The sequence below is a fragment of the Anastrepha ludens genome, chromosome 2 (assembly GCF_028408465.1).
Source record: "Anastrepha ludens isolate Willacy chromosome 2, idAnaLude1.1, whole genome shotgun sequence".
In the NCBI taxonomy this organism is placed as follows: Eukaryota; Metazoa; Arthropoda; class Insecta; order Diptera; family Tephritidae; genus Anastrepha; species Anastrepha ludens.
In genome coordinates, this window is record NC_071498.1 from 7721836 (window position 1) to 7793924 (window position 72089).

At 35.9% G+C, this 72089-nt stretch overlaps 1 protein-coding gene across 1 annotated transcript; it reads right to left on the reverse strand.

Annotated features, from left to right (window-relative positions):
* Nucleotides 1-2599: 2599 nt before the first annotated feature.
* On the reverse strand, nucleotides 2600-42054 carry LOC128869401 (probable serine/threonine-protein kinase tsuA). Its single transcript, XM_054111955.1, is given in 9 exon segments — nucleotides 2600-2716; nucleotides 15217-16255; nucleotides 19694-20025; nucleotides 20130-20329; nucleotides 25799-25940; nucleotides 36296-36358; nucleotides 36465-36518; nucleotides 39496-39573; nucleotides 41992-42054. Coding segments are annotated over 9 exon segments (1998 nt in total). The 3' UTR covers nucleotides 2600-2689.
* Nucleotides 42055-72089: the final 30035 nt, after the last annotated feature.

The following is a 72089-nucleotide window of genomic DNA, read 5'->3' on the forward strand; positions in this document are numbered from 1 at the left end:
TCTGTTGTTTTTTTTTCTTTTTCTTTTTAAACTGGGCGGAAGTTAGTTTTAATAAATCTCTAATATTTATGTTTTATAGGCCTAAGAGGAAAATCGCTTCATTTTAGTTTGGTCTGCAGACTGCTAGTTTCCAAAAAGTTATATATTTGTGTGTATGTATGTAACTCGTTACGCATGCCGGGTATAGTGGTAGAAAAGCGGTTGTTGTAAAGTATATGCATGAGTTGTTAGTTAGTTAGTTTGTTAGTTCAGAGTTCAATCTTGGTTTGTATGTATGTTGAGTTTCATTGAGTTCTCTCATTTCTCTCGGTCGATCTATGCTGCCCGCTCTACCTGCACTCTACTCCAGCTCTTCTGTTGAGTTGAGTATTTTTGCAAAACATCGTACTTTTCACCTTGCATTTCATTACCGCTGCTGTTATTTTCGGCTAAGTGCACAGGCATTGCAATATTTGACTGTATTCTGGCCTACTGCCGGTTGGTTTTCACATCAGCCGTTTTGGGACCGCATTTAGTTATGGCTAAGGAAAAATATCTCCATATTTTTGAATTTCAATATTTTTGTGTTGTAGGTATGTTTTGCGTAAACAATTTGGAAACCTTATAATTTGTTGGTAGTTTCATTTGTTTTATGATTTATGTTTTATTTTTGTTTTTGGGATTCCTACTTTTTACTATTTTGTAATCATTTTGAAATCTGTATATCTATTTCGCATTATCAAAATTTCTACGCGTTACTGTTTTATTATGCGCACTACTCAGCTTACTCCGGATTTTTATAATTTTTATTTGGACAATAATAAAAATTATAACTGTACTATTTAGTTATTAGCATTTACAGTGTTTTGTTTTCGGGACTCTCCAATTAGTTTTATTTCTTTTTATTTTTATATTATGTTTTAATAATTATATATATTTGTTTTTGCTTTTTTGGTTTTTATAATTCTAGAAAGAGAGCTATGTAAAGGGCACATTCGGTTAAGCTATAAATAGTTTTTTTTCTGTTTTTGCTTATCATTCATATAATTTATATTAAAGTTTGCTTATGACAATAATTTATTAATTCGTATTATATGCTTGTTTCATGAATAAAATCATTTTTGTTTAGTATTTGTTATTATTCGGAATGAAATTAATTACTTTTTTATTTAAAAAAATGAGTAATCGAAATGCCATCAAATAATGGGAACAGAGCAGTTTTGAGATTTTTAATGTCTAATATTATCAATTCCTTCTTATGAAATTTTATTTTTTTTCTGGAATAATGCAAGCTAAAATTTTGAAAAAAAAGATTTTGAAAAATTTGGAAAAAAAAATTTTTCTGAACTAATATTCTGCTTAAAGCATCCCACGCTATCTGTATGCATCTTAAAGTCTAGCAGTAAAACTTTTCTAAACATACTAACAAAGCGCATTAAAAGTCAACGAATAATTTTACATTTCTTTGTGTGTGTGTGTGTGTGTGTGTATGCTCAATAATAGCCACTGCCTTTTTAACAATACTTTTTGTCATTTAAGGAAGAAAGATCAAGTAAAAGAAGTAAAAAATGCTGATTATTAAAGTCATGAATTTGAGTTTTTTTTTCACGCAAATTTCAAATTGCTTTTACTGCTGCTTCTTTTATTACCAAATTGTACTAAACTGTCTGCAAACATACAGTAAAATTTTCATTATATACATTTATATACATATATGTATATAAGTATGTCTGTATGTGTGTTATTTTTATGTAAAATTTCAACTGCCTCGCGACCTATTTCCATTTAGAAATTTCATATGTATATTTACGCTCATACATACATATGTATGACTTCTTTTTTGGTAAATTTTTTGTTAAATTTTTTGTTAAATTTTTTTTAGCATTTTTTATTTTTACAACTAACTTTTTCTTCCTCATTTTGCATGCCAGCTGCATGCTGCGTATGCCTATTCGCCTCACCTACTGCTCAGCCCCTGTTTGCATTTTTCGGTTTTTGCTTTTACAAACCCAAAGTTCTACATGTTTTGACGCAATTCCATGTACACTTGTATTTATGTATGAGTGTGTGTGTATGTGTGTGTGTATGCATAAGTGCGTATTCGAGAGATGCCAGTTGTTATTGTTGTTTTCACTGCAGCACTATTTGCGCTAACGCTCTTCACCCTTCTTCAATCATCAGCTACAGCTCCACTCAGCTCTACACTGCCAAGTATTGCCGTTTGGGTGCACCATAAGCATGCAACTGCCTCACTAATATGCCGCACTAATATCCATAATTGCCGTACTATGCCGCAATGTGCGTGGTGGCTGGCAATACGTAGGAGTAGACGCCAGCAGCAGCTGCCGCTGCCGGTGTTGCACCCGCAATCAGTGTTGTTGGTATGTGATGTGTGGCGGCTAATGTGGCGGCAGCTGCTGCACTTGCCGCATAATGTTGCTGTTGCTGGTGATGTTGGTGTTGTTGTTGCTGCTGTTGCTGTTGATGATGGTGGTTATGATGCGTTGGAATGGTGGCTGCCGTTGTTGTTTGCTGCTGTTGTTGCTGATAGTGCGTTGTATAGTGTTGATGCTGCTGCGTTTGCTGCTGTTGTTGTTGTTGCTGTTGCTGATGTGCTGCCACTGCTGCCGCTGTTGTAACGGGTCAAGTCGGTGTTGTCATTAGAAATTGATGATGTTGCAAGTCGCGTTCGGCCTTTTTATTGAGTAAATCATGCCTTGATTCCATACCCGCTCCTCTGGAAAGTGAAATGTGTGAAGTTTTAAAGAATGCCAGCAGAATATTTAGAAATTTCTTATTTGATTTGAAATTATGGCTTAGTAAATATAATATAATATTTTAGGCATTAAAACTTCAATTAATTACGAATAGTATGGCATAGTCAGTCGTATGTGTATACTCAAGGTAGTGCAAAAATAATCATCCAAGTTTGTTTTTGTTACCTAATAAAAATATGATTTTGAGCGAGGGAAATCTTTATTTTGCCTTTATGCGCTCTGCTTCTATACTAAAGCTGCCCAGTTGACAAGTGTCTAATATGATTGATGTACGTCACCATTTGCAAAAATCATACAATAAATCTTTCGATATGGTGATTAATTTTGCGCCACCTTGTACGCATGATGTGTAAAAAAATATACTCTAAATAAGCCTTGCTTGCATTGTGTGCTGGTATTGTGAGATTTTAGGAACTATACAGCGCTGTATATACTTTGCATATAGGCATATTTTCATTAATAACGCCTGAAAATAACCATTAAGCCATACTAACAATTAATATCTACATATGTATTATCTATTAAAAATAAACATTGATGCTTAAAACATGCGCTTCGTACAAAATATATCAAAATAAAATCAAAGAAAAAAATTAATTATTTATCATCTCATTCACTTATCTTCTAATCAGACATCTCGGCCAATTGCAGTCTGCAAAAGGACGCATACGCTCAGTCCAACCCAACTCTTTCTCAAGTGTAATAAGGAAACTGGGCTTGGATGAGATGCTGTGATGAGTAGAGGACACAACAAACTATAAGTCAAAAAAATCTAATCTAATCAATCTTCTTATCTCTACCTTTTAACTGATATATATAGACATTTTTAAAATTTTTTTAATTTCATAATTTTTTAATTTTGTTCATTATTTTCAACAATACTCAGGAGGTACTCTAAAGTATTTGCTTTAAGGGGGAACACCACTGTGAACGCGTGAAAATTAAGTGGTTTTCATGAATTTTTTTTATAAGTAGGGATAGTTATTTGAGGATCGGACAACTTATAATTTATTTAATATATATTGAACTATACTAACACAAATTTTTATTGAAAAATATTAAAAGTTATATTTGTTATTAATATTAATGCAATGACGTCATAAAAAACTGATGCACCCTGGTGGCCCCGATACAGCGGTGAAAAATCGTCTAAAAGCAAAAAACCAAACAAATTCGTAATCTATACATCAATGGCTATCGTCTGTGACGTTCCCTCTTAAATTGATACCTCACTTTTTGCGAAGAGATAAAATTTCTTGATTGAATTTTGATTTTGAACGCAGCCTTCCTTCACGCCACAATGCAATCGATCAAAGTGCAGTTGTGCGGAAAAATAAACAAATTTACAAAGCATAATTTGGTTTTAAAAACACAGAACGGAGGTACATGGGGGTCGTAGTAAATCGGTAGTATAAATAGCTCACGAATAACTCAAAACAATTTTTAGAAATATTGAAGTATAAGAAGATTTTTATAAGGGTGATTCACAAAAATTAGTGCCTAGTCTAGAATTTTCAGTACTTACTTGCATATTTGCAGTATTTCCTACATTAAAGGGAGGTTCCAGTCAAAATCGACCAAAAAAAAATTATTGTTTTTTATTGCTTTAATTTCATCCTTAAGGACTTAGAAATTTGTAGGCAAAAGGATATTTCCCTATCTAAATAATTTTACGAGTTATAGCGTATAGATGAGAGAGCGCATCAGCCGAAAAACAGGTAGATTTTTTCTTTGTCAAACTTTAAATGCGTTTTTCTCGAAACACCATTTTTTTGCGCGCCCGGCGCGATTCCGCATCAACGACTACACCGATTTCGACGTTTGGCGGCTCAAATTAAAGCTTATTCAATTTAGGGGGCCTTCAGAAAGCGTTTTTTATTGGAAGAGTATTATGTTTTTAACGTTAAAACAAATAAAAAGAGGCAAAAACGGTGTTTTTTTCAAAGTGTCCTCATTTTTTTAAAAAGGGGTTTTTAAAAATCAAAAATTCATAAGACCCTCCAAATTTCATCTACTTCAAGATTTTTTTGGTTTTTTCGTTTCAGATCACTTGGCAGGGCAGTAGAGTGCCCCGCGCACACTGCCCATTGCCGCGCTCGACCATCGTCAGTGAGGGCTGGAGCTGCCATTTTGTGATATAAAAAAAAAATGAAACACAAGTTTTTTAAACTAGAACTGCCCCTTAAGAAATGTTCACTTTCTATACGATATAGAAATTCGAATATTCTTGTCAATGGCCTTTCAAGGGACGCGCCTAGACGTTGTTAGATTCTTTGTTGTTTAGATTCTTTCGGGTTTCACGATTTTTATTCAAAATATGGCTCTTGACAATTATATGTGAAAATTGCGAAAATTTAAATGTCCACCATAAGAATCTTTACAGGTAAAATCCGCTAAAAAGTCGATTCATGAATTTCTAATTACTGAGAACCTCGAGATATCGATGTTGAATGTTGATCATCAACTCTTTGCGCTACAGCAGAGATATTACCAACAGAACGTCTAGTTTTTGTTCTGCCAGTCCTTTTGCTATCCTCGACAGAACCAGTTTCTTGAAACTAGTTTTCCAACTTTTGAATTGTCGACCCAGTCGAAACAAAAAAAAATCATAAATTTTGCGACGTATTGTTCTTAAAGATCGACAATTTTCATAATAAATTTCAATAATTTTAACGCGTTGTTCTATCGTGTAAAATTGTAGCTCTACTTGACATATGTCCAAGAATTATTGACCATCTAGGAATTATTCACTACTGATATCTAGGCGTCATTTTTGAAAGATCCATAATTTTTTCCAGTTTCCAGTGTTTTTGGGCGAGAGTTTGTTGGACTGCAGTTACATGATCTGATTCTTCTCTTCGTGTCTCTTGCAAGACAGGTGAGCCAAAATGAGAGAAACTGAAATCTAGATCAGATGGAGCTTTCGCCAATTTCTGTCGAAGTCGAACCAAACCAAAGATTTTAAAGGGTACACGTAACAAACAAGCAATGATTAAAAAAATACACTTAATTTATTAATAAAACTCTGAAAAAGTTACATGAGTCTCAATCACACTAGTTTCAAATCATAACATATTTTTAAGTTTATAAAAAAAAAACTACATATTGCAATTAGTTAATAATTAATAGATGGTTAATTCTATATTGTAAGGTAAAAAAATAGTTTTTCGGCTATTTCACTTTACTAGCGGCATCGTTTATAGGTATAGAACTGCCTTGCAGCACTAAACAACGGCCATTCGATGCGGAGCAAATGATATTTCAAGGTAATTAAAAAACAAAAAATGTGGGCTTTAATTTCAATATTCAAAAATTTTTACAAGAACTAAAAGTGAACACAAATTTGTATCAAAAAAAGTTTATAGAAATGTTCGGCCAGGCCAAAGTTAGGCTCTTTTTTCACCGAAACCGAACTGAAATTTTGTGGCCTTACATGGCCGAACCGAAGTCGAAGCCGCATTCTTATTACGGAAAAAAAGGTGTGTCCATACACGCTTTGGCCGGTTATTGATTATTATAAAATGTAGTTGCGTATTGCTGCCATAATTTTTTGAAACCTCAGTAGGCGTCGTTTATGGATTTCCTCCAACTTTCTATTACTAGCAGCAAATATTTAGTTCAATTAACTATTGCTTCTCATTGCCCTTTCTTCATGTCGTTAATAGGAATTAAACAAAGCGAAAACTCTTCAATATTCCACCAAACCAATTTCCATGAAGAAACAGCCTTCAACACAGTCTTGCCAGCTGATTGCCAAATTTGCTAAAATCTATGCTAATATGTGGACAGGTAGAATAATTTTCTGGATATATTGCTAATCACTGCATATATGAATTTATTTTTGTCTCGTATGTATTTCACTTAGATCGGTGCCCTCAAGTACCTGCAAGCAGCTAAGGAAAGCGTGGAAAAGCTAGTAAAGTGGCGAAATTCAGACTCATGATTTCATAGTATAATCTCTGAGGGCGTGGAAGTGTAATGAGAATTCCGTATCGATATGTTGAAAAGGTATTAATATTAGTAGGTATATTTGTGCAATATTGCTCAAGAAAGAGCGAACTCAAGAAATTTTAGCTTGCTATAATATTTTTTATATCATCTCCATTCTTTGAAACTCAAAAAGACATTTTTTAAAGTATTTAACAGCAAGCAAAAATATGATGTAGCAGAGTGTATAGGTCTCTACAAACTATTCGAGCTATTCACCATTTAGTGCAAGCAACTTTTCTTATGGTATTTGCTATTCAATATCTTATGTATATTTTTTTAAACTTTGTAATTGCATATCACTTCTTTATGTTATAACTTATCGGGTAACCTGATAGGTTTTTTGAACAATTATAATATTAATCTTAAAAAATCGGTTAACAGATTTTTCCAAACGAAAATTGGTTTTTTGAATTGCAAGTTCCACGAAGAAGTAAAAAATTGAAGAAAAAGTCTTCACAGATATACTTCGAGAACCATCTGCTGTAAAAATTAAAGTTGATTCTTTTTATGCAGTAAATTTATTTTCATAAGCATTGCACTTCAGGCCATTTCATATTGAACGACCTCATACCCAATTCACTATTGACTACTACTTCTATAACAGATGACTGACTTATCGCAAATGGTGCTGATCAAAGTACTAAAAAATATAATAGATTTACTGCTGTATTTAAGGAATGCCAGCACTTTGCCTTATTAGAGAAATTTAAGTTAAAAGCTTATAAAGCGCCACGTTTTATTTTTCATATGAATAGCGGAAATTTCGGAAAACGAGTCATCACTAAAATGTGTAAGCACGTAATCAAAAAAGAGGGCCCCGAGCACCATCCAACGGCTCGTATTACTCAGATGTTACTATGCTTGCACATATAAAAATAAGTACATACCCAGTAAGAATAATTTCAAGGGTGGCGTTAATTTTTAATAGGCGAATCCTTTAATAATCGAAAATGTAGGTACAAAAAAAGGGTGATCCAATAAAAAAAAAAAAATGATTGAACTCAAGAAACTAATTGGAACAAAACAAACGCTTCACAAATTAGTTTTGGTTCTTTTGGCGTGAAAAAACGTATGAAAGTAAATACTTGAATATTTTTTTTTATGAAAATGAATTTTTTTGTATGGCTGCTTGATAAAGTTTGAAATCTACGATTTTTCGCTACTTGACATCATTAAAAAAAAAATTTTTCCATAAAAAATGGAAAATTTTATGAAAAAATTTCAAAATGAAAGAAAAAAGTTTTTTTATGGAAATTAATTTTTTTATGGGAAAATTAAAAATTTTATAAATTAATTATTATATAATAATTAAACTTTGAAAATGAAAAAAAAAAAAATTGTTTTTATGGAAATGGATTTTTTGGTATGGAAAAATTATTTTATGACTACTTAATAAAGTTCAAAAAAACAGTCATTCAAACAAAAAAGAAAAAAAAAATTATGGATAAATTAAAAATTTTATGGAAAAATTTTGAATTGAAAAAAAAGATGTTATGAAAATGTTTTTTTAAGGAAATTAATTCTTTGATAGAAAAATGGAAAATTTTATGGACAAATTTGGAAATGAAAAAAGATGTTTTTATGGAAATTAATTTTTTGGTATGGAATCATTTTTTATGACTACTTAATTAGTTAAAAAAAAAAATTCATCTTTCAAACAAAAAAAGAAAAAAAAAAATATGGATAAATAAAAAATTTTATGGAAAAATTTTTAATTGAAAAAAAAAAGATTTTATGGAAATGTTTTTTTAAGGAAATACATTTTTTAATGGGAAAATGAAAAAAAAAATTATTTTTATGGAAATAATTTTTTGGTATGGAAACATTTTTTTATGACTACTTAATAAAGTTAAAAAAAAGTTCAACATTAGAAAAAAGAAAAAAATAAAAACAAAATTTTGAATAAATAAAAAGTTTTATGGAAAAATTTTAAATTGAAAAAAAAAAGATTATATGGAAATGTTTTTTAAGGATATTAATTTTTTTATGGGAAAAAGGAAAATTTTATGGAAAAATTTGAAAATGAAAAAAAAATATTTTTATGGAAATGATTTTTTTTGGTATGGAAACTTTTTATGACGACTTAATAAAGTTCAAAAAAATTTCAACATTGAAAAAAAAAAAAAATTATGGATAAATAAAAAATTTTATGGAAAAATTTTAAATTGAAAAAAAAAAAAATGTATGGAAATTAAATTATCTTATGGAAACATTTTTTATGGAAAATTTCTTTTTCAATATTTTTTGGTAATACAAAAAGTTATAATATTCTAAGAATCATGCAGCTGAATAGACTCCGCAAGTAGTCCAACATAACGAAATATCGATTCCAAAGTTTGGCTGCTTAGAACCTGGCATAATTTAAACAATTGAGAAGATCGGGTAACCTGGATATGTTGATATACGTTGGAATGCTGAATGAGGAACTATTTCTCGAGTTCCACGAGGAACTTACAGGTATTTCTGTTTTGAGACAGTTACGTACAATATTATAAATTTTGAAATCTTCGCATCAAAATGATCAAAAAAGTTAATTATTGGCTTGAGACTTAGAACTAGATTTTGTTAATCACCTATTAGTTCAAAATCGCTCAACAGAACCAGCAAAGCAACCATGTTAACTCATTGGCGCGCCAAAACTCATCGTTTGAAATGAAAATTTACGATAACCAGTCGCACCCACTCGATACCAATTGATTTCCCTATAGGGTTTGTGTACTACTTACAAATAATCAAATTGCAAATTCGAATGTGAGTGCATATGTACGTAGACTGTGTGTCATTTAAACTATTAAACTTGTTTATCACAAGCCGCGTTATTGCTTAGCACCCAACCGTTGCGACCCTCTTTGCAAAAAGTTTCACCTTTCGCAAATTGATTCCAACACTCAAGGGACGAGGTGACGGCCGCCAAGCCAATATGCACCAGTTTGTGCAATTTTTATTTATAATGTACAGCATTTCACTGTCTAGCGGTTTTCTACACTTTGCGCTCTTTGCTATCCACACATATACATATGCGCATTAAGTGCACACACACACTAATGCAAAACTATATGGCCTGCATGTTTGAGGATTTGTTTGTTTGTGGCGGTAACAACGTAATCATAACAATCGGGCGCCCTTGCTACTAAAGGGTTAACGGTAAACGTGTTGGAGGGCGCGTCGCGTCGATGCAATATCAGCCAAAGAAACTGCTTGTGCTGTTGATGGGTGTTAAGGGAGGGGTGGGGCACGCGGTGCTTTTGCATTTTTCACAAACTTTTGGTACAAATTGAAAAACAAATTTATAAGGTTCGCTCATTTCTCTAGTTTGGTATTATAAAAACGTATCAAACGTAAAAAAGTGGTAAAGTGGTCGTGTGGCAGCAAAATGCTCGGGAGCGGATGCACGCTGCTTCAGCCACGTTTATCGGCGTTGGCCATTAGTGCTGCTTTTGCGTGCTTTCGTGCAAACGTACCGTTATAGATGGGGTTCTCAGTATTAAATGCATACTTTCTGGAGTGGCGGGGAGGCACTCTGTTTTATTTTAACTCTATTTATTTAATGCCATAAAGAAATTGCGCACATTTGCGTTGTGGGTTGGTGCTGGTGGTTGCTGGTGCTGCTACTATGTGCGCCTCTCTATTGCTTCTGCACAGCGAATACGAATCAGATGCCGCAGGGCACGGTTCAGTTGGAAGGCGAGCAACACATTAGCATTCCAATTACACGCGCAACACATAACCTCTGTTGTAGGTATTTGTAAAGTCATGCGCTGTAAAATTATGAGTATAATGCAATACTCATATTTGTTTTTTTGTTTTTGTTTTTTTGTAAATAAGCGCTATAACTATACAAATGGATTTAGAAGATTACATAATTTTTCAATTTGGGTTTCTGTACTTAAATTTGCAAACATAGATGGCGATAAAACGGGGAAAAGTTATTGGGATTACAGTTTAAGGACTTTGGTGAAAGAATTCCGAATGCATGGCGAAGATCAGGCCGTTAACCGGCTCTTAGCGAATTTGAAAGAATCAGCTGATTGGCTGACGTCACCAAGGTCTTGGCAGCGGTTTGTTTACGAGAAACTGAGATTGTGCTGATGACATACCAAAAAAATCAACACAGCCCTTATTCATGTTGCTTCGTTGCCGTCTGAGCAATGACTGATCGGACGAGTGTGTGGATACGTGTGAAATGAGCGGCCAGAATTCGACTGCCGAGTACTCGGGTGACGTGGCAACCGAAGTTGCTCGCACAATTTTGGTTTTCTACATAGCAGATTGGCCAAACTAGGTAATCTCTCATCCTTGCTTAAAAACTTCTATTTCCTGCACGTGTGCTAATCAGTGTCGTTTATTCTTCTTTTACAGATCACGGAAAAGTGTTATTATGAGCTAACTAGGCAGGGTAATTTAGTAGGGACAAAGTATATTATCAGTTTTGACAATTTGTTTTTTTGCTTTTGGAAAATACACAGGAGAAGCTTTGCTTACAATGAATTCAACTTTACTCAAAAATCGCAATGAAATAATAAAATCCACTATGAAAATGGTGGATCTGTAAATGTAGCATATCGTAAAATTCGTGATGTACTATGTCAACATAAGCGTCCTGCTGAGAAGCTATAAAGAATGGTCGATAATTTTGAGTCGTTTGGCTCGGGTCTGTGTCAACTATAGGTGCCAAACTATCGATAGTTAAGACCATCCATGGCTTTCGATAGTTAATATATAGTTGGTATATATATATATATATATATATATATATATATATCGGATATATATAATATACATATATATACAGAGTGCATACGGTATTTGTGGCTATAACTTCCTAAAGACATTATTTTTCTTTTTGGTCTCTTTTAGATAAGACATGGAGGACTACAACTTAACTCAACAAATGCAGAGACATGCAGTCATCGCCGTTGTATGTGAAAATTATACCGATTATTTTCTTAAGTACGTTTGATCATAAAGTTCGTCGTGAATTAGAAGCAGTAGACAGCACGAGAAAGGTTTTTAATACCTTCATGCCTGCTATGGATTCTCCAGAGCTACCTGAGTGAACGTGAGCTGTTGTAAGACAATCCAGATGAGCAAGAAACCAAAACAATAACGTTTGGCGTGGCTCAAGAATATGTTCTCGGCTCCGATCTCTGGAATCTGAGCTACGACGTGATTTTGAGCATAGAATGCCAGAAGATACATATCCAGTGGGATACGCAGACGATATAGTGGTGGCCATACCAGCCCGGGACACTGCGAACCACGGCCTAGAACTCGCCAAACATAAAACCAAAGTCATCCTTATGACACGAGGTCACACACCACTCGAGGTCAGCATGCAAATAGGCGACACGTCTTTAGTGACCCAAAAAGTAGTGAAATACCTAGGTATTCAACTTGATTGCAGGACTCAGATACAGCATGTGGCTTCCAAAGCAGCAAAGGTCATAGGAATGTTAAGCATATTATTGGCAAACATCGGTCATCCGAAACACAGAGCAAAAGAAGGCTACTCATGGTGGCCACAAACTAAATTCTTCTGTACGGCAGCGAAGTATGGGGAATTGTGTAAAGCTAAGCGCAAAGCACTGTAGGCTGTGCAACGATCAGCGGGAATATACTCGTTGACCTCATGGCCGGGGAACGAAGAAACACGTCATCACTAGCGTCGTAGAACGGGGATGCCAAACCATGTTGCGATGGCAAAGTCGATGGGACACTGACCCAAGTGGCAGATGGACGGCGAAACTTATTCCATCAATAGGTAAATGGTTTGAAAGGAACTTATGGAAAGTGAATTACTTCTTAACTCAGTTCCTCCTGGGGCACGGATACTTCCGGAGATACCTATACCGCATAGGCAAGGTAAGCGATCGCAAGTGCATATACTGCGGCGCGCCGAGTGAAGTCGCTGAACATACTTTTTTTAGCTGTGACAGATGGCTCGCGGAAAGAATTGCTCTGAGGAAGCAGATTGGCGGCATCGTGCAACATAATCGGCAACATGATTGAACGCGAGGTAAAGAGATACATCTAGAACGTACTACGGAATAAAAAGTAGGCCTCGACATAGTGAAAAAAAGCGGTGCCGCACAGATAGAGACACAAGAAGAGGAGCCTACGCATGAAAGCTGACTGCAAATACGGTAAACCCAGACGTGGGTGAATGGAATCAGCCCTTTATGGATGCTGGTCTGGGCCCTCCAGAAGTAATGCAGAAAGTAGTTCTAGGAGAGGACAAAGCAGTAGATGGCGGCTGCTGTTAGTGCGAAGGTATTTTGAACCCTACCTCACCCACCAATCAAAAGAAAACAAAAAAGGGTTCGCCGTGAATTAGAAATTTCAGACGGCGATGCAGAATCTGTTGCGAAACACAAAAAACGCGAGGAACGTTCTGACACCGCAAGCGATCATTGACGAGGAGCTTTCACCACGAAGTCCAGCGGTATAAATTCGACGTTATGTCGGAGCAAACACGAGAAAATATAAATTTGTAAAAAATTACATGAAAATTGTTGTTTTTCAAAATATTCTCCATGAAGATCTATACACTTTTGCATGCAGTTCAACCAATTGTCGAAGCACTTTTGCCACTCTGAATGAGGTACCTCCAAAACATGCATTCTGAATGCCTCAACCGCTTCTTCAGGTGTCGAAAAACGTTGACCTCTCAGTTTGTTTTTTACGTACGGAAATAAAAAGAAGTCACTCGGTGCCAAGTCAGGACTATACGGCGGATGACCCATTAATTCGATGTTTTGAGTGCTCAAAAATGCAGTTGTTTGAGCCGATGTGTGAGAGCTCCCATTATCCTGGTGAAGAGTGATCCGTCTTTGCCGATTGGTTTTCCTGATTTCTTGGAAGACAACTGGCAAACAAATGGTTGTGTACCACTCAGAATTAACTGTTCTGCGTTGTTCTAGTGGTACGGTTGGGACATGCCCAGTTTTTCCGAAAAAACAGTCGACCATTTGCTTGGAGGTGCTTCGTGCGCGCTTGTTGGATTTGGCTTATCTTGAAACACCAATACAGTCGACTGCTGTTTACTTTCGGGCTCATATGTGTAAATCCATGATTCATCACCTGTCACGATGTCATAGACGTGTTTCGAAGCCCCGCGATCGTATTTTTGGAGCATTTCCTTCGACCAATCGACACGAGCCTGTTTGTGAGCGATTGACAAATTGTGTGGGATCCAACGCGAACAAATTTTTTTGACAGTCAAATGTTTATGCAATATTGAATGTATGCTGGTCCCACTCATGCCTAAGATTGTCTCAATCTCACGATAGGTCACATGACGATCTTGCAATATCAGTTCGCGCACAGCATCACTGGTTTTCGGAACAACAACTGATTTTTGACGACCTTCACGAAATTCGTCTTGGAGTGAACTACGACCACGATTGAATCCACCATACCATCAATAAACACTGGTCCTTGATGGAGCTTCATCGCCAAAAAATGAATTAAGTTCATCCATGCAATGTTGCTGAGTTAATCCACGTCGAAAGTTGTAAAAAATAATTGCACGAAAATGTTCACGATTGAATTCCATTTTTGGACCGAGACGAATCTTTTAAGCTACTGTAAACAACACAAATAGCGCTGGTATTTCAAAACGTTCTGAGTACGTAAAAGCCAAAAAATGTCAAACTTTCCGATACAGCTGTCAGTTGCCAGATTGCAACACCAGGGTGGCCAAATCCCGACATATAAAAGGCACCCCTCGTATTATAAAGGGCGCTACGTGCCACACAAGCAACGAAACCATTGTTCTTTTACGGGAAAATTTTCCGGACCGTGTTATCTCTCGAAGAGGTGATCACAATTGGCCACCGAGATCTTGTGATTTAACACCTTGTGACTTTTTTCTTTGGGGCCAAGTGGAAGAGAAGGTCTACGCCAACAGCCCAGGGTCGATTCAAGACCTCAAAGATCCAGTAAGCATAGACGTGGTGGTCATTTCTTTATAATCAAATAAACATCGGATCATTTATATTAAAAAATAGCATTTTTCTTGGATTATCAAGATAACACCTCTTATTAAAAAACCCTATATTTTCCAGAAATATGTATATGTAAATGTATGTCTATTCCTCAGAAATTTATGATATGTAAATAAGTGGAGCAAGCAAATTAAGTTGGTTTTACTTATTTCAAGCGAATATTGCATTAAAATATGAAATAGTAGTTTTCTATAATCCAAGATGCTAATGAATTTCGCAAGACACATACGAGTATATATAAATATGTATGTATGTATGTACGTGTGTACATCAATATTAAATAAAACAAAAAATATGAGTAGATTATTTACAAACCTATATAGAGACGAGTACACAATAGGAAGTTTTCGCATGCCATAAATAAATTAAACATAAAAATAAATAAATCGATAATAAAAATAAATATAAAAATAAATTAAAAATGTTATGTAAATGTCGAAGTGTTATCGACGACCAATACGTACGTCTCTAAAGAGATGATTTTGGTGCTGAGTTGGATGAAGTTGGTGCTGTAGTGAGTTTACAACAACAGTAGGCGGTAGTGCGGTAGAACGATTGTGCACAAGATTATTACTGTTATTGTTATTATTATTTATATTGATATTGTTATTATTTAGATTAGTGGTGCTGGTGGTGCTGGTGTTGTTCGTGCTGTTGGTGCTAGTAAAAATGGTCGCCAGCGAAGAGCCCATCGTTGACATTGCCGGCAGAGCTGTAGCTGCTGCTGCTGGATAGGCAACCGTTGCTGTAGTTGCACCATTGGCAGCCAGAAAATGTTGCGGCAACATGGCATGCTGCTGAATTACAGTGGCTGATTGCAACATTGCTTGTTGCTGTTGTTGTGACTGGTGTGCTGTCTGTTGTTGCTGTTGTTGTTGGTGCTGCTGCTGGTGCTGATGTGGATAGCCATTTAATATGATTAGCTGCGATTGCGGTTGCATTTGTTGCTGATTACTGCTGATAAGCGTCATTGCTGTGCCTGCTGGTGCAACAGCGCCTAAATTGCTTGCAGTTAACAACTGTGTGGCATTCATGACATTGGCTGCCTTCTGCATGGCCAATGCATCATTGTTGATTATATTTTTGTTGCTGAGGTTGTTGATGTTTTTGTGCTTGCCGATGCCACTGCCAGCTGAAGTGTCGTTGATCATTTTGGTTTTAGCGAATTCGATGCGCATCGAACCACGCTCGGAGGAGAGCAAATATTTGCCCTGTAATTGTTGCATTGCTGTAGCAGCGCTAACGGTGTCTTTGAACTCAATAAACGCAACCGGGTGGCTGGCATTGCTGCTGATGTTACTGTTGTTGTTGTTGCTGTTGTTGGTGTTGTTAATATTGCCGGCTCCAGGATAGTTTCCTATTGCTGTTGCATTAGAAGTGGTAGAAGTTGTGCTTGTATTGGTGGCGTTGGTGATGGTGGAAGTAGTAGTAGTAGTAGAAGTAGTAGAAGTGAGATTGTGCGAACCTTTTGTGTGCATTCGGAGGCGACAAAAGCCAGGCATACTGTGTGTGTGCAATTTTAATTTTTTTTTCAATATTTAAGTTACAAATCAAATTCGTAAATATGTATGCATTGGTATACATATATAACGGTAAACAATAAAATCATTGCAATTAACGCAATTACATACATTTTTAATATATTTTATTGTGTTTTTTTGAAATGGGGATAGTTCATATAATAAAATGGGTTATATTGTTGTTATGACTGCTATGTGGTTGCAAGTAAGTGTTAGGAAATTTTTTTGGAAACATTATTTTTGGTCTTTTATTTACTTATACACTTATACATATACAAAATTAGTGCCTCAAATAGTTCTGTTACCTTCTCTTATCGTTTTTATTTTATTGAGGTGGTAAAGTGAATTGATGCAAAAAAAGCGAAAAATCGGCCACCTACCTAATCGCCCACCTGGAGCTATGGGCGAAATATTGAAAAGTTATTTTTCTGGCACATGTATGCCGCAGGTATCTTCTTCACATATACACCTCTGTGCACAGTAATAGCAGCGCTACATAAGGCAAAATAGCCGTAGCCGAATGGGTTGGTGCGTGACTACCATTCGGATTTCAGAGAGAGATCGTTGGTTCGAATCTCAGTGAAAGACCAAAATGCAGGAAATGTTTTTTCTAATAGCAGCCGCCCCTTGGCAGGCAATGGCAAATCTCCTAGTGTATTTCTGCCATGAAAAAGCTCCTCATAAAAATATCTGCCGTTCGGAATCGGCTTGAAACTGTAGGTCCCTCCATTTGTGGAACAACATCAAGACGCACACCACAAATAGGAGGAGGAGCTTCGGCCAAACACTCAAAAAGGGTGTACGCGCCAATTATAAATATATACATAAGGCAAAGTTTTGATTATTTGGTTATTTTTTATAACTTTATTTTTCTTTTACTAAAAAACAAAAAAAATTTAGTATATACGACAAAATAAACTATGTAATTAAAAGTTTTAAAAATAAAAAATAAATTCATTAAAATTTAAAAAAATTTCATTAAAATTTAAAAAAAATTCATTAAAATTTAAAAAAATTTCATCAAAGTTTTCATCATCAAAATTTCACTCTTATTAAGAATCTTTAAACAAATTTCGCGTTTGCAGTTTTACAGCTCATTGAATTTTAGTAAATATAACAGAGTATACGTCTGAAATGGCTCAAAAATAACGCTGATTTTTCAGAATTCCTTTTTACTGGCGTTCTTCTGTGCATTTTCTCCAAATAAAAAAAAATTTGAGCATTCATTATATGGAATAAAACGCATAACTTCGTCAACGAGAAATTCTATCAAAACTCAACGCGAATTTTGGGCCACTTTAAACTTTATCAATATTTGCCGGGTGCATGACTACCATTCGGGAGTACGTAAGTTCAAATCAGCGTGAATGAAACTGCAAAATGATGGAACAAGTTTTTTCTAGTAGTGACCGCTAGGCAGGCAATGGCAAACCTCCGAGTGTATTTCTGCCATAGAAAGATCTTCATAAAACACCTAGAAACTTTCGAAAAATATTGTCTACAAATTTTGAAATTTTACCGGAAATTTGTAATTTTTTTTTTAACTTTTTATAATACAAAACTTTGGCCTACCTGTATATGGTATTTTCATGGCGGCATGAGCCATACTTTCTCAAATTTTCTAAAAATGTTGCCTACAAATTATGAAATTTTCTCGAAAATTTGTAATTTTTTTTAAATTTTTTACAATACAAAACTTTGGCCTATTATGGTATTTTTATGGCGGAATGAACTATACTTTTATAAAAAAAATGAAAATAATTGAGTACAAAATAAGTCAAATAAATAATCAAGACTTTGCGTATGTCGCACAGCTGTTATTGTGAATACAGTGAACTATTTTCTCAAAATATCCTCTACCAGGTGGCGCTGAGGTTGGAACAATATCTCTGCAGAGAAAGAGACGGTTGAGCACTTTCTCTGCAAATGTGCGGCTCTGGCGGCTATGCGCTTGATTCTTCCTTAAAGTGTCCTTTGGGGTTGGGGTTGGTCTAAAGAAATTCTCCAGCTTAGATCCCTTTTCTCTCCACTGCTATATCAACAGCACTGAATGGCTGTAGATGGTTTCTTTTTCCTAAATTTTTTGAAGGTTTGGCATCAAAACGGTACGTAAGTGCTACTTGTAGTGTACCTGTGGTACTCTTCCCATCTTACCTACCTACCTACCTAATGGCTCTAGTTTGTTCATTTCTATTTACAGGGACTATCGTGCAGGCTCTGCATTTCACTTCTGAGAGAATTGCGCTGAAAGTTTCTGATAATTCTGTTAAAATTCACCTGCAAGTGAATCACTGATCAAGTCCGTACATACTTAACCTGAAATACTTTCGCAAAACATGCACCGGTTGAGGTTTCAGTCTACATTGGATGCTACTTGTATTCCCAGTATCACATCACCACTTAATCACCGCCTTTTGGGTTATGCGATTTATGTCTATTTCATAAGGGATAATCCGTATTAAAAATAATAGGATTTGCGTCCGGTGAAGTTACCGCGTTAGACTGGTTACTTAATAGCCACAACTCGTATAAATATAATGAGTATGGATGCATGATTGGTGTGTACATACTTTGAAAGGTCTAGAGCTGAACCTTGAAGGAAACCTTTGGGATGTGTGCCTTTGATGTTTTCGTACAAATGTAGGACTCTATAAGTTTTCCTCGCCCTCCTAAGAGAGATCATTTTGTCAGAATCTTTTTGGTGGTAAAAATGTGTGTTAGAGAACACCACCATTTATATATTCACTATATAAAAAACTAAATTAGCTAGCACACAAAGTTAGGCATTTTTCAACTATGTAATGAAAACTGAAGAGCCTCCTGCTCTCGTATGAAATGCTTATCGGTCAGTATTTTTTGGAGCCCGGAAATAAAATATCTCGAGCCGGGCATTCTCTCATTGGCATCTAAAGAATGTAGCTCTAAAGTTTTTTGAATCTGATGGAAGGAGTGAAATACAATTTCTTTTCACACTTACAGTACGTAGTAAAAGTATAAATATAGAAATAAATAATCTTGTGGCTTATAAGTGGTGCATTTGAGTGAGCAATTTTGGGCAATAAATAACTAAAATTTATTTGAATGATATTTGCATCATATGAGAAATAAAATCACGTTTATAGAAAAACTGTGTCTGTGTATGTTGTTGTGGTAATTGCAAACACTTTTTGTTTTTTAATGTGCGACTTCAAGTGTTCTTAATGATTACTGGTAAATATTATTTTCTAGTTGAATTTAGTGCGCAAGTGATTAAAAAAATTTCAATAAGGAAGGCAAATTAAAATCCTCGCCTGCCACATACACGTAAGTATGTATGTAAATATAAACGTCGCAACGTAAATAAGCATAAAAATCGTATAAAAATATTAAAAACAAATCAGAAAAAAAACATAAATATTTCCCATATCAACACTACACTCACCTGGAGAACACCTCTTTGAGTTCGTGCTCCGACACGAATTGCCCCAAATTGGCAACAAACAGTGTCGAGCATGGAGCGTTCGCAGCTAATGGTGTATTTGATGGATGCGTTGGATTATTCGAGGAACCAACTGGACTTGCCAGAGCGGGGCTCGATAAGAAATGATGGTGTGCTGTATGGCCGGTTGGTGGCGGTCCCGGTGGGCCAGTGGCGGCTGCGCCCGGCGGTAGGCCAGCAGCTGCAGCAGCAGCAGCAGCAGCGGACATATGCATAGCTGTTGGATGTAGTGTAGCGGCTTGTTGATGATGTTGCGTCATTGCGGTCATTTGAGTCTGAGTGTAGGCGAGTGGAATGCAGAGGAAAAAATTGCGATTACTTAAGAAAATCGGTGATAATTATGATGAACGCCGTACGGTGGCCAGTTGGTTATACTCACTTGATGCATAGGCTGCTCGATAACTTTATCTGTATTTAGTCAGAGGTAAGAGCGTACCGGCACCTGCGGATGGAGAGCTGGGTGCACTAGTGTTGCATGCTGCAATGCAGCAGCACCGGGTAATTCAGCGGCAGCTGCCGAGTAGGCTAACGGATGATGCCATAATTCCGGTCCGCCTGGAAAGAACGGGCCACCCAAATCTAAGTGTTGTGCAGAAAGAGAGAAATTGTTTTTTGTTAGAGAACAAATTCGCTTCGGTGCAAACGAATGGAAAGCAACTAAACGAAGAATATGCAAAATAGTGGAAGAAATCAAAAAGAGAATTTATATTTTTATATTTGCAATGGATATTACAAATGTATGTATTTAGGTAATTTTTATTTATATATATTTTCATTTGAATTATTATTAAAATATTTTTTTAGAATTCATTCTATGAGGTTATTGACAACTGCGTGTACATTCAGGAAATAAATGTTGTAAAATTAGAATACATGACAAGAGCGCATTTAGTAAAAAAACACCACAATTTTTGGAGATTCCGTTCAGTGAGAACAACAAGTTTTTTCTCGCTCAACTTTGGCATAAAAAATGATTGCTTAGTTCTGCTTAATTTTCGCAGAAAGTTTATTATTTCGTAACGTATTCAGTCTTATCGAATGAAGTTGCTCCTATCTAACTTTGGTGACTTATTAAGTACAGTGCCTTCCAAAACTTTTCCTCTTGGTTATAATGCCACAATTTTATTTTGTTTTTGTTCTTGACACCAGGAATATCAAGAAATAAATAATTTGTTGTCAAAAAACAAAAAACAGTTTTTTTTAAATTTAATAAATTTTTTTATATTCTCCAACTTCTGTGTGGTATATTAACTTTGACTTTTCAGATTCTCTATAAAATATAAATATATATATATTTTTTTTTTCTTTAGAAATACCGATTTTATTAAATTTAGAAAAGAAAGATCTACAGCAATAATTTCTCTATGCTTTCCCTGCAAAAAGTAACCGAAATTAGGGGATCCCTTACATAAAAAAATAGTTTTAAAAAATTTGTTTTTAATTATTAGGAGATATTTTATAGAAAATAGAAACAAAATTCAAAAAATATATCTAAATTATTGGGATCCCTTGCTTAAAAAATATTAACAAAAAATTTGAAAATTTATTATCTAATTTAATTTTAATTAAAAGAATAATTAAAAAATTAAAACAAATTTTCAAATTATTAGGATATCAAAGTGTTTAAAAAGTGGTTAAAAAATTAAAAAATTACTTTTGAATTATTAAGAGACCCGTTATTTAAAAAAAAGTTCAAAAAATGTAAAAAGTATTTTAAAATTAGTTTTTAAATTATTAAGTGATATTTTATAGCAAGTAGTTAAAAAAATTTCTAAAACTTTTTCTAAACCCCAATATGTCATATTTAAAAATATTTCAAAAATATTAACAAAAAATTAGAAAACTATTATTTTATTTTATTTTAATTGAAAGCATAATTAAAAAATAATTAAACACCAATTAAAAATTTAAAACAATACTTTTAAATTATTAGGTTAAAAAATTAAAAAAATACTTTTGAATTATTAGGAGACCCGTTATTTAAAAAAAAGAGTTGAAAAAATATAAAAGATATTTTAAAATTATTTTTTTAAATTATTAAGAGATATTTTATAGAATATAGTTAAAAAAATATCTAAAACATTTCCAAACCCGAATATTAAAAAAAATAGAAAATTATTATTTTATTTAATTTTAATTGAAAGAATAATTAAAAAATATTTAAAAACTAAATAGTTAAAAAATTAAAACAATATTTTTAAATTATTAGGATATCAATTGTTTAAAAAATGGTTAAAAAAATTATTTTTGAATTATTAGGAGACCCGTTATCTAAAAAATAGTTCAAAAAATATAAAAAATATTTTAAAATTAAAAGGAGGTTCGTTATTTTAAGAAAAGTTAAAAAAATGAAAAAGTATATTATATAGTTTTTAATTATTAGGATACTCCGTATTTTTTAATTATAAAGAGATCCTTCATTTAAAAAATGATTACAAAAATTCAAACAAAAAAACAAAAAACAATAATTAGGAGATTTTTTATTTAAAAACAGAATTTTTGCGATATCCCTTATTTAAATAGTAGTTAAAACAAATTAAAAAATATTTTTTAGTTATTAGGAGTCCTTTTTTTAAATAGATAAAACATATTTTTAATTAATAGGAGACCCTTGTTAAAAAACCGTTAAATAAAATTTAAAAAAGTATTTTTTAATTATTAGCAGATCTTTTAATTAAAAAATAGTTAAAACAATTAAAAAAAAAATATTTTTGAGTTTTTAGGAAATTCCTTAAAAAATAGTTAAACAACTTTATTATTTTTAAATTTTTTAAAAGTGGTAATGGAAAAGCCTAATAATTAAATTAAAAAATGGAAAAGCCTAATAATTAAATAAACTATAGCTACCATTTTAGTTAGAGATGACAAACAGAGAAGTTTTCAAAAAATTTTGTAATATTTTTTTTTTTATTTTATTACTTTCTCGAATTTCATTGGCCGTTTACGGGTGGGCAGACTTCAGATTTCAGAATGCTTCACAATCCTTTTAATGCGGAATAATCTTTTGAAAAAGTGTTTACAATTTAGAAAACTATTGAATGTACAGCTTCCGAGTTGAGTGGCAATTAGTGACAGACTCTCAGATGTCTGCTGGCCAAGACGAGATCTTTGAACGCGTTTTTTTTAACGTTTTCAAAATCGGCGACCAATGCAATTGAGGAGCACGCGATAAATTGAATTTTGATGAAATTTATTCAGCCTAAGCCATGAATCTTAGTTATTAAAACGAAAAATATTTTTATTAAAAAAATGCTAAATTTAATTTAAAAAAAATGTTAAAAAAATATATTAAATTAAATTTAAAAAAAGTGTTAAAATGCTAAAAAAAATTATGTTAAATTTAATTTTTTAAACACATTTTTGCATGTAATAAAATAAAGTCTTTTTCCTTCCAGCTTTCAGAAGCCGCCATTTCTTTAATATTCAAAATCTAAAAACCTTCCAATTAAAAAAATTAATTTGAACAAAAATGGCTTAAGTTTACAAAGATCATTTTCTTTTAATTTAGTCAACGTCAAGTTTTAGCAATTTACAAAATTATTTAAATTAGGTTTAATTTTTTAAAATGAGTTTGCTTACTTTAGTTTTTACTTTTTTTGGGTTTACTTTTTTAAAATGACTTTACTTTAGAAAAGGATAATAAAAGGTGTATATTTTTGTGACTCTGCCTACCCATAACTCCTTAAAAAAATATGTAACTAAATAAATGTATTTGGGAATCATTTCTGAGCCACATTTTATGGAGTTTATTAATTTTTCGTTATTTATTAGAGAGTAATTTGTTTGATTCAAATTTGTCTTTTTTGGATCACTTCAACTATTTCATGTGAGGTTTTAGGTGTTTACAGTTTTGTGATCTGAAAAAAATACATCAGCAATTAATTAATTAATACAAAGTGGCGCAAAATTAATCATCCAGTTTTGTTTCTAAAAAACTTTTTCCCAAATTAAAGGAACGATTTTCTTCTCTTCTTCTTAATTGGCGCGATAACTGCTTACGCTTACGCAGTCGTTTCTTTGTCGTGCTAACCGGCGCCAGTTGACACCAAGGGAAGGCAAGTCCTTCTCCACTTGATCTTTCCAACGCAAAGGAGGTCTTCCTTTTCCTCTGCTACCACCAGCTGGGACCGCATCGAATACTTTCAGAGCCGGAGCGCTTGTGTCCATTCGGACGACATGACCCAGCCAACGTAGCCGCTGGATCTTTACCCGCTGCGCTATGTCTATATCGTCGTGAAGAATGATTTTGAGTGATAAAAAAAAAAATAATAATTGGCGTGTACACTTGTGTGAAGTGATTGGCCGAGCTTTTCTTTTTATTCGTGGTGTGCGTTTTCATGTTGTTCCACAAATGGAGTGACCTGCAATTTTCAGCCAACTCCGGAAGGAAATGGTTTTTGTGAGAAGCTTTTTTATGGCATAAATACACTCGGATGTTTGTCATTGCCTGCTGTTGGGCGGCTGCTATTAGAAAAAACATTTTCTATCATTTTGCTGTTTCATTTTGAACGATGGAAGACTTTGGTTTAACATTTACATTTAACATTTCGGACGATTATTTCGACCAAACTGACAAACTGAGCTGAAAAAAGGTACCATCTGGGAATTCCATCACTGCTGACATCTTGGCGCCACTTTTGAAACACACTTTATAATTGATGTAGGCAAAAATTATAAGCCCTCCGATTGGGTGATAAATTTTGTGCCACCTTGTAGATATTGAAATCAAACTGTCCCGCCATTTGGTCACTGCATTCTCAGTTGTTGTATATTATAATTTGTGTATAGGTAAAAATGAGTAGCAGCGCATAATGCTGCTGGTTTCCATTATTTCTTGTTGGGATACGTAATTATGAAAGCTCGTTAAAATGCAGGTTTGTGTCTTAAGTCTTTCAATTGGTCGCACGATCTTCATGCAATGTACTTGGGCGCATAACTCAAATGCCTGAATGTTTAAATAAGTTTTGTGTATTGTAATATTTGAATTTTTCTTTTATAAATATTGCTCAAAACGACATATAGGAAAAGTAATAACAGCAGTTAAACCAAAAATAAAAAAAAACACAACTTAAACCTTTATTTCTTAGTTAACCAGCGCTAACTACATCCTCGTGAAAATTTAAATAGAGTTGAAATGCTAATAGCGAAAAACAGAAAAAACACTGCTACATAACAGATATTAATACAATGCACCACGAGTGCATAAATTGACGCTGTATATATTATTGCTGATGTAAATTGAAATCGCGTGTTTTGTACGATTTTTGTTTGTGTACGTGTAAATATATTTTCAGTGTACCAACTGTGACTGTGTTGTCTTTTTTTCTGATGGTGGCAGTAGTAGTGATGGGTGTTATAGTGGTTGTGGCTGTGGTATTGTTGGTAGTGGTAGAGGTAGTGGTGGTGGTGGTGGTGGTGATTTGGTAGCTTTGGTGGCGTTGGTGGCGAGCCACGACGTGAAATCAGTGCAAAAACATTTTGCTTGGGGCTTGAATATATTCATTTCAAAATAACGGGGGAACTTGTTTTCATTGTTATTAATTTTTCATTTATCATACTTAAATTTAGGTGCTCTAAAGCAGTTTTGTTTTTGGGAAAGTGTGTTAATTCCATTTGATTTTGAACGCTTTTAAAAATTAAGGGAAATTAATTAAGTGCGCTTTTGTCATAGAATTCAGTAATTAAATATGTAAATATTTATAGCTTTTCTTCTTTATACATCAACAACATACTTCGATAATATACATATATATATATATATATATTTATATATAGAGATATACATATATATATATATGCTCGTAACAAATATATAGAAAGAGCAAAGAATGAAAGAAAACGAAAGTAAAGCAAAATTTAAATAGCAAAATAAATTACGAAAATAAAATTGATAGCTCTACTACACGTATACATACAAAAATAAAAGCGAAACTAAAAAAGAGTTGCATGTAACATTTTATTGCTTAACATTTCTTTGCTTTTTGATTTTTTTATAATTTTCTTTTTTTCATTTTTTCATTTCTTTTTTGTTTAACATTCTTTACTTACGTCCAGTGAGTGGGTGCATCAATGCAGGATGTGAGGCTGTTGTCGCTGTATTGGGCTGTGGTTTGGGTTTGCTCACTTTCGTGTTACTCTTGGCGAATTCCAAGCGAATTGTTTGGGGCATATCGGGATCGAAGCGTACACCCTGCTGCAAATGAGCGTTACGACGGATAGTAATCGACTTTGCAATTATTTTGTAATTATATATAATTTTTTTTTTGGTTTTTGAAATATATTTAAATGTTTTCAAGTTCATTGTTTAGCAAAAATACCAATAAATTAATTACATAAAATTTTTCCAAGTAAACTGTTTTGTTTTCATGTCTGTTTTCATGTCTGCATATACATACATGCACACACTATGTGCATGTGTGTAGACAGTTCCAAATTTTTATTTTATCACTGCATTTAATATTTAGGCAACCTCTCTCATTTGCCTGCTTGAAATTGGAATTTTTATTAACCAAATTTTTCTTTTTTCATTTACTTTAAAACGCGTCAATTCGCCAAAAATATTTCTTTATAACACTTTTCTAGCTCAAAAACTTTGGTGTGATTTAAAAAGAGTAAGTAAGTATAAAAACAATACTGCAAATTGGGTAAAAGTACTAAGAAGGCACAATCAGGGTGAAACGGGCATAAACGTACTTAGTTAGTTGTATGTAGTTGTATGTATGTATGTAGCGCTAAGATTTTGGCTGCTGTGTTTTTACATAGACCGTTACAATTGGTTTGAAAGTATTTATGTGTGCGCAGTCGCTTGTATTTGCATTGGGTTGGTTTTTTTTAATCTATTTCTTATTACGAAGAAGAACTGCTTAAGGCTCAAATACATAGGTATGCAGAACTTTTTTGTGTGTGGGTGTGTGCGTAATGTTAGAACTGTTAAGACTATGACAAAATATACAAAACTCATCTACGAAAAAGAGTAGGAATATTTTGCCACTTCTTTATTTTTGATTGTAGTTGTAGTTTCTATGGCAAGACCGTACTTTCTAATACCGAAATAGTTCATGTTCTAAATGGTGTAAATTATTTCCAATCGAAAAATCAATCAATTTCATTACCGGTGCTTTAAAGTACAGACATTTCATTATAGATTAATAGTTTTGCAAATAAATTTCTACCCAATTTTTCCAGCAGACGACATTTAAACTCATTGCCGTATGTTCATTTAGATTAAGTAAAAAATATTGTAAATAGTTTTGTAAGATTTTTTGTGAAAAATAAAATAAAATATCTATCTATGTACTTTTTTTACTTAGGCCTTTTCATTATAAAAAAAACAAAAGACTTAATTATTACCGCAGAGAGTCTAGTACTTGTCAATAGTGGCAGAGCACTGGAGCTCGTTTAGTTCAACAAAAAAATTTCTTCGCTGCAAAAAAAAAAAAAACACCAAAACTATTGGATTCATAGCCCGCAACAACATTAACGTTTTGAAGTAGATAATTTCTACAAATTTTCTTCTGCGATGATTGCAAAAACTGCTGCTAACTTTTAACTTCGGTTAAGGGATATCACAGTGAACTCATGTCGAAGTAGACTGAAAATGCTATGCGTGTAAATTTGCATATTACTTTTAGATTCATTACAAAAGATATAATATACCAGGTATATACCTATGAAATGAGACTTTCACCTATTAGTCCATAGATGTCGCTAAGAGTATTTTTAAACCTTCCCAAATGTCTTGATTTTTTCGTCTGTCATCTGTCAACAATATTCAGTTCATTGCTTGTTACGTTTCATACAACAATGCATTTTTGTCGCTCTTAAACATGTCGAATTTCGTGCCTTCAAACTACGATTTGCGGACATCGTGAAACCACTTGCGAAATGCTACTCTCCCGGTTCAAAAGGAAGTCTTTTTTGCATCGAATCGTTACGGGTGATGAAAATGGGTGTATTTCTCCAATCCCAAGCGTAAACGATCGTATGGTCCACACGCCCACAAGCCAAAAACAACGGCCAAACCAAATCGCTTCGGCCGCAAGGCAATGCTGTGTGTATTCTGGGATCAGCGTGATATGATTTGGTACGAGCTATTAAAACCAGGTGAAACAGTTGACGGTGCACGCTATCAACGACTATTGGCCGATTTGAACAGCGCTATACACCGAAAACGCCCAGAATATGCCCATCGGCATCATAAAGTAATTTTTATTGATGATTTTCTTGATGACAATGCCCCGCCACATCGAACAAGTGCGACCCGAGAATTAATGGAGACGTACGATTGGGAACCGCTGGTGGATGCGGCTTACTCACCAGACTTGGCGCCTTCCGATTATCATTTGTTTGCATCGATGGGCCACGCACTTACCGAGCAGCGCTTCAATTCTCACGATGAAGCCAAAAATGGCTCGATGATTGGTTTGCGGCCAAAGACTGGCAATTTTTTTTGGCGCGGCATCTACAAATTGCCTGAGAGATGGAAAAAATGTATCGCTAGCGATGGCTATTATTTTGAAGATTAAATTTGTAACCATTTTTTGTTAATAAACGTTTGCAATTGAAAAAAGTTTCATTTCATCAGGTATCTAATATACCTTAATATTTTCATTTAAGACCCATTGACCGTTTGCATAGTTTTTGTTTATCAATTTTACTAGGAACTGCTGTAACAGCTGATTTAGGAGTCGTAACCTAGGCTAGTTGAATTTTTAGAGAAATTGAGTTTTTGTTGCGTGTCTTGTTGGGGTACTCAAGCTAAGTAACTGTAGGGTGCCTTTTTAGGTACTTATTATTAAGGCACAATTTTTGAGTACTTTGTTCGATAATTTTTGTTTTTTTGGATGTTTACAATGCCTAATAGGGCGTCAAAGCTGCAATGATGTGTCCGGAGACTAAAAAGACTCCCCCTCATTTGGAACCGCTTTCGCTTACTTGTATTCGATAAAATGCAGAGAGACTTAAAAATTTTTGAAATCGCACACTAATTGGGGACTCTCTGACTTCCAAAGATGGTGCTTGTTTTATTATTGTAGGAACATAAGATTGCTTGAGCGCAACCTCCCTCAATTGGAGGTAATTTACTAGTGCTTTTTGATAGGGTGAAAGACCTGAGTCCAATTCAGCGGTCAGCGCAATCTTTGATTAAATAAAGTATTCTTATTGTTGTTGTAACATCACAAAAATTCCCCATAAATGCTTGGGGAATGCTGCTGCGTTATAGGCCTTGACCGAATATCCGAGGTGTTCCGGAACACAACCAATTGAACCAGTTTGAACCAATTAGAACCAATTGTCGTGGGAGCGGTTAAATACAGCGTCAGCCAACAAAGTTAATTTATTGAGTTTTTGAAACTCGTTTAAAACCCATTCTGTTGTGAGGTTTTCTTCAGCGTATTCAACGAGCTGCTCTAATTGTAATCTGTGGTAAACTCGTCATTCGGTGGACAACCCTTTTTTTCTTAAATATGAATAATAAAAGGCATGGTAAATGTATATAAGACTTTCATGCTTTAGAAACCAGTGATTTGAGACTAACTCAGCGGCAGTGAGAAGAATTTATGAAAAATGAAATTTACTGAAGAAAAATGCAAAAATCAACACAGAGCATGTGCTAAAAATCATTGGCACTATTTCGGATAATAAAGGGTGTCTGGATATATGTAATGCACATAAATGATTTTTTCTCTTCTACAACTGTTTTGTAACGATTTTCATATGCCCTAATTTATAAAAGTGAAGCCGACAAAAGGCTATTTGGGTAGTACTAACTGGAAGAAGTACTGCAACCTAAAGGATCTTTGCTATATCATTAGAATTCCCCTAATGACCAATACACACTATGTCTGCAGACTCTTTAACGACGGCTAAAATATCACTGAAATGAAAGTATCTTCCAAATCTATATTTGTGCTAACCGAATATGCGATATTCTAAAGTAAGTGTGTCAAGTGGCAGCTACAGTTAAAATAGAAAAATCGTGACCTTAACAGAAGTTTCTCGAAAAACTATTAATATTATAATATATAGTTTAATAAATATAAGCACATCATTGGTGGGCTGGTCACATTATGAAAGCAGATGTAGCACACCCATCAAAAAAAGTCCTACTAGGTATGTGCAGAAAAAATAGAAGGAAAGGTTGATCAAAACTCCGATGACTGGATGGGGGAGATCGGGTCGCGAGGGATAAATCAAACTGCAGACAAATGTTGCAGGGAGACAAGACCCGGACTGGGTTCTAAGCTAACAATGATGATGATGGTCACAGTTGCTTTATAAACATTCACCAAATCTTACCATTAGCTTACTGAAATGGGCACTAACAGCTCAGGTTTTCGGCCTAAACATTCTTCCAAAACCACAAAAAAAAATATTCCTCTGATTCTAGAGAACTGAAGTTGTTTTGATAAGCAAGCCGATAGATAGTTTTTTTTGTTTTACTAAATGCTTCCTTAAGTTAAAAATTTAGATTCGAGTGTCCTGAAGTTATTTGATTAAGATACTTTATAAAGCTAGTGGCTAGCGGAATGATTTAAATTACTTAAACCACTAAGAGTAGTTCCTAGACGAAGCTAAGCACCTCAAAAGGCATAAAAAAAGGTTGGCTAATCATATATTACATACATACATACGTACATATATACATACATACATACACATATACAGGGCTATCGGGAATAATAGAATACTTTAATTAAAGAAGTAATCTGTACGCGGGTTGCCGACTCAACTAGAGGAGGGTAAAACTTTAGAAGGAAAAATTAAAAAAAAAACCGTGACTGAAACAGAAAAACTTAGCAATTATATATTTTATTATATAAAAAATTTAAAAAATTAGTAATTACTTATATTATTCATTAAAATTCCGCACTTGATCGTCTTTATTCCTGATACAAATTCCCATTCTTCTCCTTACATTTTTCTCGATTATTTTCCGATCGTTAAGTTATGCCAGGTGCTAAGATTACGTTTGGAATCGATGTTTTGTTACGTTAAACTACCGCTGAGTATATTTAACAACATTAAAAATAAAATAAGCAAATAATTGGCAAGCACAATTCTGCCAGGTGTTTGCCTGAGCTCCGCTTCCTATTTGTGGTGTACATTTTGATGTTGTCCCACAAATGGAGGGACCTATAGAGTTAAGGCGACTCCGAACGGCAAATGGGTTTTTATGAGGATCTTTGTTGTGGCAGAAATACACTCGGAGGGAGGATAAAAAACTTTTTACTCTATTAGAAAGAGCGGAGATTCGGCCAGCCCATTCATCTACGGCGGCCAATTCAGATACCATTATTCAATTTAATTACATTATGCTTAACGTATTTACCTTTTTGAATAACTAGAAAGGCACACAAGTTTTTAAAATAATTTTCATACTTTTGTTTTAATGATGGGAAGTAGGAAACACTGAGTAAAAAATTGCGATACTCAAAACTTCATTAAATAGCCATTTTTAATTCACTTTTTAATTTCACTTTAACTAAAAATGGAAAAAAATTGAGCCTTTGAACTAATATTTGAAGGAAGTTGGACCTATAGCAAAAACACATTTTTTTGAATAAGCCATTTTTAACCGTCAGGGTTAGGTTCAAATCTTTTTAATTTAACTAGAAATACAAACAAAAAATTTTAATAATCTTTTAAAATGAATATCTTGAAAAAATGTTATTAATCAGCCATTATCTTTGCCGAATATTGCTGAATACACTCAAATAAATTCACATTCCTTAACTCAAATCAATCCCTACCTCTACTACTACTATTTTTTTTTATCTTCTCTTTAATACCTTCTACAACTAGAACTTTTTTACTGCCACTGCCCTTTTATCACTACTGTGGCTTAATAACAATTTTAGTTTTGCTAGATTTTGTAATCCAAGATTTAAATATGTAATCCATTCTTAATGTCAATCACTATAAAAATAACCTTTAGTTGAATATTTAACTTAAATAATATCGAAAATAAAATATTAGCATTTTAAGTATCTACATGGGACGGCCCTCTCCCGATAACCCTGTATATAATACGAGTATAAGTGTTGGAAGCTTTCTGTACATTTTTATTTGTTTTTGTTTTTCTTGCTGTTCATGCCCGCTCTTGCAACCTTCTAACTATTTGTATATCCTTGAAAAACAAGTATTGCTGCTTAGTGTTTTTGTTGTTTGTTGATTGGTGTTGCGTGGCAGTGGCGGTGTTGGTTTCCCATTCATGCACCAGAGCTAAAAATTACTACGAGGAGGTACTAAGATTCAGATGCTTAACCAAAAGTGACGAAATGTTTGTACGTTGGTATGATAGTTAGAAAGATAAAAATGATATTAGAATAGAAGGCGTGTTGATTGCGTTTTGAAAAAAGACGAAAAAAAAACAAGTAAAAAATCACTTATGAAAACCGAAAATGTAAGGAATCAAAGCCGTACAGGTGTGAGAGTACAATTGATTTGAACTGCTATGTTTTTGTTTTTTTTTGTTTTAGTTTCTGTGGCGTTTGCTATTGTTCTTACGCTTATTTGTTGTTGTGTTGTGTTTGTTGTTTGCGAGAAATAGTCATTTTCAATGACAGCTGAGTGTGAATTACTAAAAGTTTCATATTTTCCATTTTTTGTTTGTATTTTTTTTTTGTTTTTTGGTTGTTCGATATATTCGTGTGAGGCAAGCCACGGTGGTGCGTCTATACAAAAGTTGCAAGGCGTGATTTGATTTGTATATTATTTTAATGGAAAATAGGAAATTTTGTGTGATGCCATTGCGAGATTTATAGGATTATAAAAAAATGCGAAGCTTTATTTTACTTTAATCAACAAATGATGCATATGAAATATTTTTTAAACTTCATGTGTGCATATTTATAATACCTACATATGCATGTACAGGAATTTACTCACACATACATTTGCATGCAAATGTATATGTTACTGTGAGCATCAAAAGTCAGTGTACGCCGCATATTGATTGGTTTTGACAATTTATTTAGTTATTTTATTATTAAGTTATTATTTTTTTGTAAAAATATCGCTCATATTACAATAAAAGCCAAGTTTTAAGGTTTGTATTCAATTTGTACGAATTCGGCAAATTTTAATCAAAATTTCAAACTTTTTACTCAGATTTTTTAGAAAAGTTTCAGGTATGCAGTTTTATAGACCCTTGAATTTAGGTGCATTAAAGTGCAATTTTCAAGTGGTTCAGACAATTTGATTTGTAAAATTTTTCTGCTACGCTGCTAAGGGGTTTCTTCCAAATAAAAACAAAAAATTGGAGTAGGCGTCAAAGGTAGGTTAAGAAGGGTTGCCCACAAGGCGGTGTACTCTCTCCCATACTTTGGTGCTTCGTGGTGGTTCTCTCTCCTTAATAATCTGCAGAAACTTGGACAAATCCAAGCCTACGCAGATGATGTGTGCGTATTAATCTCAGGACGATCACTTGAACCTACATGAAATAAAACGCAGGTAGCTCTAAATAAGATCGAGTACTGGTGCGAATTGCATAGTCTTTCGGTGAATCCTACAAAAAGTACCTTAGTGCTTTTCACTAGAAAACGTAATATGGAAGGCGTTGAAAGGGGTAACACTGCAACCGTCTTCTGTGGTTAACTATTTAGGAGTAATCCTAGATAGTAAATTTACCTGGAAGAAGCACGTCGAGCAGAAGGTCTCTCGAACACTAAAAGTCTTCTGGCAGTGTAAGAGAACTTTTGGCAAGACATGGAGTCTAAGACCGGCGATAGTACACTGGCTGTACATCACCCTGATTAGACCTATTATTACATACGCCTCTGTAGTATGGTAGAAAGCCACAATGGTTAATTCCAGAGTAAAACCCCTAAACAGGCTACACAGAAGTGTGTGCTTGTGTATCACAGGTGCCATGAGTATGACATCTGGTGATGCCCTTAATGCCATTCTGAACTTGCAACCTCTAGATCTTCAAATTCGAAGGCAAGCAATGAAGGCGGCGTACAGGCTCACGTTAAACGGAGTCTGGGAAAATGAAGTAAGCACTGGCCACTGTCAGATATACCACCAGTTGTCGGAGTGCTGCACACTGTTCTGGATGCCACTGGACAATCGGGTGCCTGTCGTTAGCTTCGGTAGAAAGTATGATATTTTGATCCTAGATACAGAGCAATGGTTAAGTCCAGAGAACCTATTAACGGAATATCAGCACACTTTCTATACCGGCGGATCTAAAACCAGTGATGGAGGCGGATCTGGATGGTACTTAGACGAAGACACTAAGTACTCCCATGCCACAGGACAGATGGCCACGGTATTCCTTATGGAAGTTTATGCCATCTTGAATGTGGCGTACTGGATAATTGAGAAAAAGAGGCGGGGCAACAGTATTGGAATTTGTAGTGACAGTCAAGCTGCACTGAAGGCCTTTCTAACCCACGCAGCTCTTCGAAGTTAGTTGGTGAATGTAAGACAAAACTGAACAGTGTTGCAAAACACAACAAAGTTAGACTTATTTGGGTGCCTGGACATTGTGGTATTGCAGGGAACGAGTTAGCGGATAAATTGGCAAATGAAGGCTCTGGAAGTATGCCACTAGATCCTGAACCCTCTCTAGGTGTCAATTCCGCATCGATTCAACTATGGATTGACGACTTCATGAGGTCTACCCACAGACGTCGTTGGTCTGAGTTGAACTCGTGCAGAGTAGCCAAGTGCTTTGTCAAAGAACCAAAAAGCAAAATAGCGACCTTTCCCCTTAAATTTAGCAGAAAGGAGCTGAGATTACTGGTGGGTGTAATCACAGGGCACAACGTCTGTGGTCAGCATATGGCTACTATGGGGATTGTAGACAGCCCGATAGGTCTATCCAGGCATTTTCCAGAACCAGACTTAGGATATTGGGTTGCGGTACACTGAGTATGGACAAAGTTCATACTGTTCCTCTTCCGGATCTCTTAAAATTCATCAATGAATCCAAGAGATTTGTGGAAGAGTGACCTCAAAGTAATTTATCCGTTTTTACCATCCACCTTTTATCTTTCTTATCTCTATTCTTTCTACTGATATCTATCCGGTTGTAGTAAAATGGTCTACTGACTGAGTGCTTGGATTTGTCCAACCTCCCACAAATCCAATCTAATCTAATCTATGGCGTTAAATGGAGAAAATGCACAAGACCGCGACCGAAAAAAAAATCTCAAAAATTAGTGTGATCAGTGACCTACTTACATTTGGTGATACGAAAATTTAATGAGCTATATAAAAACATACTTCAAATTTTCCGGAAATTCTAAGTAAAAACAAGTTTGAAATTTTGTTGTAAATTGGCTGGATTTTTACAAATTTTGTACCAAGCTCGAGACTTAGCTTTTTATGGTTTATATTGTAAAATGAACCGTATTTTTGTAAATGAAAAATAGTCACAATTTGTCGACATCTGGTGTACACTTTGTTTTGACGTTGATTGTAAATAAATACACCCATACTGACAAGTTTTATTATCTACTTATTTATTTTTAATTGAAAATATAGTTTATTCTACAACAGAGACCATAATAATCCAAGTCTGAAAATTAATACAAGATTTTTAAAAATTCAAAAAAAGTTTCATCAAAATTTAAAATTTTTTAATCTAAATTAAAAAAGCTCAAGGGGTAGCTCATTAAATTTTAGTGTAAAAAATGCAAGTTTGAATTCACTTAACATTTTCATTGATTTTTGATATTTTTCTCGTATTTTCGCACTTTTTTCGCAAAACAAAAATGTCGTGCATTCGTTATACGAAAAATAAGTAAAATAAAAGAAAATGCGCAACAAAACCAGGGGAAAAAATGATGAAAAATCCATTAAAATTCAATGGGCTATAAAACTGTGAACTCATTTTTTTTTTAAATTCTCATTCAAAATTCGGAGATTTTGTTAAAAAACTTTCGAATTTTGTAAATTCTGTACAAAGTTTGAACCTTGGTTAACAATAATTGATCCTTGGTTAACAAGAATTTTTCTCATACAATGAACTATATTTATATAAAAATTATTGCAACTCAGAAATAAATAAATTGTCAAAACTTCTTAACAAAGGTGCCTTTATAATAATTCCGGGAGGTGAATATTAAAAGTTCTAATTGAACTAAATTTTCCAGCTTAAATCTTGCAGCGTTAATTTTAGGCAAACTCACTTTATATGAAAATGGCTATTTCTCAGATTTTTGTAACATATTTTTGTTTTTGTTTTGGTTTATTTAACAATATTGTGTTCATTCCAAGCCTGACAAATGCGTTTTGAACATCGATCATTCTAAAAATAACATTTAGTCTGTGCGTGTCAAATATGCAGCTCTGCCGTTTATTTATTTTATATTTTTTTTTAATAAAAACTTTTGCGCTTAATATTTGCAAAACAATATTTTTGAACTTAATTTCATTGCATTGAAAATGGTGCCTTTATAGCGATAGGAGTTGCATACAAAATAGTTTACATTCGCATATTAAATCTGCTTTCTTGCTTATTGTTATTTTGTTTTTGTTGGCTTGTTTCTTGTGATTTTGAATTTGGTTTTGTAATTTTAAAATTAATATTACCTGTAAATCTTGTTTAGCTGCCTCCGCGCCGGCTCTGGTATGAAATGTCACAAATCCGACGGGCTGTAAATTGGCATCGAATTAAAATCGTTAGTGTGGGATGGAGTGCTGGGTTGAGGGGTGTGTGTGCGTGTGTGTGTGCAATATTTCAAATATACGAATTACTTACCGATGCGGTTTTGCCATTCTTGCTGGTCACCTTTAAAAGAGATCCTTCGTAGCCCTGTAATGCAAATTAAAAATAAAAACAAAAATGAATAAAAGTGTGTTTTTGGAGATATTTTGAATAATCTGACAACTACAGCTGAACAATTGATTGGTATTAAGTGATTTAGTGGTTTACTGATACGCGATTGTCGGAAGGCTTGTTCAAATAAAACACATCATTTGCCTTAAATCAAATGAACGCATATTAAATTGCTCATTTGATTTGAGTGGCCTATCGGCGAATCTTCTAAAGACAGAGCTCGTCCTATTCACGAGAAAATAGAAAATAGCCAGAGCTCAACTCCCCTCAATAGCGAGTGCTCCGATGGTGTTTTCTATTCCTTGACAGTAAACTTACGCGGAAGCCCTACATTAAGGAGATAATACGGCAGGCAACAATAGCCTCGTATGAATGCAAAGGTACTAATGGAAAAATATGGGACCTCTCGCCTGAATTTGTATTTTGGCTCTATAATACCAAATGGCATCAGTGAAAAAGCTGGAGAGAATCGAAAAGTCTGTCCTCATTATAATCAGTGGGGCACTTCGAGCTATACCTACTCCTAGGTACTCTAGGGGTACCTAAATGTGGTACCTAAATGTGGTACCCCTAGTCATCACAGTGCCGCAATCAGACTGAGGGTTCACACTGCAAGCTTGACCACTAATACGGACACTGAATTATCCTTAGAAACGTTGGGTTTATCCCTTTGATGACTGATCAATGCGCACCCCTGCTCAGTACGAGCGGAACATTCGCCAGTCCCATTTCTTTAAGGATAGAGTGGGCGGGGTGCGGCATTTGGAGACAGGGATCGGAAGGGTTGGTGGAAGAGTATTCTTCAAGGAGCTCCCCATCAGACTTAAGTTCAGGTTACCGGGCCACTGCAGCACAAAGAAGCAGCTGATTGGTTGCTCACTTGTGTAACAACTGTCATGGAGCTTAATATCAACTCCGACAGCCAAGCGGCAATCAGGGTCCTAGGCTCGATGATGGTGTACTCGAAACTGGTTAGGAAATGTCTGACTTGCCATTCAATTGCGTCTGAATTCTTTGATATAAGGCGTATCTGGGTACCTGGTCATAGTGACATTGCAGGAAACTGCGAGGCAGATAAGCTGGCTAGACAGGGTGCCGGTGAGCAAGTTAATCCCCGAGACTAGACACTTGCGATCCCCTTTACTACCTGCGGTCTGCTCCTGGAGAGGTGGGTTTAGTGTCAACTCGGCGAGGGTTGGAAAAGTGCAAAAACTTATAACATCGCGAAATCTTTCTGACCAAGAGTGGATTGGAGGCGCTCGAGGCATCTTTTGAGGTTAATAAAATCTTAGCTCTCAAAATTCGTGAGTGTCCTTACATGACGTAAGCCGCGAGCTATACATGCTTTGACACTTGTCATTACTTCGAGTCCTTTCTTCGCCAGTTGTGCGGAGGCTGACGTGAAATTATCTCTGCACTTTTTTCTTAACTGCACTGCTAGGGCTAACATTTAAGTACCTTGGCTCTCATGTGACGAAAAGTTGCTAATATAGCAAGCATTGATATTAAGAACCTAATGAATTTCATTAGTAGAAGGAAGCGGCTAACACCACCGTAAATCAGTCATCGTTCTGGTGTCTTCACCAAATACGCAATTGTTTCACCAACTATTGAATTTCGACTCATTCGGATTATTACTTCCACCAAAAATTCATGAATTTTGCGATGTGTTTTTCTTAAAGATCGACCATTTTCATAATAAATTTCAATAAATTTAACGCGCTGTTTTATCTTATAAAATTTTACATCTGTCTACTTGACAAATACTAAAGATGGCTTAAAGAAAAATATCATTTAGGAATGATTTACTACTGACAGCTAGGCGTCACTTCCGGAATACCGTTAATATACCTTTAACTTATATTTTTTCCCCAAAATAATTAATTAGAAAATTACAACTACATTTAAAGATGCATTATTTCATTATGATATAAAGGGTGATTTTTTAAGAGCTATAGGAAAGTTTTTCAAAAAAACACAAAGTAAAGAGACATTTTTTTAATAGACGGATATATCCTCTTATGTTTGATACCCCTATTCATGTGATATAGTGAGCATAAATATTTAAAACTAGTTTTTGAAAGTTTCCAAAAAATACATCTACATAAAATCTCAAAAAAATTCACCGATCATTATGAATATGCGAATTAGCGGTGAAGTTTTGAACGATGTGATATGCCATTATGTATGGCATAATGGCCTCCATGGGTAAGTAGGTAGGTAGGTAAGATGGCAAGAGTACCCCAGGTACACTTCAAGTAGCACTTACGTGCCGTTTATATCCCAAACTTTCAAAAAATTTAGGAAAAAGAAACCATCTACAGCCATTCAGTGCTGTTGATATAGCAGTGGAGAGAAAAGGGATCTAGGCTGGAGAATTCCATCAAGTCATCCCCAAAGGGCACGCTAAGGAATCTCACGCGTAGTCGCCAGAGGCGGACATTTGCAGAGAAAGTGTTCCACAGTCTCTTTCTCTTCAGGATCCAGCTTCCACAGCTTCTGCAATATGGGTTGTACGGAATTCCAAGCTTCTCCGCATGAGTACCGATCACCCAGTGACCACTGAATACCACAATGAGTTTGGAAATTGAATGGCGGGGGATTCCCATCATCTTAAGTGTTCTGTTTCTATCGTATTGAGGCCATAGTGTTTTCGAAATAGCACACGATGAGATATACCTCCATCTGTCTTGCGCTTTTTTAGAAAGAAATTGTGTAGCTTCCCCTTAACTACGGGCAAGGGGACACCGATGTTTGAGAAGGGGACAGCTGGGTTTTGGGTTTTTTAAATAAAAAAAATTCGTTAGTACTTCACACACGACTTGTTTTAGTAAATTAGCGGCAGCCACAGCTTCGTAGCGAAAAATTCTTGTTCATCAAAGAATAACGCAGCTTTGTAGCCTATTAGATAAGCTAACATAAAAGTAGCGACTTTAGATGTTGATATACTCACCTCATAAGCTCTGAATAATAGGTAAAGTTCGCGTGGTTTAGCGTCCATTGGCAAACCGCTGACGAAGAGGGTGCGAACCTGAAAACAGACAATAAAAGTATTCAAATATTAAACATTTAAAAAATTCATTCAAATCAGTGAGGGCAAAAACTTTTGCATATGGAAATATTTATGTTGTAAAAATGTGGATACGAGACATTAACTCAAATAGCTTCGAAAGCGCAAAGCTTTGCTGAAAAATTTGGAAAGTTCACAAAAAATTCAACAAAAACAAAAACAATTAAAATAGCAGCAATTTTCTATGATAGCGTAATTAGCTCACACCTTCACGTTGATGACACAAACACCCTGAAGCAGAGCAGGCAAATATGTATGTATGCATGTATGTACCCTGATGAATAATGCAAACTCGTAGCACTAATGCACGAAGCGTAATGCGGAGTGTGTGCTTAAAAATGCAAATGAATAAGTGCTCCTGCGCCCTCTTCAAAGTTCATGTGTGGTGTTAACAACAAAATCAACTAATACAATTTGGGGTATGGCGAAGCAACTGTAGGGTAGTAGAAATACAGAGCAGCGAAACAATTACGTATTCGTATGAGTGGAAGTGTAGGTATGTGCGCTAGCGAATTAACAGAAAAATCACTTGGGTCACATCAACACCGAATGAACGCCTTCACACCAACACATACTCACGCGGACACAGGTGTATAGACGCTGACTACACGCGCCATTACGCTCCTTTTAACGCGCATACTAAAAATTGTTGCATCAATGAAGGCATATACGTGTACGTGCGTGTAACTATGCACGAATGATTGTATGGACGTGTGTGTGCGATATTATTAAAGCGAGTATGTGCGACATAGTAATGTCATACATATGTATGTATGCGCTGACAAGCCAAGTAAAAACCTCCAAGCATCATAAAAGCTGAATTCATTAAGCAAATTATGGGCGAATGAGATACCCAGTGGTAGTGAGGGGCGCTAGAAGTAAGATACGCGAGGGTAGATAGCGTTGAGTCATGTCCTTTTAAACCCGCAAGCAAACGGAGTCATACATAGTCATTTACGAAAATGAGCTCACACATACGTGGTGTATGTATATAATATGTTTGATATATGTGTGTGTGTACATGTGAAACTACAACGTGCCGAAACAAAAGCTAGTAATTTTTTTTGGTAACACCTTTGTTGATAGCGATCGAGTTGACAATGGCATTGCTTTGGCTTCTGACTATAGCTGACAGACAGCCACATGGCTAGAAGACAAGTGAATAAGTGTTAATATATTCTTTAATGGTAATTGAGGAGAACACTCAGCGATCGGCAGCGGTTGAGCGAAGATGAGAAGAATATAAATACATGTATAATTTTTTTTTGTTGTAGCTTTTTTTGCTTAACTCAACATATTTCCTCTAGACGAATACCACAACTTAAGCTGAACATATGCGCTTACCTTCGAGCTGCCACACTAGTATATGTGCGCATATGTGTTGCATCAGGGCAGCTTTTCAACAGGCGACTGGGTGTGTGTTTATGTGTTGGTATTTTGGGTGTTTGTGTGTCAGTGCACTGGCAAATTAAAACGTGTTCTATCGGAAAATCAGCTTAGCAATTTAGCAGATGACTTGTCACAGCACTGATATGTTCATACCTATAAATACGAGTATTTCTATGTATACACTCGGATATATATGAAGGCATAAGTTTCTGCTTGTATGTATCACGATAAATATAGAATCATGCAGATGAATTGACTGCTTTAATCTGGAGACTACGCAGCGAATTCACTTTAATGCCTTTATAGTCATTAAGAATTTCTATATGACCCATTTTTTTCAAATCGAACACTTACCGACCGACACATTTTTTATGTGCGGCTGATATTTTTTTTACGAATTATATATTGAAAGGTGGCCAACATAGCCGAATGAGTTGGTGCTTGACTACCGTTGGATACTGCGAAGCCGACGAGCTGTCCAGACAAGGGACCTGTCAGGTGTGTTCCCGCGAAAGGAGCGAAAAATGTCGAAGTTTATTAAGAGTTTATCAAAATATATTAATGCTTTTACTTAGTTTGGCATAGTAAATGAAAAAATTTGAAGCTCTTTTTCTTAACATTATGGGTTTCTGAGTTATGACACTCTTGCAGTAAATGAGCAATACTCGTATATCCTGTGTTTTTAGTTGCATGAGAACTATTCATACCGGAAACTATGGTTTGACAGCTGAGAATGGCAAAATGTGTTGACATTTCTGCTGCAGTAAGTTTTGATAAGTCATCACGAATCATTTAACGCCAGAAAAATGCTTTCAAATTATAATAATTTACTTTGAAAAAAAAAAAATCTTTTCCGGAAATGACACTTGTGGCATCATCGGTCCTTATTGCTTTCGAAATGAGGAAGGAGCTGCCGTTACGAGGAATAGCTAAACACCCACGACATTTGGTTCCAACAAGGCGGCGTGATTTTCCATACAGCGCGCTTACAATCGATTTATTGGATTGATTGTATGAACCATGTAGCTCGTAGCTCGTAGCCGTAGTGGACATATATAGCGGATATCATGAAATTATCTACCAGATTGTAATACAAAAAATTCATTGCAACAATATTTCTGTTCTGTATTATCGTTTAAAGTTCTGAAGCTCTTAAGAAAACATCCGATATATATCGAAAGGAGCACAGTTTCTGCTGGTGCTACATAAACTATGTTTTTTTTCGGATAATAATATTAATTAATATAAACATTTATGTTCTTAGTAGAAAATCAGACTCGAGGTGAGAAAATCTTAACTCCTAAATATACTATTTATTTATAAAAATAGCAGTTTGATAATAACCCAGTGTCGTAGTCGAAAAAGACAGTAATAGAATATAGCAATCAAGCAATTCGTCTGCCGTTTTGTTATTAAATGCCCAAATTTTGTACAGTGTATTCAACTATCCCTAAGTTGGACTCCAGTTGAACTAAATTAATTGAAAAAACTCGTATAAATCCACATTTCCCAATACTGCCTGTACAAGACCATAATAAAATTGAATGGCGCATATTTTTTTGGAACTTTTTATCCAAATATATCTTACCTGTGTGTTTCAATTTGACCCTAATTGTGAAAACTTTGATTTTAAATTAAATTTCAGTAGGAGTCTTCTCAGACGAAAATAGTGTACGATAGCGGACAAAAGTACACCATCAATAGCAGTTGAACAAGATTTCTACTTTCAGCTCCTTTGAGTGCATGCGGATTGTCTTGCAGTGTGCTTTTTTGAAAATTTTCAAATTAAAAATTATTTACCATGTCAAGCAGTCGGAACGTGTATGTGTGTCTATGTGCGACGTGTGACTGCCGTTTTGATTTCTTAGTAACATAAAATGTGAAATATCACTAATTTTACACTATTGCACACCTGTTTACATTCCTACCTTACGTGCAACACCGCTTTAATTGATGGCATAGAAAGCAGAGATGTGTTGCAAGAGTTGTGGCAGATCTAATTGAATTGCTTATGAATTACGAGACTTGTGCAATGCAGCTGAAGAACATTACTACGCATAAGCCATACAATTTATGGTGTAAATGAGTGTGTGCATAAATATATGGAAGACTTTTAAACTAACCTGTATGTGTGTGTGTTGTATACTTATACTATAATGCATTAAAGTGCGCCAGAGGAAAAGTTGAAAAAGTAACATTAGTTTAGCAGCTAGGATTTAAATTGGAAAAATGTGTATTTTGAGACCTTCAACGGGCAGATATCTACAACGAACCAGAGCTGTTGATGTAATGGACAGGGTTGACGGAATTGAGTTGAAGCACTGCCCCAGGAGCGAAAAAGGAGCTCTGAATCTACTTATTTACTTTTTAATATCAATTATTATTATGTTTTTTTAAATATGGTCCATTCTATAGCAAATATCTTAATAATCTAAGTTTTAAACTTTGCACAAAATACATAAAAATTCGAAAAACTTGCACAAAAAGTAAAACTTTTTTATCAGAATTTCTGAAGAGAATTTGGGTGAGTGTTTTATAGCCCATTTAAATTTAGTAAATTTTACATTTATTCGAGGTTTACATTTCGTCCTCATGGTCTTTTATGCCCTATATGGTATACAAGTTTGAAGTAGTGAAAAGTTCTCGTTGAGTTTTGAAATTTTTCTCCCCATATAACGAATACACGAAATTTTCTATATGTGATGTGGAGGGGCGCGTATTATTTTCTTGAGTTTTTCGGGCTCTGTTTAACAAGAAGTAACGACAATTAATTTGACAAGGCATGCCATTTTTTTATGCAGTCCTGTTTGATATATCATAAACCAAAGGTTTTTATATGCAAGTAACGTTTGTGAAAATTAAAATGTAAAATGAAAATATGCACCAAAGTAAAATAAATTAAAAGCAGTCATCAGTTAGAAAATGTTCAACTTTTATTTATATATATTAAGCCTTGCATTTGCTTATGTAACTCACTTTTATGTACCTTAGTGGCTTAGTGTATAAGAAAATGTGTTGCCTTCGAAGCAGAACTAAACCACATACCAGGCTGATAGCTCTTATCACGAGGGCCTTTTTATTTTATTATTACAATTTATACTGAATTATTAGTAAATAAATAAATATATCAAACCAAGGGTTAACTTATCAATCTCTAACAAACTAATAGGCGCTTAGAGCTTTTGTTTGGTTTTTGCTCGGTTGTCCTCCTCCAATTTGTCGTGTGGTTCTCCACGTTGTTGTGTGCGTATTAATCTCAGGACGATCACTTGAAGCTATATGCAATAAAACGCAGGTAGCTCTAAATAAGATTGAGTATTGGTGCGAGTTGCATAGTCTTTCGGTGAATCCTACAAAAAGTACCTTAGTGCTTTTCACTAGGAAACGCAATATGGAAGGCGTTGAAAGGGGTAACACTGCAACCGTCTTCTGAGGTTAACTATTTAGGAGTAATCCTAGATAGTAAATTTACCTGGAAGAAGCACGTCGAGCAGAACGTCTCTCGAACACTACCATAAAAGTGTTCTGGCAGTGTAAGAGAACTTTTGGCAAGACGTGGGGTCTAAGACCGGCGATAGTACACTGGCTGTACATCACCTTGATTAGACCTATTATTACATACGCCTCTGTAGTATGGTGGAAAGCCACAATGGTTAATTCCAGAGTAAAACCCCTAAACAGGCTACAGAGAAGTGTGTGCTTGTGTATCACAGGTGCCATGAGTATGACATCTGGTGATGCCCTTAATGCCATTCTGAACTTGCAACCTCTAGATCTTCAAATTCGAAGGGAAGCAATGAAGGCGGCGTACAGGCTCAAGTTAAACGGAGTCTGGCCACTGTCAGCTATACCACCAGTTTTCGGAAAAGTGCACACTGTTCTCGATGCCACTGGACAATCGGGTGCTTGTCGTTAGCTTAGGTAGGAAGTATGATATTTTCATCCCAGATGTAGATCAATGGTTAAGTCCAGATAACCTATTAAGGGGATATCAGCACACTTTCTACGCCGACGGATTCAAAACCAGTGAAGGAAGCGGATCTGGATGGTACTTAGAAAAATACACTAAGTGGCTGCCAAAAAGTGGCGTTGCAACAGTATTGGAATTTGTAGTGACAGTCAAGCTGCACTGAAAGCCCTTGCTAACCCACGCTGCTCTTCGAAGTTAGTCGGTGAATGTAAGACAAAACTGAACAGTGTTGCAAAACACAACAAAGTTAGACTTGTTTGGGTGCCTGGACATTGTGGTTTGCAGGGAACGAGTTAGCTGATAATAATGGCAAATGAAGGCTCTTCAAGTATACCACTAGGCCCTGAACCCTTTCTAGGTGTCAATTTCGCATCGTTTCAACTATGGTTTGAGTACTTCATGAGGTCTACCCATAGAAGACGTTGATGTGGGTTGAACTCGTACAGAGTAGCCAAGTGCTTTGTGAAAGAACCAAGCAGGAAATCATCGACCTTTCTCCGAAAACTCAGCAGGAAGGACCTGAGAGTACTGGTGGGTGTAATCACAGGGCACAACGTCTTTGGTCAGCATATGGCTACCATGGGGGTTGTAGACAGCCCTATATGCCTATCCTGTCTTGAGAAGGACGGCACTGCAGAGCACTTTCTCTGTAGCTATCCGGCATTAGACTTTTTTGATCTCCAACGAGTAAATCAGTATAAATAAAATTCGATAAAAAACAATTTTCAGAGCTTGGAAGTCATTATTATTTTTAGATGTTATTATTGCAACAAGTCATTATGAGCCTACGCCTAAGTCATTAATAGAAACGAAAGTCAGCATCGAGTGCACCCTTCACGGCTTCAAATATTTAGGTGAATGTGTAAGTTGTGAATGAAAAATGATAATTTATGTATTATCCAGCTCTAAATTAATTCCTTTTTCTTTTGATTCCTTGTTCATTCCTCTCGGGAGTATAGGGCCTCGACAAGACTTGCCTTGCATTGGTTTCGTTAATCTATTTGATTCCGGACAGGGTAATACTTTTTTATTTATTTATTTTCTTATTTTTTTTTTTATTTCCACACTTAATCACACACCTTTTAAAAACACCCTTTACCTGTCATTGGCATCGCTGAGCACGAGCGTTGCTCTGCTATAAAAGCACCCATAAACCGTGCTTGTATGTGAGTTGAATTTTAGCAAAATAATTGTGCAAATTGCCACATCGCGTGCGAAACTGCTGCAGCCTGCCAGCGTCGCTGTATGGCATAATAAATGTAGAACATTTTAAGCAATTGAATTCTTCAGGGGAATGTAACTGCTCAGAAACGAAAGCTGAACATTAATTAGGCACCTCGGTCGTAAAAATTAAATCCAATTAAAAAACCCAGGTGGCATGCAGCTGTAATAATGCAATTAAACAAAAATGCAAAATTTCGTTAAAACATTTTCTAAATATTGGAGTGAAAATTCGAATGAAGTCAGCAAAGATGTAGTAATATTTCTTCAATCCAAATATATATTTAGTTATTTATTTATTTCCCTTTGTTTTTTGGTTAGCTTTTTATCTCTAAGCGCCAAATTCGTCTCAACAGTCGCCAGTTGGCAAAATACTTTGCAATTAATCTTAAAAGTGCTTAGCCAAGGGCAGTCGTGTCGCCATATTCCAAAGAAATCGCTGGAGTTGCTTTCGCGTCAATGCTTTGGCAGTGGTTTTATTTACCAATTAGTTCTAATGCTCGTTGAAAGTGGCTGAGATGTGGCAAAAGGGAAATGATTCACAAAAGGCCTGTGAGCTTTAATTTGGCGTTTAATTACTTTACCAAAAGAATTTGTTCGTGCAATCGAATGTAGCGAAGAATGTAAAGAAAAGGCTAGTTTTAAAATCTGAAGGCCTCAATTAGTACTAAGTACGGGAAAATTATGGCAGAAACATCAGTAAAAATGAGCCGCGATATTGGATTTTTCGTTTATGCGCGTAACTAAGTTAATTTATTGTAAGGATCTTTAGGTAAAAAATTAATGTTTGCAACAGGCATAAAAATGTCTTTTATATGTTGTTGTAGTTATTTGAGTAGTAAAATAACTGCGTCAGCTTTTCAAAGCGTTACAGGCGACGAGTGATGAAATTTGTAGGAAATGGGGCATTGAAAATAAAAAAAAAAATGATTTATAACTAAGAGGAATATTATTTTAACTTTTTTTATTTCTTTTTTATTGTATTAAAAAGAGCACTGATCTTCATCAAATTTATATACATTTACGTTTCTTTAGTTTTTGACGGCTTGAGGCAACACTCATATATGCCGAAAACATAGTTGTCAACGTATAAATCTTAGCGTAAACAATTCGCCAATAGAGAACGTGGCCAATATTTAAATACTTGGTGTAATTTTTGATGATAAGTACACTTTTAAACCCCACTGTTCAACACTAAGAACTAACCTTTTCACCAGGCTGAACATTATTTAATATTTGGCATCAAAGAACCTTCGTATACATCAAAACACACTTATCGCCATTACTCGATCCCTCGTATTATCTAAAATCGATTTCTGTCTACCCATTTACGGCTGGTGTGCCAATCAGCATCTAAACCTACTCAATGCTCCTTATCATTCAGCGGCCAGGCGTAGCCTTAACGCCTTCCCTACGTCTCCTATCAAATGTGTTTTAGCTGAAGCTGGTCTTCCATCTATCACTGAAAGATGTCAAATAACTACTCTTAAACTTATAACCAAATTTTCAAGCACTACGAATAAACTTCTTTTCAGCAAATTTAAGTCCGCTTCTCGGCATAATCGCTCTTACAAGATTTGGTCGGTCATCCGTCGTTGCATCCACAACTGTAGTTGTCACTGTCACTGCCCCTGGAAACTCCTTACTGCATCAATAAATGTCGACCTTCAAGATCTCAGTAAAATTTACAAAATGCCGTAGTTTTTATACAACGTTTTATGGAAATAAATCATTCGCAGTCCTTAAAGGGTTCGGTAACGATTTTCACAGATGGTTCACGTACTAACCATAGTACAACTTTTGCTGTGGTAGAGAATGGCGGAAGCTTAATGTCCAATGATTGGCTGACTCTGAATAGCTCATTTTTTTCTGCCAAGGCATTGGCTATCCTTCAAGCGTCAGAGTATGCAACAAATAATAAGGGAAAATTCTTAATATAATATGTACAGACAGCTTGTCAGTCTGCCTAGCGATAAAAAATATTTTTAATGATAATCAGCTCGTTTGTCGAATCAGGGATAAATTAGTAAAATATCCTAACAAAATACAGATTCTATGGATACCTAGCCACATAGGCATCCTTGGAAATGTAAAAGCTGATGCAACAGCCAAAAATACATATTCCAACCTCTCCATCTCACCAGAACGAAATTTGACACGAAATTTTGACACTGCCGTTCTTTTAAGGCTTCGTCACTATAAAGGCCACATAACTTGTTATGAGCTTGCGATGCAGTTTTCCATTTGCCGAAATAAAAAAGCAAAATATGACGAAAATGTTCATTTTGATTTTCCATTTTTCAACAAACGACAACTACGTAACCGATCAAAAAACTTTTTTTATTGATTGCCAACTATCAAATAATAAAATGTGTTTTACATTTTTACTACGTCTGCAAACCTTAACATTCAACTGAAGCCATCTATGAGTGAAATCCGCAATTACTCAGTTGCCAACCCAATATTTTTTTTAAAAATTTTGTTCGGAATAGGTAATAAATGATACATTTTATTAATGTAGAGTGATAGTAAAAAATTCTAAGCTTCATACCAAAGCAACAGTACTCCAGTTGGTTGAATAAAATTTGGTATACTGTAGGTTGAAAATTATTTTTATGATTTTTTAGTACACTATAGTCTAAAGACACGCCCTGTTTGTAAGTTTATGAAATTCATGTTAAAAATAAGCCTCAAGAACTCACGCTGGCCGATCATCAACAACGTCGTATCTTTGCTGATTGGGTGGTTGAAATGCATGAAAATGATGCGGAATTCCATCGAAAAACCATCTTGAGTGATGAGGCCCATTTCCACCTCGGTGGCTTCGTCAACAAGCAAAATTGTCGGATATAGGGGTCAGAAAATCCAAGAGTTATTGTTGAAAAGCCTCTCTTTTCTCAACACGCGACTGATCGGTGTGGTTTATGGTCCGGCGGAGTCATTGGACCTTACTTTTTCGAAAATGAAGCTGAATGGTGAGTGGGCTTAGCTATCGAGAGATGGTTAACGATTTTTTATGGTCGAAATTGGATGCTATTGAATTGGATAACGTTTATTTCCAACAAGACGGCACTACATGCCACACAGGCAACGAAACCATTGATCTTTTACGGGAATAACACCTATTATTGGAAAACCCTTTAGAAGATACTAGTTACAAAATGCAGAAAACCCTGGGCGATTCGGAGCATTCTGTGCAAAGTTATTAGTTTACATACATATCTTGAGATGTAAATCACCCTTTTCTATGCTTGTGATGTTCACTCAAATAAAGTGGCAGCTGTTGGGCACTATGTTTTTAAAGTAGGGTTGTTGCAGCGTATCAAGCTGTCCCTGTTCTCGGCCAGATGTCTTAGATTTTATCAACTTATACTAATCCATAAACTTATACAGTCTAGTACTTCAACAACAGATAAAAAACTAGGGTCTGTCAGACTCACGCACGGTAGAAGTGAAACTTCTAAGTTGGTTGTTCCATGCATGGGAGCCCCGGTTTAGATCTCTCCCCCCTCTCTTGTGTTAAATTCAGGTTTTCATATTTTTTTTTCTATATCACTCCACATAAATTTGTACTATTTATTTTTGTCCTTATTAGCTTCAAATTTGACACTTGGGTGCAGTGTTGCATTTGACGCTGACATTTCTTTGCACTTCCAGTGGTATTTTTTGCCTACTTTTGGCGCGTTAATCAATTTGCTTTGATCACCGAAACGGTTGAAATGTCATTTTACAACCTTCCACTTCAACTATCCTCACTCGTTTGGCAAACGCACTCATTGTATCGCTTCGTCTCCTCCATACCTACCATCTATTTACTTCACAGCAGTTTCTTATTGCTTTCCCGCTTACACACATTCAATCGGCGCTTTATCTGATACTCACACACAGCACTCATTTGCACGGGCTGTGGCTATCTATAATACCCGTTGTCGGTTGTCGATTGTCGGTTGCCTGCATATCGCCAGTCTACTTCAATGCTTACTTTTGTGCTATATACATTTCAGTTCATATTATTTCGAAATTATTCGCTACAGGGTGTGCTAGAGACGTTTGCATTTTTGCACTGGTTTATCTTCTAGAAGAAGAAGGCTAGACGAAGTATTTCGTTGTGTAACTAAGTATTCTTCAATAGAAATTTGTTCAAATACCAGTGTCAAACTAATTTTTAAAGCGAAAATCCTCTATTATAGTCTCCACACGCTATTTACTTGTATATAAAAGAGATAATTGCGGAACATAACATGCATATACAAATTAATGAGAGAGAGCGAATAGGCGAGAGTGGGAAGGAGCAGCTGCTCCTTGGCCTCGCCCATTTGACGGATTTCGGTAACGCTCCGAACTTACCGTTTCACTCGCCTATTTTCAATCTGCCTTGGGGCCCCCGACGCGCCTAAAGGAGTTTCACTTCAATAATTTTCTAGACTTATGCTGAACATCTCTGTTTTTGAACGGAAGCTTTTATAGGTGTGAAATACACTCGTAAGTTTTGCTATTGCCTACCGCGGGGCGACGGCTAATGCGTACAATACACAAGGTTTTTCCATCACAATATTCCTTCACGTTCACAATGGGTATCCAACCCCTGACCGGCTGCCAATATAGTCAAAAATAAGCAACCTTATTTTGTAGTCCAACAAAAAGAAAAAAAAAAATTGTTTTCTCCAAATACAGTTGTTTCCACATTCTTCCATACATAAGTATTAAGTGAGTGAACATTGGTTTACATTCAGTATAGTTGCAACAATTGCAAGTAATACAATTCAATTTTCTTTACTGCAGTGTAGAACATAAAAAATACGAGCAATTTATTGCTCCTGCAACAAAAACTGTAAACATTGTTTTTTGGTTCCGCAACAAGCAAATCGAACAAGAACTTCAATACGCACAAATAAGCGCAGCATTACATGTGGCATAGTGCTGCGCTTGCTATGTATGTAGAAGCGAGAGTGCATGTGAATGCGAGTGCGATAATAATCATTTTCCTGTTCCGCTCAGAGCGTGTTTATCTGTGAAAATCTGCACTGTGTTACATGGCAGCGTATACACACAATGCCAATGTAAACGTGGTGAAGCTGTGTGCACGCATGTTGCCAAGTGCGTTGCATGCGCTCATACTCAAGTATGCATATGTACTTATGCACATACATATATACACAGGCGAGTCTACTAGTTTTGTCGGAAAATATCACCGAAAAGTGCTGCAAAATTAATTGCAAATCACGATGGGCGTTCATAAATAGCACTTTGGTGCTTAAGGATAGCCGAGCGCATAAATTGGCAGGCTTTGTATGCTTGGGCCACACTTGGCGTATGATGAACATTCCGGTGGGGATCAATGCATTCGAGTTTCAGCGCACTTTTAGTGTCTGCTTGCAGATAATGAAACCTTTATGAAGCTGTATAACTATTGATAATACATTTTTATGTTTTGTATTTCTTAATATTTAAAATTTTAATTTCAAGTTTTGCTCTCAATTATGGCTTATTACTTTTTCAATAAAAAAGTGATTTAAATACGAAAGTGAAGGCTTAATTTTCCGCCAACCTATACAATACTTGTTATCCAGCTACATGAGACCTAAAGACTACGTTGAGATTTTAATGCACAGTTGGACTTGGCTTGGTTTTTTTATGACGAATTATGCGTTCATTCAGCTTAAAAAAATTATACAGGAATTCACTTAATTACACAGGGCCTTGCATTGGGCTATTTCCACAGGTTTTCGAGGCACAATCATATTGCTAGTAGCTTTTTGCAAAGAAACTTTATAAGGAGGTCAAAAGTTGTCAAGCAGTGATTAGCCAGCTATTGGATATTATCGAACATCAGACACATAGAATTAACTTTTCACATTTCATTTTTTTAGTTAGAATTTTAGCTCATCCTCGTTTTAATTTAGAAGCCACTATAGGACAAATAGGTGGCGATTAGAAGGGTGACAGTGAAGTGACTAAAAGTTGTTACTGATTTTACTAACGCAATTTTCTTTGATGACAATGTTGCGCATTTTTTTCTATATAAGAAAATTTCTAGTATTCGTTATATGGAAGAAAGTATATAAAAACGTCGACAGAGAGACATTATCGAAAATCCCCGCGAAGTTTGAGCCACCAGAATTGAAATCTAACTAAATTCCAGTGTGAATTATGTTTTTTTTTGTTATTTTATTTATTGCATCCCAAAAAAGTAGTAATTTACATTCATTGGTGGCAGCTTAGCTGCTATTATTAATTCATACTCTTGCGATTTCTCTCATTTACAGCCCGTTGGAAAATTGGAAGTACAACAGAACTGACACCTCCCATAAGCGGTTACTTACATACCACAAATCGTGAACAGTTTTTTTTAATTTTTTTCTCTTGAGCGGGCAACCCTACCACATCAGGTTAACCCTCCCATAAAAAATTATTAACTTTTTTTACACTTTTCTCATAAGCGGCACCTCCCAAAATTTCAAACTTGGTTTTTTTGGTATTTTTTTTAATTTTGTTTTGTTTTTGTCAAATTCAAAAGCTTTAAAAACTTCATCAAATTTCCAAAAACCTGGTTAAACAAGCATTTTTTAAAATTTTGTGAGTATGCAATTTTATAGCCTACGGAATTATGGTATAGAAAGTGCAAGTTTCAAGTTTGGGGAATTGGTTTGTCAGCCGTGCTATGCTTAAAAAAAAAAAAAATCGAGCAAGAACTTTGCGCAATTTGATATGACATATAGGGGAGAACCATTGAAAAATAATCACACACAAGTCCCTCTTTTTTCGGGTTGCACCGGTAAGTGATCGGTCACCGTCTGATTTGGAGCGCTTCAAACGCGATTTTCTCAAAAGCAATGAGTTAAAACAATAAAACACTAATTATAATAAATTAAAAAAATGTTTAAAATACTTTCACGAAGGCTTCTGCATTTTGCATTGTCCAGCAATAGTGAATAAAAGTATTGCAGAACTAATCAAATCATAGAAATATCAGAACTACTGGCAAATCTACTGTATTCAAAAAAGTATATATCTCTAAAGCACTTTCTTGCGCCTGAGATTATGACAGGCAACAATTTTACAAGTTTATCAATCTTCTATGTTTTATTTAGCCAGTTTTTTGGAGGAGACTGGAAAAAAATCTAAAGGGTTTGAAATGCTTTATTTCACGGTTTTCCTAAGACTATCATTCACATTCTCGTAAAATGCTTCAGAGTTCTGTGAAATGTTGTTAAATTTTTTCACCTTTAAGCCTCATCTCTTCTGTTTGATTACCTAACAAATTGAATTGGCTTTGAATATTCTCGAAAGACACACTTTTAAATTTCGTAAAAAAAACAGACATAAACTCAGAGGAAAAAAGGAGGAAAAAAACCACTGCAACATAACCATAAAGCGCCTGAAAAACTGCTGCATTGTTAACAGTCAGCACAACAACAATAGCAAATGCTAGAAAAACAGACATAAGAAATAGTTGCTTTGGCGATGCCACTTTGATGGCCAACAACCCGACAGAGACCGGATATAAGCCGTCGCAGTGTAAAATGGAAAAATAAGCTCAACAAAAGCAGAGCAATGCTCGAATAGCCGTGACGCTATACAAAGGCCATAAAGCCAGACAAAGTGACGACCAGCTAGTGGGCTAGACAAACTGATTGGCAGACCAAAGGCGCAAGAGGCGGCAAAGTGTGCCAGGGGTTTACACCAGGCCGGCCGGATGCCAAGCGTGGCTGTGGCTTTGAGAGCGGTTGTTTGAGTGCGTATGTATGTGTGTTCTATGTGGTTTCCACTACGTCTACGTCTGCAACGGTGACGGCAGATGCATTAGCAGCAACAACAGATACTACCAGTGCAGAAGAAGAGGTAAAGGTAGAGGTAGCCAGCAGCAGAGACCGAGGCAGAGGCAGTGACTGTAGCACTGCATTTTGGTCGCTGGCAGCAACTGGCGATCATTCGACCGGTTGACCGGTTGATGGCTTCTGAGCTGTCCATTTAAATGGGATTTTCGGCTCACACATATGCACATTTCTATATGTATGTATTTGTATGCACATTTATATCAGCCTAGAGACTGTTCATGCACTTAAATATGTCGAGTTTAATGGCTGTACGCAGGATATGACCATGAGCGAGCATGACTCTGTTACCGCATACTTAGTTGCTGTTGTTGTTGCTGGTTTTGCTAAAGTTATTGTTGCTTTATGTTGTTGACGTTGGCAACTTCATCAACGGCTCTTTCGTTGCCAGCTATTGCGGTGGGAATAACTGGAATAGTTGTTGGAATTATTGGCCTTCTGCAACCAGTGTCAAGGATTGCCAAGCATGCGGCGGCTGGTGTTGTTTTCCTAGTGGCTGTGGTTTCTGCAATAGAAGGAATTGTTGCAAGATTGACTGCGCAAGCAGATATACGCTTATACAGTTGGAAATATATGTGTAATAGAGCAACAACAATGTAACCAAAGCATAAATATCTCATTTGCATATGCTTGTCCGCATATCTGTGATGCCGCTGATGGGCTAATGCTTGCTTGTCTACCTCTCTTCATATCTTCTCTATTTCTCTATCTCTCTCTTACCGCTGTTGCTGCTATTCCATTGAGTAGTTTATTTATTTACGAGTTGTCTCATTGTCAATTGCTGGCATTGCAATTGCCCGAGCATATGTGGCAAATACTTCCGCTGTATTATTTTCTATGCAAATGACTTTTGACACACATACACATGCGCAAATGGAAACGATAACACAAATACAAATTCTGTCCATATTTCAAGCTTATAACTTTTCAACTTTCTGTTGGTATTAACTTAGCTGTAAGTGAAGTGTAGATGCATAGCTGAAACCTCAACAGCTGCCGCAGAAAAATATGTCAAAAAACGTTTCTACCCTACACAAAACTGCGGTGTTAGTGTCCTTGCGGCGAATTAGTGTTTTTGAAACCATACGCATCGTGGGTTTATACAAACTTTGATGATTTTTAAATGGAGTAAAGTATCGGCTATCCTCCCGCTGCTCCACTTTCGGAACTTGGCATAATATATCTACCACTCAGTTTAGGTCCGGTTAGGATAAATAGCTGCCCAAAGGAGGGCCAACTTAGACAAATAATCAAATTGGTCCATTGTGATGCCATACCGAGGAAAGCAGAGGGGGATCTACCACTTACTTATGGATAAATACTAGTTTTTTAGTTAAAATATTTAGTGAAGGCTTAAAGTAAATGCCACACATCTCTTGGAGACTCTTCTCATGTCTTAAGGAATGCTCTCCACTGATAATGAACTCTTCATGAATCCAGTTAAAAGAGGTAGTGAAGGAAAGCAGATGAAATTAGCTTGCAAGGCACGACAAAGTAAAGGGATCCCCCTTGCATTAACTCCATGCACCATAATTAGGACTAGGACTACAGCCCAGGTAGAAAAATAGGAGTAATCTTAAGAGTTACATGTCGGGAGATGGATGAAACGCTAGAGCTATATTGAGTTCAGGTGGTAGGGGCATATACATATACTTATATGTCTGAGAGCGGACAGCAGATGAAGAGAGCCTTGATCAACTTCACAGTCACTGGCTGGTGTATTGTATAATTAGGCGAAAATATGAAAGAAAAAAATTTGTATTTAAAAAAAAATATAAAAAAAAAAAAAAAATTTGAAAAAGGCATTTTGAAAACATTTATAGAATTTTTTTTTATACAACTAATTTCTAAAAATAGATAATTTCATGGTATTTGTGTTTTTTTTTAATATGATATCCGACATTTATCCGCGTGGTTACGAGTTACATGGATCATTCGATTAGTCCAATTTTTGACCACTTTTTCCAATAAATCCCTATAATAAATCTAAGTGAGCCCAATCAGAAAAAATGCGGCCAACAAGTTGAGAACGGCAATTAATCGACATTTCGCCGTCTTCTTCAACACTTTGCTCTATGAACTTCGCGAAACGATTTATTTTTTTTAAACTTCGTCCAAAAATATACCTCCCCAAAGAAAAATTATAAGATTTGTTTGTGACAAAGCCGAACTTATCGTTGGATGAAGCTGAATCTGCATTATGAAAAAGGGGTGTTAATGTATCCAAAGACACGATTCGAGAATGTTTGCGTGCAGAAGACCTCGAATTCCGGAGCGCATTGAAAAAGAACTTACATGGGCTAAGGCAAATTCAGAACGAAATTGGATAAACGTAATATTAACGGATGGATTTTCCTTTTGAGCGTTTAGTCGCATACTTCGGTCCTGGTGAACTGCTGATAATCGACAACTTCAATGAAGTGTTAAGCATCCAGTTAAGGTTCCTATTTGGGGCTGCTTCTCCGAAAAAGGATTTGGCCATTTATTTTCAAAGAATTGGGTTTTTTTTATACAGGGTTGCCCATATTCGACGGACCCATCTGGCAGACAGAGACGTCAGATCGCTTAATGACATACCGCGTTGTAAACGTCAGTCCAAGCAGATTTTTACAATGGAACTGTACACGCCACGCGAGCGCTCTCAAATTGTTGAAATTCACATTCAACAAAAGAAGTCAAAAGAGGAAGAAGAACAAAATCATCATGTCCGATGAGGCTCAATTCTTATTGAATGGGACGGTAAACAAGCAAATTTACGCCACTGAAAATCCTCACGAAATTCAAGAAGTACCTCTTTACGACGAAAAAGCCACTGTTTGGTACGGCGTTAGTGCGAAAACGACTATTGGGCCGTTTTTTCTTTGAAAATGAAGATGGTCAAGCTGTTACCGTCAATCAGGAGCGTTATCGCAATATGATAACCACTTTTGTGATGCCAATTATTCGTCGAAAGCGTATAAGGCAGTTCTGGTTTCAACAAGACGGCGCTTCACCACACACAGCTCGCACCACAATCGATTTTTTGAAGAAATTGTTTCCTCATCGTTTGATGTCGAAAAATGGCGATTTTGACTGGCCACCGCGTTTGCCCGATTTAACGCCACCTGACTTCTTCTTGTGGCGTATATGGAGGCTCTGTCTTTGCATCCTACACATAATATAGCATTTCGCAATCCATAACAGATTCCTGATACTCTGATCAGCGATATTCATAAAGGCCGAATCAATCCTGCTGCGATCTGCAAAATGCTGGGACAGGACATATTCCAGGCCTTTAAAAACAAAACATAAAAAACTTGTGTGTGGGTAACTTGGGTCTGCAATTGCTTGCAGCAGATTAGTTAAACTTTTTGCCTACATGGTGGTCACTCAAGCTCATTCATTTACTTGCATACGCAACTTCATTTGGCATTCAATTGCTTTACGATTGCGTACATTCTTATTTATACGAACTGAGCGCTCACATTTATTCCACGACAAATCCACACGTACATGCATAAATATGTATGCCATATTATTTACTCGTCTACAAGACCAAATGGCTTTCATATTTGACTATCTGCTTATAAATACTAGTCGGCTATCCTTGGTTGCTTTCATTTCGCATACGATGCCACATTTGTGTTTGTTTTTCTTTGCAGTGGTTTACACTAAAATTAACTTCTTCCTCATTTTTGTAACTATTTTCCATGGCTTACCACTTTACACAATTGTAGTTGCTGCACTTTGTACTTGTTTTTGTAAAAATAAACTCTGGTAACTTTGTTTCCACAAGTAAACATCTGTATTTACGCAATGGAACAGACGCATCTATTAACTTTATAACAAAAACATAATGAGTAGCAACACAGCGCCTGCAGTTATGTTATTTTAAAATATTTGTTTAACAAAATTTATATGAAAATAATACGCAATGAGTAGCTTGTTTGTGCAGTTGATAATATTTGGATATATCTGCATAACTTGTCGCACATGTGGCACATGGGGTTGGCACGGAGATTTGTGTGTGCTTCATAAGACCTTCTGAAATTTGTGTGTAAAAAACTCCACAAATCTAAATAAAATTGTAATAAATTCTAGTAGTTTATCAAGATGAAGTAGAATATCTTAGGTTCGGTTAGGTTGAAGCCGTTGTCCTGTGGGACACACTCAGGCTCATAGCTCTGGTGCAATGAGAAAGTGATAATGTGGTTCCGCGTATAAAATACTAGCAAACCCGGGACCCTTCGCTGGGCACACTAAAATAGAATAGATATGGTTTAGAACAGAAAATATATGATTTTCATATTATTTATTTTTTATTCTTTATTCAAGCGCTTTGGCATAAACAATATTTTTTGTTTTTCTATTTGTTTTTGAGTAAATATAAAATATAAATTGAAAATCAGAAAAAAAGAAGATTGTTTTTAAATTTCAAATCAACGCATATGAATAAACAATCGTCTTTTTCCTGATCATCCATGAATTTTTCATTTCAATTTATATGTTTTATTAAGCATTGGAGCTTTTTTAACCATTATCCATTTATATTTTTCAAAAAAAAAAACCAAAAAAATTTTTTTTTCCACGAACACATAATTTCATTCGGATTTCACATTAAATTCTCAAATTTCGTAAGAAATTATTCACTGTTCCAAAATCTTCTCCAAAAAAATTCACAAACAATTTTTACATGTTGCACTTACGTTTTTTCCTTATGGCATCCAAATCAGAAAGAAATATTGACACATTGTAACTCACACTGTCAATTTGACAGTTCCGTTCCGCCCCAAGCGTTAAAAAAGTAAGCGACATTATGGCTGGTTCAAAAGAACGCTGTACCCGTTGCCACTGCTCCGAATTACATCCAAACTTTACGAAACCCATTTTCAATACTTACTTAACAATGTGCTTAAGTTTGGTTTAATTCGGTCCAAAGACACGGCGGGTCCACGTTTTGGCATATATTTCGAAACCCTAGTCATCAATAGGTATGAAAATTACCCCGTATTAAAGCACTTATCAACAGCTTTCATTTGATATCCATATTGTACAAACACATTCTAGGGTCCACGTTTTGGTCTCTATCTCGAGACCCCAGTCACGGAGCGGCATGAAAAATACTCTGTACTAAAGCATTCACCAACAGCTTTCATTTGATACCCATATTTTACATACACATCCGAAGGTTACCCGGGTCCACGTTTTGACCTATATCTCGAGACCCTATCTACCAATAGGTATTCAAACTATACGGAAATCATCTTCAATACCTACTTAACAATGTGTGTAAGTTTGGTTTAATTCGGTCCAAAGACACGGCGGGTCCACGTTTTGGCATATATTTCGAGACCCTAGTCATCAATAGGTATGAAAATTACCCCGTATTAAAGCACTTATCAACAGCTTTCATTTGATATCCATATTGTACAAACACATTCTAGGGTCCACGTTTTGGTCTCTATCTCGAGACCCCAGTCACGGAGCGGCATGAAAAATACTCTGTACTAAAGCATTCACCAACAGCTTTCATTTGATACCCATATTTTACATACACATCCGAAGGTTACCCGGGTCCACGTTTTGACCTATATCTCGAGACCCTATCTACCAATAGGTATTCAAACTATACGGAAATCATCTTCAATACCTACTTAACAATGTGTGTAAGTTTGGTTTAATTCGGTCCAAAGACACGGCGGGTCCACATTTTGGCAAATATTTCGAGACCCTAGTCATCAATAGGTATGAAAATTACCCCGTATTAAAGCAGTTATCAACAGCTTTCATTTGATATCCATATTGTACATACACAACCAAAGGTTACCCGGGTCCACGTTTTGACCTATATCTCGAGACCCCAGTCACGGAGCGGCATGAAAAATACTCTGTAGTAAAGCATTCACCAACAGCTTCAATTTGATATCCATATTGTACATACACATCCGAAGGTTACACGGGTCCACGTTTTGATCTATATCTCGAGCCCTATTTCCAAAATAAAATATAATCCATGTTACTCGTGGATGATGTAGCTTTCGAATGGTGAAAGAATTTTTAAAATCGGTCCAGTAGTTTTTGAGCCTATTCATTACAACCAAACAAACAAACAAACAAAGTTTTCCTCTTTATAATATTAGTATAGATGTTAAATAGGCAAACTGTTCGTTATGCAAAATAAACGGTTTGTGGCAGATGAAAAGAACCGGTTTTTTTCTTGTAACTTCAAGATATATCTCGTTCTGCTTTTTGCTGCGTAATAGTCCCACTCAAGAGCTACGAAGCCGGTGCGAACTGAGGTTAGTGTCCTTCCAAACTTTCCCGTAAATGCAACCAAACACAAATGAGTGAGAAGTACGCGAAGCGTTTTGAGGAGGTATAGTTATTGAAAAGGGCCGATATTAGCTTACTCCGCGGCTGCAAAAGAGGTTTGGAATCAGCGGTATAAAGTATAGGAAAATGTTGATGAATTTTCCGAGCGCCGTTTGAAGCGAGTGATGACAAAAAAGCAGGATAAAGTGATCGTCCAACTTTTTGGCACGATCAGTTCTTGCTAAAAAGGGAATAGATGTGAGTATGAACACCATCGAACGACGACTGAAGGAGCGAACATATCCTACCGTCCCACATCATCAAAACCACTGCTCTCAGAAAAACACATTGAGAAACAACAAAACAAGAAAATGGCGTCACAGTATTGGACTGGTTTTCCAAGTACCCAGACGCCAACCCGATTGAAAATGTGTAGGGAACTATGAAAATGTATCTTGCCGCCGGAAGGCCAGTCCATGATTTAAAGCAACTCGTGCGCCAATTCGCAAAATCTAGTCCTGTTGGTCAACTAGCTACGCAGAAAAGCTGGTTCGAAGCATGCCGGCTTATTGAGTAATTGCAACTCATGGTTTTGTACATACTTTCATGTAAAAAAAATTTAAAAATTCATCTTTTATACTTCATGAATAATCGCGGTTCCTTTTTTCTGACACAGACTGTAGATGGAAACATTCACTTACAATCACTTCAATTAAATATGTAAAAAAATTAATATTTGTGAAACATAGTGGCCATGTTTTACGCGGAAAATTAGAAGAACTGTGGCAATTTGAAAAAAAATATGCGATACTCAGTCCAAATATGGTATCAAAAAAATGGTTATAAAGCTGAGAGTAGCAAAATGATTTGCAAAATGTCACTAAAAATAAGAAAAGTGTTTTTGAAGCTTCTACTGATTAGGTCGTATGGCGCTAATTACGTGTCAAATTAGAACTTTAGCAATTGATACCTATCAAAAGAACTTTTATTTCCTCTAAAAATTAGAAAACAATGTTAAAAAAATTTTAAGATAAAACAAGATAAATAATACGCTTTTTTTCTCCTAAATTTAGTATCCTCAAATACAGATTTATTTAATGTTTGAAAAAAGAAATATTTGTTTTACATTTTTTTTCGTCAGACATTTATTTTTGGGTTATTTTTTATCAGTGCAGCAGTACACTTTCTAAGGATAAAAATTTATTTTTATCAAATTTTTCAACATAACTATTTTTACATACCAGGCGTGGGAGTGAAATGGTGTGTACAAATTACTTTTGATTGGAAGGGATGTATAAGGCTTAAGGTCCATTTTATCGTAAAATGGTATAGAAAGTTTTCTTTTAGCTCTCAAAGACTTTGAAATACCAAAAGTCCAAGATGCAAGACTTTCGATTTTGGCATTATTGTTCGCGCTTGGAGTGGACGTCTGTGCCCATCGACCATACATTCAACACTTGTTTGGTTTTAGAGAGTATTAGGCAAAAACATTTAATTACTAATTAGTATCAAAAATCGCAACTAGACTCAAGATTAACTTACTGGGCGCACATAAATCATGCTGCCACAAAAGTTGCCAAAGTAAACGGCATGTTAAGTAAGCTCGCGGCCAACCTTGGAGGTACAATCAGAGCAAGCGAAACCTTCAATGGACCCGACGAACTCGATTCTTTTAATGGATACGAAATATGGGCAGGTTCGGTAAGGGGGAAATGCGGGCGAAAAACTTTACAATCTGTGCAGCGCACCTGCCATCTCAGAGTGGCTTCTTCATGGATAATAGTATCAGAAGCAGTAGTTTTAGTTATGAATGGAACTCTGAACGGTACGGTAGATGGACAGCGATAATAATACCCGAGTGGGTTGAAAGAAAGCACGATGAAGTTAACTACTACCTCACACAGTTTTTGTCGGGACATAGAAATAATCGAGAAAATGATGATGGGCGAAGAAAAATGGAATGCCTTTGCAAACTTCTCGGACGGTTACTCAATGGTGCGAAGCCATTTTTAATCGAACCTCACCGTCAAAAAAGAAAAAAAAGTATCAAGAATTGCTATGAACACCTTTCTATGTCTATATTTTGAGATGGTATACATTTTTAGTAGAATGGAACTTGCGTAATAAAATATAATTTTAATGCTAAGAACTAATAGTTGATGTAGCTTGCACTCCTTTGGGCAACTCGGTTTGATATTTATATATTTTTCGTAATAAATAATAATAATAATAATATTTTGAAAAAGCCACTTATTAGGTTTTTAGATACGCTGATCAAGGATTTTTTGTCAACTTATTTTTAATAACTTTGTATAAGTCCTACGGTCTTACTTGTGCTACATAAATAACACTGTCCAACAATGGTTGCTACCCACGCTAATGTCATAATTATAAAAAGGAATATCACCAGAACCAACTTTGGCAATTTCAGCACTAGACCAGAGCGACAGACTTCCTCTACGGAGTGTGAAAGTCTTAAAATTTCAGGCGAAGATGCGTATAGCTTATCAAAAATATTATGCAGAAAAGACTATCAAATATAAATCTTGCTCTCACTTTTCTGTAGTACAATTTAATGAGTTTTTCCGTAGTAATTGTTAAGTCTCTACCACCGACCTAAATGCGCATTTCTGACACTCTCTTAAAATATATACAACGAAAGTTTATTAAAAAGGCAACTAGAGGGTTAAGTTGTTCCACAGAAGCTCATTTTACTGTGGACTATCCCTAGATGAAAAACTCGCACGGATTAAGTTGAGTCCGCATACAACTATGAGCATGACCTCCTTCATCGCATGGGATATTGGCATGTGTAGGCACATTATGTTGGCATTAAGTAGGAAAATAACAGACTCGACTATAAGTCTTCAATATCTATATAGTCAAATGTCAGTCTCCATAGCCAAATGCCAGTCTTCATAGCCAAATGTTTAGCGCGTGACTGCCATGCAGAGTTGCTCGGGATCGAATCTCCGGACATGAAACAAATGATAGAAAATGGTTTTTTCTTAAAGCGTTCGCTCCTCGGCAGGCAGTGAAAAGCTTCTTTTCTTCTGCCATAAAACAGCTTTTCATAAAATCCGTCTGCCGTGCGGAATCGGCATAAAACTGTAGGTCCATCCATTTGTGGAAAAATATCAAGACGCACACCGCAAATAAAAGGAAAAGCTCAGCTAAAATCCTCAACAAAGGTAATAATAGTGCAATATTTTATATGTTTTACCCATTAAAGTTGCTCCATTGTAGGTTTTTAATGTTTTGAAATTTTTTTATAGCCGGCCAATTCACCTCCCGCTAGAAGCTTACACTAAACTAAGTTTATGCATACCCTTCGTGGGTATTGCCTCCAAAAAACGAATACGAAGAAGCACTAAAAGCCGCTCCCTCGTTGCACAAAAACTTTACGGCAATTCGGACTACAAATTTCTGTTGAAAAATGATATTTCACAGAAGGGTTCTTCATGAATTTCATTGCACAATGCTAGATATGGAAATACAAAAATACAAAAACACCAAATATTCCACTTGCAGCAGTGAACTAGCCGAATATCGAGAAACTTTCTATCTAAATTATTTGAAACAGCGCAAAATAAATTCGATGGGTACAAAAAACAAAAAAAAATAATAAAATAAACAAAAGAAAAGGACTAGCAGTAGTATGCAAGTAAAGGAATAAATATCATAAACTTAAACTACTTAGCAGCAGCTGAGAATACAGTCACCGTGTCATAAGATCTGCCGCTGCAAATACCGAATTGCAGTTGCGCGCGCGATAAGCTCTCATTGCAAAAGTTGTTGCTGCCGCTTCTTTCCTGTTGCCGGTGATAACTGCGAAAAATTGCTTGTAACAAGCAATCAGTGTTAACTATTTTACGCAGCTAAAAACTTGTTAAGCACTTGGCCAAGTCCAGTAACTTCCACTCTCACCACTTAGCACCAAGCAAAAATGGAATACTTATACCCCGAGCGGCATCAGGCATTCCTGAAACACTTCTATGTAGCACGCAAAGAGGTCGCAGTGTAGAATGTAGTCAGAGCAAGAGGACTAAGAGCAGCAACAATGCAACCCACTACTCCGCTTAATAATTAAAACTCATTAACACTTTCGCTGTGTCGAAGTTGTGTTGCAAAGATGAGAAGCGAAGAAATTCCATCCATTCTCTAAGGATCAACTTTTTGGCTTGCAAGTTTCTGGTTTGATTTTTTTTGTTTGTTTTATAAAATTAAGATGCTACATGCATAAATTTAAAGTAGACAAACAACAAAACAAAAAAAAATGAATGCCAGTTAGATGAGCAAACAAATTTAAGGTGACAACCAGCAGCTGGCGATAGCAACTCTCGCATTTCGTATTCAGCGCGGCGTCATTCAGCCAAACTTATGCTTGACTTGCTACTGCTGTTGCTTCTGCTTATTTTGGCTTCCATGGCGCTGATAAATTATTAAATTATGTGACTTTTCCTATGGCAAATATCCAAGGAAGCAGCAGCTATTACGAGTGCTACAAAAATAAAGGCAAGAAGATTCCATGGAAAAATAAAGAAAGGTTAAGCTACATTTGTTCAGAGAATTTATAGGTACATGCATTGTTTTTATAAATATTACAACCAGACAGTGTGGGTCCCTCATGTACTTAGTTAGTCGTATAACGAGATGCTACCTCAAAGGGTGCTGTTGTAATTGGATTGGGGATGTTATGGACCTGGCCAAGTTAATCAAGAAAGACTGTGCTATCTATGCTGGTTTAATAATTTATTAAAGTGAGCGATTGGGTTGGGTTGAGTAATCTTGCGGTTACCACAAAAAAACAAAAAAAAATAGAACTAAACGTGTGAAAAATAAATGTTGGTTACAAGTAAACTTACGAAAAATAAATTTTAGTTTCAGTGCTATTCTCTGTTTCACTAAAGCGATGCATGCCGGCAAGAACTTTAAGTTTGAACAGTAGCTTGAAATAAGCTGAGAAATAGTGTGATGCTATTTCATCTCTATCCCATTTTTTTATAAAATGAGGACTAAAATTTGTTCGTACGCTAAAAACTATGCATTAAATGCTCCGATTTGCACAGAGTTTGTTTTATTTTGAAGTTAATCTTTCCTGAAATGCACTCTGGCATTACACATATATCTAAATTTTTTTGCTGGCATGTTGGTTCTTTATATTGTCACAGAGTTTGAGTTTGAGCTGTCAATTAGCTTGTTTTTGGTAGGTGTGCTCTGCAATTTTCTCTGCGGATAAAAATATCGAACAAAGAATTTGTCTTAAGTTTTGTGTTTTAAACGGGATTTCCTGTGCCGTTGACAATGTTGTAGAATGCCTATGGCGAGAGTGCTTTATAAAAAACATGGGTCTGTGAGTGGTATACGGTTTTTGCGGAGGGCCGAGAAGTAGTGGAAAATTTGCACCGGTCTGGTCGCCCATCAACGCCTTCAACGGCTGAGAAAGTCAACAAAGTCAAGAAAATGGTGCTAGAAAACCATCACTTAAGCTTGAGGGTAGTGGCTCGTGACATGAGCGTGTCTCATGAATCAATTTACAACACTTTATACCATCAATTGGGCATGAGACGCATGGCTGCTCGACTCGTTCCAAGGGAGTTGAACTTCTTTCAAAAAATTCATCGGAGAAAGGTGGCTGAAAATATGCTTGAGCAAGTGAATTCGGGCCCAATGTTTATCCAGCGCATCATAACAGGTAATGAGACGTGGGTATATCAGTTTGACATGCAAACCATTCAACAGGCGGCTTAATAAATTCATCCACATGAGCCTGAACCCAAAAAACCAAGTCAAAGTCGGTCAAGAGTGAAAGTCATGCTACTCGTTTTCTTGGATTATCATGGTGCTGTGTACTCGGAATTCATTCCAAATGGTTCTACGGTAAATAAAAAATATTATTTGGAAGTTATGCGACGTTTGAGAGAGAACGTGCGTAGGAAATGGCCCAATTCGTGGAATGAAAACTCATGAATCTTGCACCATGATACGCACCGTCTCACAAGTATTCACCGGATGAATCCTCCAGTGACTTTTTCCTTTTCCCAAAACTTAAACTGCCACTCGAGAATACACCGAAGGAGCTGAAAAAGATCTCTTCAAACGCATTAGATGACGTTTGATGACTGAACTAATCGATGGCATAAATGTATTGCTTCGAATGGAGCCTAGTTTGAAGGTGAGAAAATACATTTTGATGATTTAACAATTATTTTGCGTTTTATTGAACAAATCCCGATACTTTTTTGACAGAATGTACATTGCATAAGTTTTCCAAAGCGGCGTGTCTATACCCAAAAATATTCTTTGCTATAAAACCTTAAAATATTTACCAATAATCAGGATTAATGAACGGTAACTGGTGCTGAGAAATAGTGCAATTACAAAAACAACAACGGATAATGATCGTGATAAAATTGTGGTCAAACGACCCAATCGATCGCCATGCCCGCTTTCCACCGACATTCTATTTAAGTGTATTGGAACGATGTGGACTTAAATTCGGCCAACTACTGTTACTTCATCAAAATCTTCCAAAAATTGTTTATGCCGTTAAAATAACAAAAACAAGATTCTTGAGTCTGGAAGAACGGCCATGAAGGTTTTGCTGTGTGTCTTTGGTGGTATTAGAATGGCATCATAGACTATGAGTTGCTTTCGTCGAACTATGCACTCAACTTTAATCTCTACTGTCAAAGACTCAACCAATTAGAGCAGGAATTGACTACAAATGGCAAGTATTAGGAAGGATTTTGTACTCCATTAGTTCAACGATAGCCTACGCAAATTTTTCAACAACCCGCCAGAAGCTTCGAAAGCCCGGTCGCGAGATTCTAAGGCTCCTGCCATATAGAAGAGACCTGACATCAAGAGACCAGCAATTGGCACCTTTTGAAGTATTTTTATTTATTTTACTAAAAGGCCAGCGGACTTTTTCTATGGCGGAATTATAAAATTGCCTTCGAAATGGAAAAATGTTATCGAAATCCTAACTGCATATAGCTCATTTGCTACAAGATATCATAATCCGAAAAACTAAAATGTTCAGAAGAGCGACTTCAAAGTTTTCAACTTAATATGAAACACTAAGCAGAAGTAAAGGCATCGAAAAATGCATACCTCACATAAGAAAACTGGTACACAGTATTGCCAAATATGTATGCTCCTTCTCCTGCTGGAGCTTTCGTCCAAAGTATTCTCTCTGCCGCACAACTTACTCTGACAGACTTTCCTCTTTTTTGAGGAAGCTCGATAATTAAAGCTCTATTTTCATTTAATATCCTTTACGACCAAATCAGTTTTACATATAATACTTCCTATAACGGTTATAAAATATGTATGTAGCAGAATAGAGAAAACGAAATAGATATAGACATACATGAATCAAAATGATGGGAGGTTTCGAAATCGGTAATACAGGGTGATTTTTTAAGAGCTATAGGAAAGTTTTTCAAAAAAACGCACGTAAAAAGAAAAAGAAATGCATGACATTTTTATTTAAATCGATAGTCCAGTCCATATAATTTAATGTTTGAAAATTATTTCATGCAAATGTTGACCGCGACTGCGCTTCAAATGGTCCATCCGCTTAGTCCAATTTTGGCATACTCTTTCCAATGTTTCGGCCGGTATCTCACATATAGATGCTTTAATGTTGTCTTCCAATGCGTTAATTGAAGCAGGTTTGTCTGAATAGACATAAGCTTTAACATAGCCCCACAAAAAATAATCTAAAGGCGTTATATCGCACGATCTGAGTGGCCAATTGACAGGTCCCGAACGTGAAAACAAATGTTCACCGAACTCGCCTCTCAACAAGTCCATTGATACGCGTGCTGTGTGGCATGTGGCACCGTCTTGCTGAAACCGCATGTCATGCAAGTCAAGCTCTTGCATTTTGGGGAAAAAAAGTTGGATAACATTTGACGGTAGCGCTCACTATTCACAGTTAGTTCCCAGCATCTTTGAAGAAGTACGGTGCAATGATACCTCCAGCCCATAAACCGCACCAAACGGTGACCTTTTCTAGATTCATTGGTAGCTCTTGCAATTATTCTGGCTGATCTTCACTCCAAAATCGACAATTCTGCTTATTTACTTACCCATTGATCGAAAAATGAGCTTCGTCGCTGAGCATAATTTTTCGATAAAAAGGTGGATCTTCGGCCAACTTTCCAAGAGCCCATTCACCAAAAATTCGGCGTTGTGGTAGGTCGTTCGGCTTGATTTCTTGCACCAGCTGTATTTTGAAAGGCTTCACACCTAAATCTTTTCCACGTTGTTGAGTAACAGAGGTTCAATTGCTGCGAGCGGCGACGAATCGATAATTGATGGTCATCATTAACACTGGCCGATACAGCTGCGATATTTTCTTCAGATCGCACTCTACGTAAGCGTGTTGGTGGTTTTATGTCCAATAATGTAAATTTGGTTCTAAATTTAGTCACAACAGCTCGAATAGCCGCTTCAATGGGTCGATTAAACTGGCCATAAAATGGAAGAAGCGCGCGATAAACTTTCTTAACAGAACACGCATTTTTATAATAAAATTCAATGATTTGCAAGCGTTGTTCGTTTGTAAGACGATTCATGGTTACATTATAGACCAAACTGAAGATGTTTGACAGTGAAACAAAACACAAAACGTGCGTCCGCTGTTTAAACCAACTGTTTAGAAAAATAATAGCTAAAAAATCATTAAAAATATCAAAAATCACGTTGTTTTAAATGAAGCAAATTTACAAAAACTTGGTTGAAATGATAACGCCATTAAAGTAAAATCGTCGTATCTTAAATTTGTTTTAGCCATCAAAAAATTCGATCCGAGCACAACTCGGCCTACCTCAGTAGTTTAAATGTACATTCAAAACAACATCTATTTCAAGGTTTCAGTATCTCATTTTCACACTGTGTGGCTCCGTATTTCCATATGTAAATGTGACGCTTGGATATTTAAATCTGCATTGATCTTCAAAAACTAACTACAGTACAAAAAAAGAGTCTTTACATTGCAAAATATTTAATTAAATTCGGCCTTAATCGCTTTGTCTTACAAGACTTTATGCCCACATTCTTAATACTTCTGACTCTGCACTTTGTTTAGAGTTGTTGTAATTTCTGACTCTGCACTTTGTTTAGAGTTGTTGTAATTTCTGATTTTATTATTGGCTCAAACACGAATGCGCCAACGCAATTGCGACGTTTACACTGGAGACAGATGCCAATGTGGCGAGCATAAATCTTAGAAAAATCTTTTATTTTTCACCTTTTTGTTTCTCTCCAACAGCCACAGCGTTGTGGCTGTGCTTGTTATTGTCAACAACAAGTTGCGACTCGCAATCATACGCTCATGAGTGGGCAGGTAGCAAAGTGAGAAATCAACAACACACATACATACAACAACATGTAAATGTGGCAATATTAAAGGCAATTGAACTGCCAATCGGCAATGTCAGCGTGTAGCATATCTCTTTCAACAACAATAACAACAAGAACATGACAGAAAACAAGTGCAAAAACCGGCATATGCGCGAGCGGCTGCGTGCAACAAGGCGTAAAATTGCAATGTGTTTTCGTTTGCTATGCCTTTTTTTTATCATCAAATTTTTCTTCTTTTTTCGGCTTAATGCAGGAATGCAACATTTGTCATATCGGCAGTGTAGGTTGGACAGCAATGTGTCAGCAATATGAGCTGTGCTGCTGAGTTGTTGTTGTTCGGCGTTATAGTGGCAAGTTGAAGGTGATGATATCTGTCAAATTTGAAGCGGTTCGATAACTTGATCCAGCAAGTGCGTATAAATATTCGATTTATGTTGCATTGAAGGCTGATGGAGCATAGAAAGTAATTTTTGTTTTGTTGGCATTTTTGGTATTTTTTCAAAAAATTTAAATTTTAAATTCTTACCTTGAATGCGTAAACTTACAAGTATATATATTTTTTTTTCATGAGACAATTTGCATAAAGAATGGAGTATTTTCTAAGAGCTGGAGAATTTAAAATGTCAATACAAAAGAGAAATATTGTACGAATGCATTTTTTTATTATAATCTGGAATTTCATGGTTTAAATTTTTGACTACTTTGACCAATAAATCCGACGATTTACCGAATTACCACTCAAACGAGGGTACCAAGACTTGGTATAGAAAAAATTGTCCGTTCAAGAGAAGTCTCCGGGTAATAGAGTTGTCCGCCTGGAGACGTTGCACTGTATTATAAAGTGAATAGTGGGAGATGCTTAGGTCATGGTACAGCAGAAAATATTGAAGCAGAAACATAGGACGGAGCTCAATGCCAAGATACTTAAATTCGAGATCTTGCATAAGGAATGGAATTCAAAGCGAAATAAAATAAATGCAATGGATCCTTTCGAAGGACTCCTGTAAAAAGAGACGATGGGGAGTGAGCTCAATCTGCAGAAGAATCCTTGAATATCCTTGTAAACACTCATTTTCTGGAAAATTCTATTGCTCCATGTGGAATTGTCGCCACTAAGCGCCAGGTACGGTTACTCGATGTTTCCGCGGAATTTACAGTGTCTGTTGAAAGCATCAGCTGGGCAAGGACCTCGATGGTTCCTGTCCTGCAAGGAATCTATAAAGCCTCGAGGCCACGACTCGGAGAAGGACTTCAGGCCTATAAGACTTATCTCATTAATCCTAAAGATGTATGAGAGATTGGTATCGCCCTTGTAGTAAAATTTTTGCTTTGCTATCTTGTGGAGCAATCAAACCAAGAGAATAGAAAAGGCGAGCCGAAACTGACAATTTGTTATGCTTTGTGGCTCGTAAGCCATTAGAGTTATCCTTCATGACAAATCGGAATAAATCTTCCTTCAGCTAGCAATAAACTTCCAGTATTTTCGTGAAGCCTGTGTCATCGAAATTGAAGGTTTCTTCAGAGCTCTCACAGTGCAAAGCAGTAGTTGTTAGCAAGAGAAATTGTTTAAACTTCTCTAATACATAAACTTTTAGCCTGAAGATCTAAAAGCGCTGATTGTTTCCTTTACTTTCGTAGCTCGTACATAGGTATTTCAACTACCTGGATGAAGTACCAGACTGGCACTCCCCAAGTATCACTAAAGCGCTTTCTTGATATCATTGTGAGAGCTCCAACGGGCAGCGTCAATTTAACTGGATGAAAGAATTTTAGATATAGCACTTGAACAAATGGAGCTCCATTTTATCCTTGCTTTCTTGAGAAATAAAAGTCAAGAGGATGCCGATGATAGGCTGTCCGGCGTTCCCACGACAGTCGGTTCTACGTTACCGGAACGACCCGGACTTAAATCCGGCCAAGGACTGTCACTTCAGCAGTATTCCTCATATACATATGAATGGGGAATGTTTATGCTGCTATAATAACAACAACAACCGGCTGGCCGACTTCTGTGACCAATTCAATAGACCCCTTTCTGGCAAGCTCATCAGCAATTTCATTTCCCTCTATGTTCCCATTTCATTGAACGCAGATCAGAGAAAAGTTACCTTCTCACCATGCCCACGCTAGTTCGTACTTTTATGCTTTTTTATTAGTTTCGCTTTAGAAAAATACTTTTCCAACATTGGATGTTTCAAGCCAGCAGTGTGCATTGAACTCGGTGCCCGGTAATTGGTAGTCACACTTGACCACCAATGCAGCCAATCAGTAAAAGGTGAATTTTAAAAGTACAGCTGATTTAAAATTCATTAAACAGCAATGCCCTGGAACATAAAACCCACACTGAATGCACTGAGTTCGTGCAGAGACTTTAAGATGCCTGCAAGTGAACGTCT